This window comes from Protopterus annectens, chromosome 3.part1, assembly GCF_019279795.1.
Source record: "Protopterus annectens isolate FY-2018-M chromosome 3.part1, PAN1.0, whole genome shotgun sequence".
Lineage (NCBI taxonomy): Eukaryota > Metazoa > Chordata > Ceratodontiformes > Protopteridae > Protopterus > Protopterus annectens.
Window position 1 is genome coordinate 1,752,940,661 of NC_056732.1, and position 72,089 is coordinate 1,753,012,749.

The following is a 72,089-nucleotide window of genomic DNA, read 5'->3' on the forward strand; positions in this document are numbered from 1 at the left end:
CACTGTGTCCTGATGATTATGAGGGATTGAAGTGTCGTGCCGGTACTGTTCAGAGATGTCCTCCCTCTGTGGGCTACTGCTCTGCAATGTATTAGCTCACTCTGTTGGACAGCTCATATATGGCTGGTGTACATCTGACAGGTGTCCTGTTGTGGAGCAGTCATGGGTATATTTGGGATAGCATGATCAATGCAAACCTTCCACATGCTCATAGAATGCAATTGTCAAGGATTATGCAGAGTGGCCTGTATACTCCCCCAGCATGGGTCCTTTGAAGTCTTCCATCCCAGTTTTCACAAGTGTAAAGTCTGCTTTTGATAAATGCAGTTTGTTTGCAGTGACAACCTTGCCTGGGGGTGAGGATGGGATATGGATGGCCAGGGAAAGGTGGGTATGGTCAGATATCAACAATGGTGGTCTACCTCTGGTGTGGAACAGTGAGTACCCATGTTGTAGATGGTCAGGTGCAATATGTATTCCCCCTTGTGGCTGTGGTGAGTGGTTCTGCCATAGCACATGGACTCACAAATTGTAGTGGCTGTAGGGTAATGTTGTAGAGGCCTGAGTAGTTCCCACACACAATATGCCTGTACCTGACGTTAACAACTGGAATGGTGTATGTGAACACCTGCATATCTTGGCACTGTGCCCAGGGAAGCAAAGTGTGTGTCCTGGATGTGCGAGGGATTGTCAGGACTGGTTGTGTTGTGTGTTACAGGTCCTGTGGTCATGAAGCATGGTATAAAACATAACCTGCCAGTGCGATGTGCATATCTGACCCTGACGTAGGTGGCTGCAAATGCATATATATGCTATCCCCCACCTGACAGGTAGTTCTAGATGTACATACCTCTGTAGAAATAATGAAGTCAGCACCCTATAAATACTGCAGGTGCAGAACAGATGCCCAGTAATCCGGATAGTGCGCTCTGCTAATGCATCTCCCTCAACTGTCATGATATAGTTAGATAGGGGTTTGAATCCTGCAAATGCTCAGTGTGTGTGGGTGGTTGAGTGGGATTGGTGTGGGTGCAAGTCTGTGTGAGAGAAATGTACCTTTTGGCAACTGGGACACACTACAGGATGCACATTCCCCTTTCTAAACACTGATGATGTCAGCACCCTATAAGTACAGCAGGAGAAGAGAAACTTCCCAGTAATGTGAATAGCACACTCTGCTAATGCATCCGTCTCGAGTGTCATAACATCATTAGGCAGCGGTTTGAATCCTACCAATGCTCACTGTGTGTGGAGGGGATTAGTGTGTGTGCAAGTCTGTATGAAAGAAATGTCTGTTTTGGCAACTAGGAGAACACACTACAGGATGCACATTCCCCTTTCCAAACACTGATGATGTCAGCACCCTATAAGTAAAGCAGGAGAAGGGAAACCTCCCAGTAATGCGAATAGCGGGCTCCGCTAATGCGTCTGTCTCGAGTGTCATACCATAATTAGGTAGGGGTTTGAATCCTGCAAATTGCAAGGGTGTGTGTTTGAATGAGGGGGTTAGTGTGTGTGCAATTCTGTGTGAGGAAAATGTCACTTTTGGCAACTAGGAGAACACACTACAGGATGCACATTCCCCTTTCTAAACACTGATGATGTCATCACCCTATAAGTACAGCAGGAGAAGGTATGTGGCATGGACAATTACTGAGTCATATGTGTCCATGCCTCTGACTGACCTGTATGCTTGTGTTATGTGGTGGACCATAGTGCCCCACGGGAATATCACTGTGACCTTCACCTTGTCCAGCCTGGTGAGCATGACCCCACTGTACCGGACAATACAGGTACCTAACACAACTGTGGCAGGTGTGTTGTCTAGCCGTACAGGCTGTGACTGTTTGGCACACAGGATTTGTGTGTTATGTGTTATGCGTGATGTGTTCTGGCATAACGTATGCCTGTGTGCCAGCTGCAGAGGTGTCTGCCGCTCAGGCAGGATGCTATTCTTAGGCTCCATGAATGGCCCAGTGTGTTCACGTGCTTGTATTGCTGTCAGTGTAGGTCTACATCAGACTGGTATTGTAGTCACTGTAGTATTTCATGCCACCTGACAGGTTATGCCAGTACTGGGTTCAGAGTGCTTAGTCCCCAGTTTGGCTATGTGGTTCCATCTCATACATGTGTTGTATGTCCATGTGTAGGGGAGAGGGTTGACTGTGTACATGTGGCAGCTGTGACATTGCCACATGACCCACATATTCCACAACTGTACCATAGAGGTGACTGACAACTGACCTTTGCACATGCTACCATAGTATTGTGATTGCCATGGTGATTAACAGCACATAGGGCCAATGGGGAACAAGGTACATAGGTTCATAGGTTCATAGGTTCATACTAGGCTATCTGCCCTAGGGCATTTATAAACCTAGCCAGAATGTGTTTGGCTGTTGCCATCCATTGTAAATATATCTTTCCATGCCCTTTTTCTAGGTTAGTATACTGTGCCTCTGTCTAACAGTGACACAGAAGTAATACCCGGGGTAAACCTATGATGTCCCATCCACTCATCAAGATTCCTCTTGAAGAGAGTCAATGAGGGACTCTGCCTAACCTGGACTGGGATTTTATTCCAGAGTGAAGTGAGCCTCTGGGTTATGAATCTGTCCCTCCAGCATGTCCTATTTATTTCAGTGCTGAGGTTCAAGTCTCTCAAGCATGTAGCTCGATGGGATTTGGATATTCTCAGGTGCAGCATGCCCATTAATTCCGGGTTTGACATGGCTTTATACATCAAGCACAAATCGCCTCTGAACAGGCGGTATGCCACTGAGTAGAGCTGGGGTTTCTTTAACAGGTCAGCATATGGCATCTGTTTGAGACCTTTGATCCTCTTGGTGAGGTACTTTTGGGGTCTTTCCAGTTGCTGCAGGTGTCTGCTAAGGTACATCCCAACAGGGGCATTGTACTCAATTATGGGCCTGATGAGGGATGAGTAAAGAGGCACGATGTCCTCCCATGATCTAGATGTGAATCCCTTCATGATGAGGTGGGCTATATAAAATGTCTTTCTAACCACTTTGGCCACGTGGTTGTCAAATGAGAGATTGCTATCAACTTGGGTCCCCAGGTCCCTAATTACTTCTTCTGTACTTAATGGATTACCACCTATGTGGTACTTTGTGGGCACTTTGTTTTTGCCAAAGGGGATGACTATACACTTTTTTGCATTCAGCTTGAGGCCATGGCTCTGGCACAAATTGTCTGTTTCTATGAGGCCCTTTTGGAGGATGCTTGTGTCGGCTGGAGAGTCGATTATGGCGTCCAGTTTGCAGTCATCTGCAAATTTGGTCAGCCACAGTTCTTCCATGTTGGCCTGTACCTCTGATAAATATATACCAAACAAGAGAGGTCCCAGGACTGAGCCTTGTGGGACACCACTTGTAACTGGTTTGGAGTCTGGCATGGCTCCAGCAATTCTAACCATATGGGTTCTGTCCTTGAGCCAGTGTGCAATCCATCTAGTGACATAGGGGCTTATATTTAAGCTGGCGAGCTTTTCTAGAATGCCCGAGTGGGGTATTGTATCGAAGGCTTTTGCGAGGTCCAGGTAGGCTGTGTGGACCACCTTCCCCTCATCAATGGCCTTGGTGACTGTTTCAAAGAAATCAACCAGGTTTGAGAGGAAGGATCTGCCCTTAACAAAGCCAAACTGGGTATGCTCCAGTGTCTGTAGGTCCCCAATATCTTTATTTATGAGGTCCATGATGATCCTTTCCATAGCTTTGCAGACCGAGCTAGTCTGGCTTATGGGGCAATAGTGTCCAGGATCCGTTGAGGCACCACCTTTCTGTAAAGCGTCCACTGTTGCTGTATGCCACTCTTTGGCCACATATCCTGTAGTAAGGCTGGGATTGAACAGTAGTTTTATGTTTGGTTGTAGCTCTTCTTGGAGTTCATGTAGGACACAGCCCGGGACACTGTCTGGTCCCATTGATGCAGTGTTTATTGCTTTGGAGAGGGCGGCTCTTACCTGAGCATCTGAGATGTCAGGGGGGCAGCACTCTGCTGGGATAAATATTTGCCCTTTCAGTGTGGAGGGGGGGAGAAGTTTGTGCTGACCCTGTCAGCTAGAATGTTGGCAATGTCTGTGGGTTTGGTGTTTCTATTGACATTTTGGACTACCTCTGAGCATATCTGGGAATTACCACCCAGGTTCCTAACATAACTAAAGAAAGCCTTGTGATTATCCTTAGTGTCCTGTGCAATTTTCTCTCGAAGCTGGCCTTAGACAATCTTATGAGTGCCCGTAGTTATTTGCTAATACTGATCAGTGATGCCTTCCCTTTTTGGGATTTTGCTGTATCATTTATTAGCTTCCTCCTTCTATTGTGTAGTTTGTTTATGGCTGGGGTCCACCAGACAGGACGTCTGCCTTTGGAGGATTAGGTCTTGGTTTTATTCGGGATTGCATGATCCATGCATTCCTGAAGGTGTCCATAGAATGCGTTTATAGAGGAATCTGCGGTCTGGTCTGTAGTTTCCACAGGCCCGGGGGCTTTGAAGGTTTCCACCTCAGTTTTGAGGAGTGTGAATTTGCTTTAGAGAAGTTGTTCACTGTGGTTTTCTGGGCAGGGGGTGGGTTCGGGATGTGAATATCCAGTGAGATTAGTTTATGGTCTGATCTTACCAGTGAGGGATACACTTCTGGTCTGGAGCATAGAGTCCCCATGTTGGTGATGATCAGGTCCAGTATGTTTCCCCTTCTTGTGGGAGTGGTAACAAGTTGTTCCATAGCATTTGAGCTCATATATTCTAGGAATCTTTGGGCTAGGGTGTTGGAGCTAGAGTCATGCTCCCAGTCTATGTTTGGGTAGTTGAAGTCGTCCAATATAATGGTGTTTGGAGAGACCTTCATATTTTCCATTGTTCTCAGGAAGGCCGAGTGCATTTCTTGGGTTTGGGAGAGTGGTCTGTAGCAGGCTATAACCTGGAAGGCAGTTTCACCCATTGTTAGTTGCACATGGATAGTCTTTGATGCTTGGTGCTTTGCCACCAACCTGGAGGTGTGGGTATCTTTGATGAATATCAATACTCCCCCCTCCTTTTGTGGTTCGTTCCAAGTTTTGGGGCTGAAAAGCATGGTATGAGGTATAACCTGGTAGTGCTGGGGTGCTCTCAGTAGCCCTGAACCAGGTATCTGTTACTGCACAGATATCGATGTTCTCCATGCTAAGGAGAGTTTTGAGTGCATGCATCTTGAGGTTTAGACTTCTGGCGTTGGGTAGCATTACTCTTAGTTTCTTATCCCTTGTGATACCTATGAAGGTGGGTTTGTCATTTGAGCCTTGCCTAACAAAGGCACTATGGGGGTAGCAAGAGCCTTTGCCAATATCCGAAAGTCCAGGGGTAACAGGTGCAAGCCGTCCCTAGCGAAGCAGGTGGTTCAACAGAAGATGAGTATGTGAGGGTGTAGTGCCTGTGATTAGTTAGCAGTGGCATATATGACTGCTCACATGGACAAATGCCAGGTAAGTCATATGCAATGTGTCACAGGCAACGTACATGTGAACAGGACAAACAGTGACATTCTGTCAAGTGAGACATGGACATACATATAGTAAGCTATGCAGATGTCACTAGGAGTCCACAGAAGCTCTGTAACTATGCATTGCAGGTGGGATCAGTATTCCAGGGTAATTGCAAGCAAACATGCATGCAAACAAAGCTACAGTAAGCAGGGCTGCATGTAGTCCATTGTACAACAAACAAGCTGTACCACTTCCAGTAGGTAACACTGCAAATATGCTGCCACTATGCACATGTACATGGAAATACACAGGTCAGATGGCTAGGGTCCAGTCTCAGCGCACACAAGTGTACAGACCATGTACTGTCAGGATGTACAATAACTGGATGGAAACCCATGTGCTCATACCTGCAGTAATACACATGTCAAATAACAGGCACTGAGCCTTCACTCAGTGGTTCCATACTTAGTAGGATGTATGCTACCTGGCCTGCCAGCACAGTATCCCTGACATGTATGGGGAGTCTCCCTCCTGTGACAGTTAGTTTTGTGTGTTGGGGCTGTCTAGCATGGTATGAGATGTGAGCTTGCTGTGCTAGGGTGCTCCTGTGTGTCCTGTATCAGTCGTGTAGTACTGCACACATATCAACATCCTCAAACATCCGCATTGCAGAGTCCAGTGTGGGCAACATGCCACTTGCAGTTTACATGTCCATCATTGCGTATTAATACTTTCATTACCTTATCCCCTGTGCTACCTATGTATGTAGCCTTCTGTTGCCATCCTTACCACCAGTATGCCAACATGTGCAGATGATACACTATGGTACTTACCATGGGTGTAGACAACAGTACATGACAATCATACCCTTACTGCATCAGGCATGCTTTGATATACCCACAATTATTTCAGCACACAGTACTGTTAACAACATGATACTATTACTACACGTCTATGTAGTCACCCTGTGTATCAGCAACATGTTAACCTGTACCTGCACTGATGTTACAGATTGCAGGACGTGGCACAGTTTCATCATATGCACAGGGTGTGAACTTGGTATGCCTGAGTCAGCCACCAATACCGCCGATTGACATGTATGTGTATGTGTGTTGGTGAGGGACAGCAGTACAAGGTGGGGCAATGTTGATGCAGTGTGTGCATGTATGCGGTAGCCCTAGGTGTTGTCAATTCGCATGTGTGCATGGATGCACACAGTTCCACCTCATGGCTGCCATATACTGGTGTTTGTGGACAGCCACAGACTGTACCTGCCAGGTCATACAGATCAGTGTCTCTGGCCACGGACACGGTACCTGTGCCTTGCAGGGGTGCTACGGACCGTATCCGGTACCAACCCAGACTGGGTACTGTCATCAGAAGCAGGTGTTCATTGACTGGACACAGATCCCTGTCAGGCCTGGCCAGAGCCATGTGCACGTGGTCTCCTGGGGCAGTCTGATGACAGCACAGACCCAGCATTGCTGGGGCTGCTGCTGGCACTAATGGGGCGGCCACGACCCTGTTGTCATCCGCAACAACTGCCAGCTAATGCTGTTGCTGGCATACGCCCACATCGACGCCTCAACCGTCCACTATCACCCTGGCTCATGGACATGTAGTTGTGGAACCGGTCTAATATGTCTCCACAACGTCTGTCTATGACATCGATGAAATTACGGATGGCAGCCGCAATGTCACGCATACTGTCAGTCATGGCTGTGCGACATGCTGTCAGCTCCCTCAGACCCTGTCTGGTGTACCGTTCCATACGTGACTGTGCCTGCATGACAGCCCAAAACATAGCTGAGGTTGTAAGACCTCTGTGGGCACATCTGACAGGGGCAGTACGGCCACGGATGCTCCCACGAGAACCCCTGGACATCTGTCTGTGTGGTACCATCTCAGGGCCATGCCCATGGCTGCTGTGTGTGGAGGCATGTTCCACATATACCACATTACCCTGGTCAATGCTCACTCTATGCTGTCCATCACCTAGGGACATTGGTGACAAAGGGTGTATTGGCAGGATAACTGTGCGCCTTGATGGGGTTGACAGCTGTGTACTGTCAAACGGCTGACCAATGATGGACCCTGGCATACCTTCCTGTGCCATTACACAGATGTCATCATTATCAGTACCCATGGCACCTGATTCAGGTTCCCTGCTGCATGACACCAGAGCAGCACCAGAACCTGTGGGAGGGAAACAGGAAACACAGTTTACAATGTCTACACAATATTACCAGTGATGCACACATCCACACATGCACAGATCCAGACATGCACACGTGCACACATGCACACATGCACAGATGCACACATGCACAGGTGCACACATGCACACATGTGCACATGCGCACGTGCACACATGCACATGCACAGGTGCACACATGCACACATGCACAGGTGCACACGTGCCCACACGTGCACGTGCACACATGCACACATGCACAGGTGCACAGGTGCACACATGCACACATGCACATGCGCACGTGCATGTGAACACATGCACACATGCACAGGTGCACACATGCACACATGCACACATGCACATGTACCCATGGACACAGTTGCACACAGTTGTACACTACTCAGAATGCGTTATATCAACACACAGACACAGACACACCTGCATGCATACACAGAGCACTACTAAGTGAGCCTAATATTACTATTACTATCAAGACTATTAAAGGTATTGTTAATACACACTCACCAGCATGGATAGGCTGCATTGCTGTTACACCGGAGGGACCTGCAGAAGTGAGGAAACTAATGTCAGTGGGCACAACTGTGCCATTATTACTGAGTATGATACAGGTCAGTAGTACAACAGTCGCCTTTCACAGGTCAGCTGCTGATATTGAGGATATCACACTTGCACATTAATACTATGATGACAGCTACAGACCAAGGACACACCTCACACATGCATTAACTGCCAGTGTACACAACAGTCAACTATACATATGGCATATTACCTGCACGCTCATAGTCTTGCTGCTGCGTGGCTCCAGCCTCCATCATAATGCATGTCTGCTGCTGTTGTTGTTGCTGGTGGACTGGAGCCACTACACTCATGAGTAGTCCCTCCAGTCTGGTGAGTGGGGGATGTGTAGCCACCCCACCACCTGTGGCGACCTGTTGCCTGTGGATATCCGATGCACGCTGACGGACATTTCTGATTAAATCACTGCAGTGATGTCATACCTGCTCATATGTCCTATTATGCATGCCTATGTCATTTACCCGACGGACCAGGTCTTGCCACAGTGCAGCCCTCTCCTGCTGATTCTGGCTGGTGCGGGAAAAGAGTATTGCATAATCCCGCACCAGGGTCTGGTGTATCTCCTCATCCTCAGCTGCGGAGTAAGCTGGATTTTGCGGGTGAGCCATGCTCCTGAAAAAGAAAATAACCTGATATCAGCAATATATGTCAGCAGAATTTGGCACACATACTACACATGCTACTCGACTGTTATGATACAACATATCTCACATATATAGCATCTGTCTGTCTATTGGTGGATACACATGTAAATGGCCAGGTATCAGTGCTCAGCCAGCAACTGTGCAACAGTACCTGGCGCACTCCATACGACATACTACCAAACCCCAGCAGTCAGAACACTAATTCAGGACCAGAGCATCTCCTCACTCTGGGGGTTTGTATCTAGGTACTGTATGGCCTACATCATCAACTACTGTGAGCTGACCACAAACTAATTGCCCTGGATATACATATCCCACCTCCACCACCAGCACAAACGACTATAGTGAATAACATTGCAAATGCAAACTTTACACTTTGTAACAGTGACATGGTATCCTTTCAGCCCAATGGGCCAGTGGAAGACACAACCCACAATGCTGACCCCTTCACAAATGCTTTCTATGGACATCTCCGAGAATGCATGGATCATGCAATCCCATATATGAAAAAGACACTCTCCACAAAGGGACAGCAACCTGTCTGGTGGACCCCAGCCATAGACAGATTGTATGACAAAAGATGGAAGCTACTGCAAGACAGAACATAATTCCATAAAGGGAAGGCATGTCTGAGCAGCACTAGTAAGGATCTATTTTCCTTCATACAAACATCCATGGGCAACTTTGAGAGGGAAATCAAGAGGGACACTACAGATAACCACAAGGCCTTCTTCAGTTATGTTAGCAACCTGGTCAAATCCCTCCACTATGCTCATAGTTAGTACACAACAACAAATAATTCACTGAAACCACAGATATTGACAACATTGTCGCAGACAGGTTCAGTGCAGGTGTCACCCCTCCCTCTCTCCCAAAATAAGACTTAGTTATCCCAGCTGACTGTAACCTCCTTGTCATCACAGATTTCCAGGTGAGAGACACCCTCAGGAAAGCAGAATACACAACATGACTGAGACCTGATGGTATCCCCGGTTGCATGCTACATGAACTCCGACAGGAGCTAAACAAATATATAGAAGTGCTATGTAACACTTGCATGACCACAGGATATGTACCTGTACACTGGCACACAGCAGCAGTGGTTCCACTCCACGAAGGAGGCACCTCAACATACCAATATAATACAACACAATACAATACATTACAATACAATACTATACAATATGCTATTGCCCCTGGGACTACAGCAGCATACTGTTCTGCTACCCTGACCATTGTGACACATGTGGTGTGATGGTACCTGCTGCTGTCACACAGTTACACAGGGGGACTCATATGGCATATTACCTATCTGACTAACGTTCAGCAGGGGTATGTGTGACGTACTCATGGGGAGTCTTACTTCTTAACACTGTGTGGTTTATTGCAGGGTATGTCTTATCTGTGGGTAGAAACCTTTACCTCCACATGTGCTCTCTATTGCAGTGGCACGGACGACACACAGCAGTCATTTAGGTTGTGGATGGTGTGAGGTGTTACTATGGTTGTTGGACATCTGTCATGGGTGTGACTTACGTATGTGAATCCAGGAGTGGTAACCTCTATGTGGGTAGTATGTGTGTACTCTGTGGTGTTGTCAGTCACTGTGCATTGGTAATGTGTTTGAGTGCATTGTCACAGTGTTGTACATGTCACTGTGTCCTTCTCCATATCTGTAGCTGTCATGTGAGGTACATACCATGGCAGCCATTATGTGGTGTGGAGGGGTACACTGACCTACATGTCCATAGCTGACACACCATGTCTGCTGACACATACCATGTGCAGGTATTCCAGGAATAGTGTGCAATTGTGAATATCATTGGAGGGACTATTGTACACATTTATGACCCTGTTCACCCCTGACACATGCAGTGGTGGGCAGCCAATCACATATTTGTTGTTTACTGGTGTAGGCGATTTGAAATGGGGTATGGTACTCCAGTTTTGACACTGGTGTTCACTCCATGCCTTTGTCACCAGGCACCTGTTGCAATACATCTGTACACATGTGCCTCGCCCAGAATATATATACATCTCTCTCTCTCTCTCTCTATATATATATATATATATATATATATATATATATATATGTATATAGATATATATATATATATATATATATATATATATATATATATATGTCTGTATACATATACACATATATATATTGATGTACATATATTGCTATAGATATGGAAGGGGTGTGTGACAGAGAGGGGGTGAGAGTGACAGAGGGGGTGGGACAGGGGGTGTTGAGGTCATCATATACAGTCATACCTGTAGATAGTCAGATCAGTCTGTCTATGTATATGTATTCACATATTTCTATATCTGTATGTGTGTATTACATATATATGTTTGTACATATTCTATCTATCTACATCTATCTATGTATTCTTACATCTCTCTCTCTGTATGCATACATATATGCATATTATATATATATATATATATATATATATATATATATATATATATATATATATATATATATATATACATACATACATACATATTTTGACATACATACATATCCATATGATAGATAGGTATATCAACATGTTTGTTTACCATACTGTATACACACACTAACATACTGCTAAACATACATAACTGTGAAACCTACTTTGTACATTGCACTACAACCTACATTCAACCTACATTGATATGTGCACATAGATGCTCTCACATACAAATGTATGTACAGCCTTCACTGATAGTTGCTGTATGTTCCCTGCCCTTTGCACATCTTCATATACATATGGATACAGACCAATGACACATATGGAGGGTTCACAGTATGTAGACCTTTATAGTATTACTTTACATTACCTGTGTTTGTCACAGCTGCTTGCGTTGCCATCTGGTTTTGTGTCCTGCTGCTCCACTTGCCAGTTGTCAGCTTTCAGGTGGCTGTTGCTGAACAGTTTTGTTTGTGTATGTTTAATTTTGTTTTTCTCTGTCTCTGTCTCTGTCTCTCTCTCTCTCTGTCTGCCTCTCACTTCCTCCTCAGGGTGCGATGAAAGTATTGCATGTGTGGACTGGGAGTACAGCATACTTTTGTAGGTATCTGCATATGTCCATGTTATGGCCTCTGCACCAATTGTTAGCCAGCATTTGCTAATTGCATGCAGCCAGTTGTGTACTGATTGCAGTTCGCACTGTGATTTCAGAACAGTGCTATAAAAAGGTATGTGAGATAGGCGTAGCCCTTTCAGATTTTAAGGGCAGGGACCATGCTGGTATGCTGTGGACAATGTTCTGTGTGTGTAAAGGTTGGTATCTCTCTCATATTTCCAGCTGTGTTGTAGATTAACATTTCTCTATTCATTTCTCCAGTTTCCTGTACTAACTGTGTATGTACACTGACACCTACGACTACTACTACTGTTAATGTGTATGTGTGTGCTTTCCTTGCACTTTTGCTTGCACTTTGTTGCTATGGCTTTAATATTTGCCTTTTACAGTCACTACTTGTATGCCTGCTAGGTGTCCTGACTGTAGTGTGCTGCTGTGGCTTTCCTATTTTCCATGTACACTCACACCTTGGAATGCTTGCTATATCTGCTAGGGTGTTACAGCATGCAGTGTGGTCTGGCCATGGTGTGGGCCTTGACATCTATTAGGGTATTTGAGTATGCTGCTGAGCAGGCCCCAGAGACTCTCAGGTGCATCTGTTATCTGCCTCATGGAATGGTACATATCAGTTGGGTACACCCATTAAATTGTCTGGTATGCTGCAGTTGTGACTGTGGGATAGCATGAGCATATGTATTACTACACTTTTTCTGCCATGCAAGTGGTGCATACTTTCAGGACTCCATAGTTACCATTGCATGTGTTGTAACACCTTTCCGCCTACTGTTTGTACATTTCACATGGAGTCTGTGGGGCATCCCTGTAACTCATTCACTGTTGCTATGTCTAGGCTCTTAACTATTCAAATATGGTGGTGTCAGACCTCTCATGTGTACAAATATTTGCAGGTTGTCCACATTTCTGCCTCATATTTTGGTCAATGTCTCACGCACAGCTTTTTCTGGCAAATCACTCTGGGCTCAAGTCAGAATATAGTGACAAACCTTTAAGTTTCAGACTTCATACCCTTCCAAGCATCCCACAAAATGCAGAACCTGTTACTCTCTGAACTGTCTAAGTTTGTTGTAACATTATTTGTAATGTGTCCCTGGTTTTGGCCCTTTGCTCCACATATTTTATTACTTGGTCCGGATGTGTTCCTGTAAGAGGTTGTGGGGTATGGGCAGTGATTATCCTGCTGTGAGTATGTGTGTGGCTTGCATGGTGCTACAGTGACATTATTACCTACTAGCTACCAACTAGCATGGCTGTTTCTGTTCACACACTACTATCATAGATATCCACTAGATTTGACAGTAAATATACATGACATGCTTTGTGTACTACACATCCTATATTCCCTTTACATTCATTCCTACTATTACATGATATGTTTATTTTAGCACAATGTTCTTGTATAACAGTCATGGCTTAGTGGTAAGTCATGCAGACTACTGTTTCCTGGGTTCGGGATTGACAGTGGGATTTTATTTTGCTTTTGAACTGACTACAGGACCTGTCAATCAGAGTGACTAAGGCACTTTTAAGCAGTTGTAACCGGGTTAGCGCTGGTTTGCGCGGAGCTCACGATGCGACTGGCATTCAGCTCACGCACACCCACTTACAACCGCTTAAACATGCTTACTTTGCACACCAGCTTATTTTCTTTGAAAGAAATGAAAATGGGGAGACAGGAAAGTGGTGAAAAGGGGTCACAAAGAGGGTAAGACAGTAGGGAAACAAGCTTGGGTTTTGCAGGAGGGATGTAGGTAAGGCCCATAGCTGCCCATTTCTTCATCAGCAACAGCTGTGCATATGTTTGTAATTTGGTGTGACATTTGATACCTTCCACCCCTGAGAGAGGCGTAAGGACAACAATAATACTTGTTGTACAGCCAATTGTAATTGATAGTTTCCATGTCCGGCAGACATATGTGCGGAATGGGCAGCTATGTATGGGGCGTAATTTTTTTGTGGGTACAGAGTGCCCTTTTTTTTTTTTTTCAGGTGAGAGTGGTATGTCAGGTGAAGGAAGTCGGTATAGCTGGGGAGGTAGGTTGGGTAGGTCAACAGACAAGACAAACAAGATGTATACAGGGGCGGTGTATGACACGTGTGGGGGGTTACACAATTGACGGGGATGGATGTTTGGATATCCAGAGCCCATGAGCCCACAGATGGCAACAGTGGAACTGATATCCCAACCCATGGGCAGTTGCCACTGTTCCTTCACTGCCCAGGACGGGGCTGTGCTGGGGGCTGTGTAGGCCGGGCAACAGGCATGCCCATAAGTTGTGCCACCTGTGTCTCAAGCTGGTGTAGGGGCCCAAGAACAGAGTCCTGGATCTCCCTATGCACCACAGTCTGGACGCTACAGAGGGTGAGTGGTGGTTCTCCTCCAGCCACGCTTGCAGAGGGGGGATGGGCCCCATCCCCTGCAGCGCTTCCACCTGCAGGTGGCACAGGGCCACTGGAGGAGGGTCCAGACTGGGCACTAGTGCCAGGTGCACTCGCCAGCTGAGGTGGGAGAGGTAGGTCCGCTGGAACCCGCCTTCCCTGTCATCCTATGTTTGGCATTATGTCATGACAGTTTGGGTTAGTAACATACAATACCATTCGCAATTAGTTGTAACAGCATGCATTAGTATTCCCATTAACCAAACACCCAGATATTCACACCATTGAACAGCGAGCATAACACATGCATAATTTGAACAGCAATACACAGTCCAACAACATGCAGGGTTGATTGATGGCAACAGGCCATCAGGTTTGGATGTATGAACAGGGCAGATGCATCAACGGACATGCAAATATTTATGACCCAACAGGACAAATGTCCAGGGGTGTTAATTGTGATTGCACATACCAATTTCACATGGAATGGATTATATGTGGTTATAGGGTGGGGTGAAGAAAATATTATTAACACCTTCGAATACCAATACATATGCTGTACATTTCTAATAGCTACAGATATATACACACTACTGTTCTAACTACAGTTTCCTATATGATAACTACTTAAATTTGGTGATAGGACTGTTACTGCTACATCAATATACATTTTATTGTTATTCATACACGTTCATATCTGGCTTTGTTCAGCTACATCATCCTGCTACATTTGCTTTATATAGCTATAGACAACTGTGGATGTTTGATATTTCAGACAATCATACTATCCGCATATTGCAGACTGAGAGCAACATATCCAGATTTTGGGATACACATTCCAGCTGCAGCAACACTTTGGACACATTTCGCAGTTTGGTTCTACTTGTCACATTCATTTCATTCTGTACTGACTGCAGTATACTTTATTAGGGGTTATTACTACTTTATTGGTGGATTCATAACTCTTTCTCACACTCTCTCACTTGTTTTCATTTTACTAATCAGGATGGTACTTACTTCTAGGCTTTATTGACATGTTTTACATGTAGTTATTACAATCCTTTCCAGCAGTCTCACTTCTGTCATGTTTCAGTATTTCAACAGGGATATATTTCACACATGTGATTTGCTCATCTTCTGCAGCTGTACTTTTCAGCCTGCTGCAGGTTGTGTACTATTATATTACAGGTGGGGCATCTTTATTTCAGACTTTATTTCAGACATTTTCATTTTACTGTTTGGATTACAGACTGCAACACACTTTTGTAATCAAGCAATACTTGCAAACACTTTTACACTGTTACTTGCACATTTTATTACTTAGTGACTACACTGCACTCTTTTGCTAACTGTCATACATTGATATTTCTTTACAGTTACTGGGAGTGGATTACTGACCTGCTGGTGGTGCAACTGCACCAGCCTACCGCCATAGGCTCTGTGGTTCGCAGAACGGACACCTGCAGCTGTAATATAAATGAAGTAATATTGGAATACACATCTCCATAATATCAAATTTAATTTCTTACATACATAATTAAATGTAACTTACTCAGTAGTGGGGCGTTGGGCATTTGCCAGGCCTCCTGTATCCAAAGGTTCAATTGGTCCTGCTTGCTTCTCTTCAGGTCCGCATGGTGGTGACGAACCTGCTCACCAGTCCTTGGAGTCCCTGTGGCACTGGTGAGATCATGAGCCAACCGGTCCCACGCCTCAGCCCTATATGCTCCCCACAGGACCTGGCCCTGCATGAGTTGGGCCTCATGATTGTGGACTAGGAGCCAGACCATGTATCTGGACTCCTCAATGCCCCACCTCTGTGCTCGAAAGCAACTACCCTCACCTACACCTGACATTCTGGCTGCAAGTCAGTTCTACAATCGTTTATGCTGTGTATTCCCGCCTATGGGGCTTATATATGCCGTTTTTCCCGCACTTATCTGTGATTGGCCATTTTGGAATTGTATCCACTTCACAAAACCTGCTTTGTCATGCTCCACTTTCTATTCATTCCTATATATTTGCTATTACTGCATTTCTGAGTACAGCTGTCGTGGCTTAGTGGTTCAGTACCTTGACTATGGTGCATGGTATCCTGGGTTGGAACCTGACCACTATTTTTTATATTTTATGACTGTCTAGACAGGCTAGGGGGTGTGTCTGTGTAAAGGCAGCTTTGTTACAGCTTGCTCAACGTTGCCCGTCGGTTAGCTTTTTAGCACGGTGCGCAGCTCCGTGCAAACGGGGTATGCTGGTTTACACCTCAGCATGCATATTACATTCAGCTTAGCTAGGGGCACACAGCCTCAGTGTGTTAAACCACTGCTCAGCTATGGGCACTCATTTTGCACCTGTTAAACCACTGCTCAGCTACGGGCACTCATTTTGCACCTGTTAAACCACTGCTCACCTACGGGCACTCATTTTGCACCTGTTAAACCACTGCTCACCTACGGGCAGATGCACTCACCTTGTTAAACTGTAGCTCAGCTATAGGCACATCTGGCATTTTTTATTGTTTTGTTACCTCACATTTCTTCAAAATAAATGGACTATTTCATTACATTTTACATAAAATGTGATTTTATATGTGTACATATTTGTCAGGGACTTGTTTCGTGCTTATTTTACTAAAAATAAAATTGATGATGTGGGGGCTCGAACCATGGATGCCTGCTCTTTAGCCGACGTCTCTACTGCTACGCTATTGCTTTTTGCCTTACTTTGCATATTTAGTTCTTATATGCTTTCCCACTGACTGCTAACTGTGGCTGCGCTACGGGCACGCCCGCGCAAACGAGCGCAGTCACGGGCAAACATCTTTACGATTAAAAAAATATATATAACATGTTCATTTATACATTTTCTGTTCATAGTCTGTGGGGGCATGTGTTGTGTTGTGTTTATTCACATTTCCATGGACTCTGTCATGGGTGTTTACTTTGGGCACTTTTACTCTTCTGGGGGCGTGTCCGCTTGCAGGGCTCGGCCTACGGACATGCCCCCTACTATCTTACACAGACCGTGTTAGCCTTAGGTGTAATTCAGCATGCCCTCATGCATATGCATGACGTGCTGACGTCACACCGTTTAACTGCAGCCTCCGTGTAAGCCTTGTAACTCTTACACGGAGGCTTCGTGAATCCTTGCCTTTACCAGTAAACTATGTACCTACACTATTTGCTTCAACAATAGACATATTAATTGAAAGATGAGAAGGCAAAGTGTTCAGGTGTATGGTTTAAAAATAATTTTGTTATGGTAGCTAAAGATATGTGGAAAGAGACTAAACAGATGCTACTACAAAGGCTAAGAAGCTAAGTTCTTTATTATGGTTATGGACAGTAAGATACAAACAGATAACGTACCTTATGCACTTAGTTTTATATACAGGTCAGGTGTATTTTTATCATCCAGCCAGGTTTTGGACCATAAGTAATAAAGATTTGAAATACTATATTTGGGAGGGGAAGATGGCAATGGTTAAGTGCCAAATTTGGCCTCTCAGGCAAAAGACAAACACAAGGCATTCTTTAGCTACATACACAACCTCAAAGGCAGTACAAAATTGTGGGCACTGCTCATTGTTAAATGAGTCACCTGTACTTACCCAGAACATACAGCAAACAAGTGGCAGAAAAATTTAGCTTTAACTTTACTCCTCGCTCCCCATCAACCTCCCCTCAGGAAATACCATCAAATATAACTCCCACTACTATTACTAGAGGACAGGTCTTCAATGTTTTCTCTAATGCCAAGATTACTGCATCTATGGGCCCAGACAATATCCCAGGATGCATTCTAAATAGAATGAAACATGACCTATCAGGCCAACTGGAATTGTTATTTAACTGTAGCCTCCAAATAGGCGTTGTGCCTCATGAATAGAGAACAACAACAGGCATTACACTGCACAAAGGTAGGCCATTTACAGACCCTGGAAACCACTGATCGGTAAGTCTCACTAGGCCTATATGCATAGCCATGGAAAGCATTATCATGGAAATGATCAATAATGACATAGGAAGCCTCCAGACAACTGCCCAAACCTAGTTTGTTTTATAAATGGAAGATCATGCTTACTCAACCTGGTGAACTTCTTTGAGAAGGTTATCAAAGCAATGGATGAGGGCAAAATGGTTCACATTGCCTACTTTGACCTGGCCAAGGCATTTGACATAATGCATCACTTGGGCATTGTTGGTAAACCCAGAAGGTCAGGTATGAACCCATATGTCATCAGGTGGGTAGCCAGCTGGCTCACAGATAGGAACCAGTAAGTTAGAGTTGGGCAGTCCGCCTCTACAATGAGGTCAGTCACAAGCAGAGTCCCACAGAAATCAGTCATAGTACCTGTTCTTTTTGCCATTTACTTCTCTGAAGTTAAGACCAATATCACAGGCCTCTAGATGACCAAATTTGCAGATGCTTGCAAGTTAGGAGCAGTCATATACTCCCCCATGCACACTAATATTCTCCAGGAAGTACTGAAACAGACAAATAACTTATGTCATAACCATTGACTAAAACTAAATGCTAAGAAATGCATAATAGTATCCTTCAGGAAATCATCCACCCCTGGTAACTATCATTGACAACACACCTCTAAGAGTCAACCCATTAGTCAGGAACTTGCGGACACATATTTGACCATCATGGGTCTGTAGCAGTAAGGGAATAATTCAATGTTATGCAACTTATGCACAGACTTATGGCACCTAGTTCCAAGGAAATCATTCTTCCACTATATTCAACATTCATCAGACATGTTGTTGAGTACAGTGACCCTTTTGGTATATACATAAACAGGAACATTCAGTAAATGAAACATCCACCAAGATTCCTCACCAGATGAACACAGAGCATAAGTAGCATGGCCTATGCAGGCTACCTCAAAGCCCTATCTCTATATAGTGTCTCCTACCAGCTGTTGAGGGGAGATCCATGTCTGGCATACAAGGCATTGTCAGACCCCACCTTGATGGAACTCCTGCATATCTGCAATACAAACAACTCCACAGTTACCTATTCTAAAGATTTAAATCTTGAATGACATACAGGCAGGACCTACTGGAAAGACAGATACATATCCCAGAGACTACTGCTTCTCAGGAGCAGATTTCCCATCCATGTGAATCAGGCTTCCTCATAAACCTAATTATAGAGTGACTTTGACAACTGGATGAAGAACAGAAACTTCATCTCTAGTTAGGTACTTATGTTTCTAATGGATGCAGGCAGCTTGAAAATGGTTCACTTGCCCTGCCACGCTCCTCTTTGTAGAGGTTAAATCTCCCAAGCCCCTGCTTACCTTTATCAAGGGTACCAGAACTTGTCAGAGATTTGGGATGGATGGCTAGGCTTAAAAAGGCCCTAGTGGCTGCTAGCTTAGTACACAGCTATGAACATAGGTTCATAGGTTCATAGGTTGGTACTAGGCTATCAGCCCCTAGGGCCTATAAAAGCTTAGCCATAACAATTCCCTGGCTATTTTTTCCCACAATATTTACTTCAATGGACCACTGACTAGCAGGGCAACTGACGTGATCCCCGAGATGAATTTCCTATCTCCCATCCAATCGTCAAGGTTCCTTTTGAAGAGGGCAAAGAGACATTCTGCTTGACATGTATGGGCAGTCTATTCCAGAGGCTGGGGAGTCTCTGGGTCAAGAACCTATCCCTCCAGCATGTTTTGTTGATTATGATAACAAGGTTTAGATCCCTGGAGTGTGTGGTGCTTAGGGATTGGGATTTCCTTAAGTGTGGCATGTCCAACAGCTCTGGGTTTGACATGGCCTTGTATGTTAAGCAGAGATCGCCTCTGAATAGACGATATGTGACAGAGTATAGCTGGAGATTTTTTAGATGGTCAGCATAGGGCATCTGCTTTAGGCCTCTGATTCTTTTAGTTAGGCATTTCTGTGGCATTTCCAGTTGTTGCAGATGTCTTGAGAGGTACATACCAAATGGGGCATTGTATTCTATAATGGGTCTAATGAGGGATGAGTACAGTGGGACAATGACTTTATTCTGAATGAAAAGCCCTTAGTGATGAGGTGTGCCACATAGAAGGCTTTCCTGACTGCTGTGGTGATGTGGTTATCGAAGGTGAGAACACTGTCTACCTGTATCCCTAAGTCTCTTATCACACTTTTGGTGTTTAGTGTACTGCCACCCATGTGGTAATTCACAGGTGTATGTTTTTTGCCAAATGGGATAACTATACATTTCTTGGCATTGGGCTTGAGCCCATGGCTCTGGCACCAAGCATTTGTTTCTGTAAGGCCCTTTTGTAGAACACCCACATCATTTGGGGATTCAATAATGGCTCCCAGTTTGCAAACATCTGCAAACTTTGTTAGCCAGAGTCCCTTAGTTTTGGCCTGTACTTCAGAGAAGTAGATGTCAAACAAGAGCGGTCCCAGGACTGAACCCTGAGGTACTCCACTTGTCACTTGTCTGGAGCTGGATTTGGAGTTGGCTACTTTTACAGTGTGGGTTCTGTCAGTAAGCCAGTTGTCAACCTATCGAATGATGTAGGGATTAATGCCCAGATTAGTAAGTTTATCTATGATTCCAGAGTGGGGGATGGTGTATAAGGCCCTGCCAAGGCCACATAGGCTGTGTGGACCGTCTTACCCTCATCCATGGCTCTGGAGACTGATTCAAAGAAGTCAATCAGGTTGAGGAGACAAAATCGGCCCTACACGAACCCAAACTGGGTGGTGTCCTGTGTTTGAAGGTTGCCAATGTCTTTGTTTATAAGTTCCATGATAATACGTTCCATGGCCTTGCAGATCAGGCTTGTACTACCTATTTGGTAGCTCTTTTATCATAGAGTATCTCTCTCTCTCTCTCTCTAACCTCAAATATATATATAAAATGTGTGTGTGTGTGTGTGTGTGTGTGTGTGTGTGTGTGTGTGTGTGTGTGTGTGTGTGTGTGTGTATATATATATATATATATATATATATATATATATACATACATATATCGTCATCTTCTTTCGGCTGTTCCTGTTAGGGGTCGCCACAGCAGATCACCCGTTTCCATTTCTTCCTGTCCTCTACATCTTGCTCTGTTACACCAACCACCTGCATGTCATCTCTCATCACATCCATAAACCTTATCTTAGGCCTTCCTCTTTTCCTGTTACCTGGTAGCTTCATCCTTAGCATCCTTTTCCTAATATACTCAGCATTCCTCCTCAGCACATGTCCAAAACAACATAATCGTGCCTCTCTGGCTTTGTCTCCAAACCTTCCAACCTGGGCTGACCCTCTAATATACTTATTCCTAATCCTGTCCACCCTCGTCACATCCAGTGCAAATCTTAACATCTTTAGTAATGCCACATCCAGCTCAAACTCCTGCCTTTTTGTCAGTGCCACTGTCTCCAACCCATATAACATAGCTGGTCTCACTACCCTCTTGTAGACCTTCCCTTTCACTCTTACAGATACTCATCTGTCACAAATCACTCCTGACACTCTTTTCCACCCACTCCATCCTGCCTGTACTCTTTTCTTCACCTCTCTTCCACACTCACCATTACTCTGAACTATTGACCCCAAGTATTTAAACTCATCCACCTTCGCCACCTCTACTCCTTGCATCCTCACCATTCCTCTATCCTTCCTCTCAATCACACACATATATTCTGTCTTAGTCCTGCTGACCTTCATTCCTCTTCTCTCTAGAGCATATCTCCATCTCTCCAGGGTCTCCTCCACCTGTTCCCTACTCTCACTACAGATCACAATGTCATCTGCAAACATCATAGTCCATGGGGACTCCTGTCTGATCTCCTCTGTCAACCTGTCCATCATCATTGCAAATAAGAAAGGTCTCAGAGCTGATCCTTGATGTCACCCCACCTCCACCTTAAATGCATCCATCACTCCCACCGCAGACCTCACCGCTGTCTATATATGTATATGTATATATATATATATATATATATATATATATATATATATATATACATATACAATATATATGGATCTAAGACTCTCCATCAAACACACACTGAAATGTAAATGGGCTCAAATTCGTGAAAGTGTATTTTATCTAAAATGCACTTTCTCCAGAAGGTAAGTAAACAAACAGTTTTTTGCATGTAGGTTTAGTTGCACATTAACATGTGGTGTAGATTGTAGAATTAAACAAACTGTTGCTTAGATTGCAGTAAACACACATATAAACATGAGTAGTCTTTTATTTTTTAATATTTTTTTTTTTTTTTTTTTTTGCGAAAGTGAATTTTCAATGAATGCACTTTTGCGAAAGTATGTTGATTGGTTTACGTTTTGGTGAAATGTGTGTTCGATGGAGAGTCCTAGATCCATATATATATATATATATATATATATTATATATATATATATATATATATATATATATATATATATATATATATATATATATATATAACACACATATATACATACATAGACATAGAAATAAATATGTACATCAAAGATATCAGCACAGGCAGAAAACCTTAGAAGATATGTACATAAATATAAAGGAAAAGTGCAAAATAAGCAATTTAATGATGAACCAAAAGGTTTTATAGAGAATTGGGAAACAAGGCCAAAGGAATTAAAACACCCCTCACCTAAAAAAAAAGAAGAAACTGGCATATTTTGGAAAAATATCTATGTAGATCCTATGGAATATAATGATGTTGACTTGATAAAAGTATAAAAGAAAGAATAGTTCAAATGTACAGGATATGAAATGGGATGAAGTAACGGTCAGAGAAATTGAAACAAAATTAAGAAAATCTCCTAAGTGGAATACCTCAGGGCCAGATGCAATACCTAACCTCTGGCGAAAAGTCGTAACATCTTTACATGAAGATTTAGCCATGAGTAAGAACTATTTACATGTGCCCCCCAAACAGACTCCATCCTGGCTAACAATGCTCCTACTTAAGAGTGAACCTGACGACGTATAAACTTTACACAGGAATTGATGCCAACAGAGTTTATAGCAATTTAGAAGAAAACTCAATTATGGCAGTAGAACAAAAGAGCAATAAAAGTTATATGCGACAAAGAATTATTTGTTAAAGTCATAGTGGAAAAAGTACAGTTGTGTACACTTACCATAAATGTAGATGTTCGAGTGTATTCACTGTTGCAGTCATCACATTTGGGGTTATCGACCTGCAGGTAGCCCTCAGCCAGCCTGAATACCAGAGTCTTGGATTCCTGCGTTGGATGCTGTCTCTTTTTCCATGACATCAGGTTGTCAGGGGTATAAAACATGCAGCTGATGCCATTACATCAGTTTTTCTTGCCCCAGTTGTCAGGTGCCCCCACAAAGGGAAGCAATTATATGTTATGGTACACCCCCATCAAAAAGCAAATACACCAGAAAACTTAACTACACCAAACAAGAATGAGAGGCAGAGCCAAGAGAAGTCAGGGGGCTGGAGGGAGGGTAACTAGGACTGCAACAGTGAATACACTCGAGCATCTACATTTATGGTAAGTGTACACAACTGTACTATGTTCCTCATGTTTCACTGTTGCAGTCATCACATTTGTGTTTATTCCAAAAGCTAAGGAAGGGAGGAAGAAGTTAGAGAGGTTAGAGAGCATTAAGGCCAGCTATTAAGCCCTGCAAGACTGCAGTGGCAAAGCCAGCTCTGGATTTGGAAAAAAACTGGCATGTGGTAATGCTTGGTGAAGGTATGTACAGAGCTCCAGGTAGCAGCTTCTAGGATGTTCCTGGTAGGGACTCCTCTGAGAAAGGCTGTAGAGGTAGATGCAGCCCTGGTGAAATGTGATCTTATCCCCTGTGGGGTAGGTTTTCCATGGTGGTTATAGCAGAAATGAATGCAATGGGCTATCCATTTAGGAATGGTTTGTTTTTAAATGGCCTTCCCCTCTACCCCTGCAGCAAAGCCAACTATCAGCTGTTCAGATTTCCTGAGAGGCTTAATCCTGTCCAAATAAAATCTAAGTTGTCTATGCACATTCAAAAAGTGCAGTATTTGTTCTCCTTTGTTTTGTGGATTTGGGAAAAAGGTGGGCAAATGAATGGACTGATTTAAGGCCACACTAGACACCACCTTGGGCATAAAGGAAGGATTGGTCCTGAGGGAAACCCTGTCTGCATGGAAGATAATGAAGGGCTCCACTGCCATGAGGGCCTGTAATTCAGACACTCGTCTTGCTGAAATGATGGCTAGAAGGAAGGCTGTTTTCCAAGAAAGGAATTTCAACTCTGCAGTTGCAGCTGGCTCAAAAGGATGGAGAGTGAGCTTTTCCAATACAAATTTAAGGTCCCAGGCTGGAGTAGGGGCTGTCCTGGGGGGTCTTAAATGTTTGGCCCCTCTGAGGAATTGCTTTAGCAGGGGGTGAGAGAAGAGGGGTGGTTCAGTGTTATAATGTGCTGAAATGGTAGAGGCATGAATTTTAATTGACGAGAAGGATAGACCCTTGTGGAGCATTTCTGTTAAGTACTGAAGTATATGAGGTAAGCTGGGCACCATTGTGCCCACCCCCTAAGTCTGGCTTCAGGAAAAGTATCTTTTCCACTTCTCAGCATAGGATTTTCTAGTACTAGACCTCCTTGCCTCCAGAATGACATCTGGCACCTGCTTACTGAGGGGCGCTGTTGGAGAGCTCAAGGAATTAGCCAGGTTGCAAGCTTCAGGGTTTGAAGCTGAGGGTGCAGAATCTGGTCCACCTGCTGGGACAGCAGGGAAGGGTTCTGAGGCAGGTGCCATGGTTCCAGCAGTGTCATATTGTGCAAGAGGAGGTACCAATGCTGGCGTGGCCAGTCTGGTGCAATCAGTATTGTCCTTGGATTGTCCTGTTTGATGTTTAGCAGAACCTTCGAGAGGAGAGGCAGAGGGGGAAAGGCATAAACCGAGAGGCTTTCCCAGGTAAAGGACAGGGTATCCACTTTCTAAGCTTGACTGTGGGAGGTCCTTGTGCTGAATTTGTCTAATTGCCAGTTCTGAGGGGAGGCAAACAGGTCTATCTCTGGAGTCCCCCATTTGTTCCTCAAGATGTTGAATATTTTTTGGTTCCAGTTTCCATTTGTGTGGGCCCAGGAGATTTCAGCTTAGGTCATCTGCCAGAGAGTTTAGTTTGCCTGGTAGGAATTGAGCCTGTAAGTGCACTTGGTAGCTCAAAGTTATGTTCCACAGAGCCATGGCTAGTCTGCAGAGAGGGTATGAGTGGGTTTCCCCCCTGCTTGTTTATGTACCACATAACTGTGGTGTTGTTTGTCTTTACCAATAATTGTCCTGGAAGAATGTGGTCCTTGAAGGCTGTCATGGAATTCTGTACAGCTAACATTTCTTTTTGGATGAGGTGCAAGTGCATCTGTGTTGGGTTCCATTTGCCCTGAATGCATTGTCCTGCCATGTGAGCCTCCCATGCATAGTCTGATGCTTCTGTTGTTAGGGTTTGGGCAACAGGGGGTAGAGTGAAAGGGAGCCCCTTGTTGTGGTAGCAGGCTTTTGTCCAAAAAAGGAACTCTGTCTTTATACAAGGAATGATAAGAATCATTGATTCCAAGTCTTGAGAATGTTGACACCAGAGGCTTTTTAGATACCATTGTAGTTTCCTCATAAGCAGTCTTGCATATAGAATTAGTAGAATGCAAGAGGCCATGAACCCCAGGGCTTGCAGAATTTTCCTTGCAGATAGCTGGGTCTTTGTGGCCAGTAGTTTGAAGTAAGTTGTCAAATAAACTTGCTTCTCTGGATTGAGGAAAGCCATCTGGGAAGCTGTGTTCAAGCTTGGTCCCAGGAATACAATCTGTTGGCAGGGTACTAGATGAGATTTATTTTTGTTTATGGTGTACCCCATTGAGGTTAGAAGTTTCTTTACGAATGCCAGATGTTTTAATAGCAAGTCCTGGCTTTCTGCTTGAATCAGACAATCATCCAAGTATGGGTATATTTGAATATTTCTCTGCCTGCAAAATGCAGTGATTGGCACTAGACACTTTGTGAATACCCTGAGCGCAGTAGATAAGCCAAAGGGAAGTACAGAGAACTGATAGTGCATGGAGCCTGCCCTGAAGCATAGGTATTTCCTGCAAGATTCCCTTATTGGAATGTGCAGGTAAGTTTCCTTTAACTAAGGTTGCCAACCAGGCATCTTTGCCTAGCATAGCAAGCAGCTGTTGAAGTGTTAGCATTTTGAATTTTGGGATTACCAAAAAGGTGTTTAGCATAGAGAGGTCCAGGATAGGATGCCAGGATCTGTCTTTTTTGGGTACCAGGAAAAGTCTTGAATAAAAACCTTGTCCCCATTTTTCTGCTGGGACAAGTTGAATAGCCCTGATACTCAGAAAAGAGAGAACCTGCTGTAGAGCTTATGCCCACTGATTTGGGGGTAGGTCTGGCCAACTGTTTGGGATTGGTAGGGTGCAGAAGTGGAATCTGTATCCTTGGGAAACTATATTCAAAACCCATTTGTCCTGGGTAATGAGTTCCCAGTTTTTTGCATGCAGGGTGAGCTTTCCTCCTAAGGGAGCAGGCAGTTGAGCAAGGCTTGGAAGGGTTAAGGTTAAGTCATTGTGCCATTTCTCTGTAGGGGGGTGTCTTACTACTCCCTGCTTTGGAAGTGGGAGCCCCCCACTGTTTATGCCTGTGCATAGCCTGAGACTGTAACCTACATGGTCTGCTGTTCCTGTGTTTGGACTGAGAAGAACTGGAATAGGCTGGAAAGGACCAGTTATTTGAAGGCCAATGCCTACTAAGTCTGGGAGGCTGTACTTGCAGGAAATATTTAACAGTTTGCATAGATTTAGCTTTTTCCTCCATCTTTTTAAGGACTTCTTCTGCTTTGTTGCCAAACAGGCGGTCTTGGTTTAAGGGAGCATCCAGTAATTTAGCTTTAACATGATTTGGCAAGTTTTGATCCTTAAGCCAATCATGCCTTCTAAATACAGACCCAGTAGCAGCAGCCCTGCAAGATGCTTGTAAAGAATCAAAACCACATTGCAAAGTATGTTTACCAACTTGTTCTGCAGAATGCATTAAATCCTGTAATTCTTTGTGTTCAGCACAGTCAGGAATCAACATAATTTTCTGTTTAAATAGACCCATAATATCCTGCTGGTACTTTAACTTGTGAAACTGGCAATTTAAAACCCTAATGGCCAAAGTAGCAGAAGTATATACCTTCTTACCCCATCTGTCCAAAGCTCTATACTCTCTTATCAGAAGGGGTAAGTTTTTTTAGCAACAGTAGCCTTAATGCCCTTTGGACCTTGGGAAATGGTCTCTGGATCCACAGTAGGATTCTTGAAGACGAACTTGTGAGAGTCAGGTACTCTGTAATACCTGTCAGGTTTTCTGGGACCTGGAGGTAAAGTGTCTGGGGAAAGGCTAGATTCCAAGAAAGCATCATCTACAATGTCAAGAACAGGAGAGGGATAGCTAAAGGCCTATGTTGAGGGAGGAGTAAGAATTCCCTAAGCCTCTTTTTGGAGTTAGAGTAATCCTGGCTTTCCCAGTGGAACTGCTCCCTAAGAGTATGCAAGGTTTCACCAAAGGAAACATCTTCTGGAGGGGAACCAGAGGGGAATGGAATCTTCCGCATCAGAATCCTCATAGGTAGATAAGGGTAAATCCTGGTAATCAGAACGAACCAAAATATCAAATTCCTGATCAGAAGAATCAGAAGGAAAATCAGTTCTAGATCTCTTAAAGGGGGAAGGCTGGCTTCCCCTAATTAAGATAATAAGGTCTTCAGCCATTCTAAGCATTTTTTCTTTTAGGCATAAGGGCCTGAGCATGTGGTCTGGATATCAGTTTTCTAGGCATGGGTTGAGTTTTGGACCTGGATGAAGAAGATGGCATCTGTTTAAAATACATGTCTGTAGGCCTTAATACACCTTCAGAAGCTGGTGCCTGCACAACGGCTCCAGACCCACCCAAGGTAGAGACATCCACAGGTTCCATAGTCGAAGAAACATCTTGCGGCATACTGGACTCTGAATGGGTCTCAGTAGAGGCCTGCGAATCTGAGGTAGTGGGTATCAGGGGCTGCAAAAGTGCCTCACTGAGTACAGGTGGACTGGTCACTAGCTGAACAGAAGCATCATCGGCAGTTTTGGACCTATGCAGTCTGTCTCTGTCTTTATCCTTATGTTTTTCTGGAATAGTCGGATGGCTTACCAAAGCCATTTCTGGATAGTTATACTGAGTACCAAAATAATTTGCTGCAAATATAGCTGAACGATGAATAGTTCAGGGGTTGAACAAGGCACAAAACTGACAGCGAGGGACATCGTGGTCTGGGCCTAAGCAAGGAATGCAGTACGAATGAAAATCTTTATGAGGTATTTGCTTTCCGCAGGTAATACAATTGTTAACTTTTACTGACATTGGTTAAGAGCAAGAAAAAGGATCCCAATGGGGTACTTAGCTTTTTTGAAGACTTCAGTTCTGAAACTTGAAAACAAAAATTTCAGGAGTCGGCCGACCGGCACTTTTGAACTGCTTCTGTTTCAGGCACCGCGCGGCAAGAAAGACTGATGTAATGGCATTGGCTGCATGTTTTATACCCCTGACAACCTGATGTCATGGAAGAAGAGACAGCATCCGATGCAGGAATCCAAGACTCTGGTATTCAGACCAACTGAGGGCTACCTGCAGGCAGATAACCCCAAATGTGATAACTGCAACAGTGAAACATGAAGAACATCTGTAAAAAGGGGATGAATCTGAGTATGGCATGGATAGACCACATAAAAGCATTTGCCAGCATCTCACATTCATAACTAAAAGAGTGATTATAAATGTGTATGATACACCCTTGTTTTAGCCCCTTTAATCTTATCAACAGATCAAGCATATTTTTATCAACCAGAGGAGAAGTTGTGGATAGTAATTAATAAAGAGCTGAAGGATTTCATCTGGGAGGGGAAGACAGAAAGAGTCAAGAGGGAATAAGCTGAATCTTCCAGTATTACAAGGTGAATTGAGATTGCCCAATTTGAAGGGGTATTGAAGAGCTACACAGTTAAGGATCCTATGTGTAGCACAAGCAAAAACCTATGATTCAAACTGGAAAGGGATGATGATGAAACAGGGGGGAAGCTTAAGAAATTAGGACAGACTGGGATTTTGGATGCCAACTTTTAAGGAGAATAACAGAATTTTTTATTCTTTAAGTAGCAGAAAGTATTCTAAGAGCTAAGGCAGCACAGGAATGGAGAAAGAAGATTCTGCTAATAGGGGTGTACTAGGAATACAGACAGTAGGCAAGAGGGGGCTGGAATTTATTGGAGAAACTGGTAAGGGAGCCAAGGTATTGGGAGCAACTAACTAGAGAGGGAAAGCTAATAGAATGGGAAGATGATGAGAATTTATTTGGACTGCAGGTTACAGATTACCTTCCCTATCAAGGATTGATAGAGTATAGGCAAAGAGAAAGAAATAGGGTTTCTAAACAAAAGACCAACACGGGTAGAGATTTTAGTAGAATCTAGAACAGACACTGCTGTTAAAAAGGAATAATTAGTAGGGCATACACAATATTGCATGATAACTATAAGAATCAGTCAGTGGAGGTTAGAAAGGATTGGGAAGAGACACTGGATAAGCAATTCACAAAGAAACAGTAGGGGGGATAAATGTTTGTCTCCCAAATATGCAACAAAATCTAGAAGATTTAGGATTTTTGCTTGGAAATGTTTACATAGATATTTTTATACCTCAAATAGACTCCAAAGCAGTTTCCTCAGGTAGATAGCAAATATTGGAAGTGTCATGGGGAAGAAAGAGGCAATTGGGAACATATTTTTCTGGAAGTGTAATGAGTTAACAGACTTTAAAGATTCCCTGCAGACAACTCCATCAACTATACTGGGTGAGCAAATTGATGTAACTAGGAAAATGATTCTTCTGAGCTATGCTACAGAAGTGGAATTGGTTAGACAAGGCCTTGCTGAGTCTAATTATGGTGGCTGCCAATAAAGTAATTACTAGAAAATGGAAATCAAAGTCTAAAGCAACTGTATTAGAAGTAGTGAATATAGTAGCAGAGAAGCTGTCTAGTGAGTCACTAGAGGATTAAGAGATTAGCCTCTGAAGGGCTCGTGGAAGTGAGGATGTCCCTTTCAGATGTGTATGGCTCACAGGAAAGGGAGCAGCACAGCAGTGGTAATAAAGCAGAGAGGCAGTGTCAGAAAATGCCATTATTATGACTGAAAAGTTGGGTAAAGTACAGGTATTACACACTGCAGCTCTCATGACACAACTGGCAACAAGTGTGCTCGGAGCATTAAATAATATATAATACAGGGGAAACTGATCAAAATATGAGGTCTGAGAACCATGGTAAGGAGACCAAGGAATTCATCTGCATGCAAGTCACCATAGATAAGCTCCCTCACAATCTTCTACCTTACACAGCTTATCCTTTGTGGTATCTCCTGAAGTTCCAAAGAAATTATACCCTTACTGTGTTTAGCCTTTATTAGGCCAATCATTGAAAACAATGCCTCCATTGGTTCATACCTCAGAAAGCACTGAAAGTGACTCAAAATACTACCCTACCCCTCAAAACATATACTATCTACAGATGATGTTACTGACAACAGTGAATAGAAGGAAGCCAACAGCATTGGGGATAGCATGATAAAAAAAGAACACATTAGCGAAATTATAATTACTTGCAACATTGCACAATGTGCTCAGGTTGTTTATGCACAGCAATCTATGAATTATAGCATACACATGACATTCTATATTCAAATTACAGAAACACAAGAAAAATCCTGCATCTAGGTCTTGTGCTACTTAAGCTGATTGTCTTTGATTCCAGCTCGTTTTGTACTATGTAAACCAACTGTGTGAGAAACCTTGAAACCCTAACTAGGTTAATGGGGACTAATATATAGTAGTCCTATTTTCCAGGCTGAACTGCTTCTGTTTCAGGCACCGCATGGCAAGAAAGACTGATGTAATGACTCTCTTACTGTGGATTTAATATGCAATGAATCATCTAAGGAAGCTACAGTTAGCACTACCCGTATCCCTGACCACTACCCACACACAAGACACAACTAATCTCAAATAACAGATTTGTATATACACACACTGACACACACACACACACACACACACACACACACACACACACACACACACACACACACACACACACACACACACACACACACACACACACACACACACACTCAAATAAGCAAATACTCTGATTTGTACAAACATCACACAGAATGACTTCCTGTTAAATGAGAATGAAGTCTAAAAAAAAGTCCGACTGTTGGAGAAAAAAAACTGAAATAAAAAATCCCAAAAGTTGGAAAACCCCACACCTAGAAATAACTGCCCACCCAAACAACAGTTAAAGCAGGAAACAAAAGTCTACAAATAAATTCTAACACTACATAACATTACATTCCTTAAGAAACAAATTGCAACAAACATACAAATTTGTACTTATTCCTTAATATGCATACACAATATATAATCTGAAAATCAGTAATTCATCATAGTTCAAGGAAAAGTCTATCAGAAGTAATAAAAGTTGTACATACCTATATTTAGCAGTTGTCTGGTGAAATCATATTACATTGCGATGTTGCAGCAGTCTTCTACAAAGATGGTGATCTGTTTTTGAAATGGCCCCTCAAAGACTTTCTCAGTGTTCATATTACAACAAGGTTCATTATCCCAATTTATTCCTGAAGGGGTTTAAACTCATAAGTCATCTTTCCATAAAACTCGTCCAGCTTTGTTGTAATTGTACGACAAGAAGTAATGTAAAAAAATTGCACTAAGCTCTACTCCAACTTTTCGCTCTGACTGTTACTTTTCAAAGGAGACAAAACATATTTTTAAAGTTGAAAATATGCCCTTCTGATAATGTCTTCTTTACTATGTCTTACACACTGAAACTGCAATCCTTTCAGGGTGAAGCACTAATAGCAAGGAAATCTCAGTCATACACAGCAGAGCTCTGTCTTCACTGCCTCAAGATCATACCTCTCAAACTGAAATCATAAAAAATCTGGACAAAGGCACGTGAAAAATAGGTACAAATCTGTATGCTGATTAACATAACATTTGCATACATAATTATGCAGCTCCACCCACTCTGGTGGAATTGTGGGATACCAACTTTTAAACACATATTGAGGAATAGTCAAAATATTACTAACAATTTAAGGCTTTAGCCAGATAAGTGAAAATTTCAGCTTGCAAGTACAGTGCAGCTATAGGGTTCGCTCTGTTCAGTACAAGCAGCCAGCTGCAGCTGCCCTCTGCAATGTTCATCTCACTTATCACAAGTCAGCTGCTGCTTCCTGGCCATGGCTCAACTTGTTGCTGCCTGGCTGCCTGTGCAGGATCAAAGCATCTAATCTACATAGATCAAGCAACTGCTGCTTCCTGTACAGCACAGTTCAACCAAGGATAAGACAGAAAAAAAAACTACTGCTACCCACTACCTAGATTAACATGGGGCCAGATTTACATGTACGGAGTTGTAGAGTAGAGTAAGTCATCAGACAGCCAATATGTCTGCCGAGCGATCCAGCAACAGCCGGCAGGGGCGTGCATGAGAGCTTCTAAAGCTACTCTTGCATGGACAGCATCATGGTATGCAAATTACCTCATTTGCTGCTGAAAGCTATGCAAATGAGGTAAATTTGCAAGCCAGGAAACACTAACCTGTCTGTGGAAGAGTAGTGTTTTTTGCAGAAATGTACTCCGTTGGTAATGGAGTACCATTCTGCAAATTGCTAAACAGAGCTATGACAGCTCCAAATAAAGGATACATCCAGTTGAGGAAGCATGCCAATGGCCAAATATAAGGCCATTGGCATTTTTAAATGTTTAAAATGATCAAAATCTATTTTTTTCCCCGATCTCCGATGTTTAAGCATAGCACAGTGTCGCGCAAACGCGCGGTGCTTAAAAAAATACAATAATTTAAAAATAGCCAAAAATAGGCATTTTCACTAAAAAGCTTATCCTGCCATGCAGATGAATGGCAGGCTGAAGACAACATGGCCACTGAGTACTGGTTGCTAAGGGGGGAAGCTCAGTGTGAGAGATGTATCCAAGCATTAGTAGGCAATCCTATGCAAATGAGGATAAGGATAGTGAATCCCAATTTTCCCCAGCATGTGAGCCATGTCCCAAGAGTGTATGTGTAGGAGTAGGTGAGTAGTAGAGTATAAGATAGGTGACATCATGAGGGAGTATATCAGAAAGGCTGTATGCTTATTGGAGCACAGTGTCCTGTGTTTGCCCTGAGTTGCTCAGGATTGCAAGAGGCATGTCTACAGTTGTCCTTTTTGAAAACTAGAAACCAAAGGTGTATGCCATGAAAATATCTGAAATTTCTTGTAAACAGGCACACAGTGTGTGTGTGCGTGTACATGTATGTGTGAGTATTTGTGCTTGTTTGTGAGGCGCTGTCCCAGCCAGAAACAGAAAGGGAAAAGGAAGGAAAAGAAGTAGTAGGAAGTTAACCAAGGAGAACTAGCAGAGCTGCCAGGTGTAATATATCAGAATCAGCCAATTACACAGGCAGCAGACTAGTCCATCCCAGCACAGCACTTTAAACTCTGCAAACAGCATTCTTCCCTGTGTTTTCCCAAGAACTCTGCAACACTGCAGTATACAAAGAGGGAAAGCTTAAAAACTTTAAAGTCAGACAAAACGTTAGGGGCTGCTCTTGCTATCATAAACCAACATGTGCAAGGTGCTGAGGGTGGTGATGTTGTGAATGCTGCTGAGCAACCCACCATGAGGAGACGGAGAAGAGTGTACAGACCCAGGGTAACCTACCAGGGGCTACATGAGCTGGAGATAGTGGAGTGCTATAGGGTGGACAGAGACCTCCTGCAGCAAACTGTTGAGCTGTGCTGGCCACGCCTCACACACAGAACCAACAGAGGGGGAACCCATCCCAGTGGATACCAAGGTATGTGTTGGCCTAAGAATACTAGCTACAGGTACCTTGCAGAGACCAACTGGTGATATGATGGGGATTTCACAGGCATCAGCATCCAGGGTACTGCACCAGTTCCTGGATGCTATGTCAGAACATGTCAGTGAGCATGTATATTTCCCCAATTCCTGTGAGGCATTGGCCAGCAATATGCATCTTTTCCATCAAATAGCAGAATACCCTGAGATAGTGGGTGTAATAGACTGCACGCACATACACATCAAAGCACCACCCGGTGAGCGGAGTAGGGTCTACATCAACTGCAAGGGCTTCCCCTCCATCAACTGCCAGGTCATGTGGGATGCCCAGGGCATAATAATGAATGTGTGTGCTGGCTGCCCTGGAAGCTATCACAATACCCACATCTGGCATCTGATGCAGCTGTACCAGAGATTTGCCAATGGGGACATCCCTGATGGTCACCTAGTGGGGGATGCTGGATACGCACTGGAGCCGTGGCTGATGACACCCATCAGAAATGCACACACACCCGAGCAAGAACTCCATAATAAGGCACACGCACAAACAAGAAACATTATTGAGAGTGTGTTTGGGATGTCATGGTTCTGGTGCCTGGACACATCTGGAGTACTCACCAACTACATGTACCCATATTGTCATGGTATGTGCCATGCTACACAATATGATCCTGCAAAAAGAGCTGCAGCAGGAATATCATGTGGCAGGGCCAAACAGCCCCCCACCATTGCCAAGTCCTGCACAGGCACAGAGTGACTCGGAGGAGGAACAACCTGAGCCTGCCCCAGTAGGCAGAAGGAGGCATGCCCAGTATGCCCTGGCCTTGGCAAAGAGGCAAAGCATAGCACATACAATGACTCAGTAGAAACCCTGAAAATGACACCTTTCTCTGACTCACACATACAGTAAAAGGGATGCCTAACTTGACACTACCTGTTTTCAAACATGTATAGGGAGTGTACTATGTGCATCTGACATAGACAGCCCTGCAGCACCACCTGAGGCATGAGTGCCCTATTTTAAGCAATATAAAGCACTGCTAAGCACATTTTACCAGTATTGAGCATATTTAAATACAATTGCGCATAGCTGCACATTGCACTAACCAGTGCAACATCAGGCAACGTTGAGCAATGTTAGGCAATGTTGGGCAAAGTAGGGCAAGGTCGGGCAAAGTTGAGCAAAGTCGGGTAAACACGCTCACACCTGCTTTACTGTTCCTTAAGCAGTCTGGTCTGCCCAGCAGGAAAATAAAAAAGCAGTGACAGGGCTTGAACTCAGGATACTGTGCACAATAGTCACAGTACTGAACCACTAAGCCATGACAGCATTTTACTGGCACAGGCACAACTTAACTCACTCACACATACCAGTTGGGGGGGTCACATACCTAACAGTCCCAGCTAGCAGGACAAATGTAGACAAACGCAAACAAAAACAAATGATGTATCATGCCCTCTGAAGAGGCATATGAGTAACCTTCCCCCAGGCCTATGCAGACAGATAACAGCAGGCCAGACAGTGTGATGTGAGTTGGGTAGGCTATGAAGTCACAAACTAATATGCATGTAATTGGAAGCTAAGGTCTGTAGTGCAGTGATATGCCTCAAGCCAGTACGATAGGCAACAGTACAGACTGAAATGGAGTACTTGACATAGCAGTGCAGGCCTAGCAAATGTGTATAAGTGTCAGGTGAACCCTTCATCCTATGTATACCCACAGTAACAATCAGGTGTGCCCCCCGGGTAGAAATGTACAAATAATAGCTGTCCCCACTGTATGTAGAATGACTCATGGAAGTCCTGCAGGCAAACTGTGCTTCCTGTCGATGTACAACACAAAGGTGAGCCCTGAAGTAAAAAACAACTTGCTTTTCACACACATATAGTATATATGCTCATACTGGGCATGCTCACACACTTAGGCTATGTCTGAGTACAGCAGTGGACCACACATATCTGGCAGTTGCAGTTCTTACTCCAGACACTTCTCACTATTCACCAATCCTGCCTTGTGCACACACTGATATGAAAACAGACCCATATAATATATTGGACACCTGTCATAATCAAACTATGTACTCCAAGTACTTACGTTGTTCAAAGAAAGTGAAAAACCAAAGAAGATCAATAATACTCTGATCAGTATCATCAAGAAACAATGAGCACTCCGAACATTATCCAAGCCATGGTCAAAGAGTCCATAGAGAACCATAAAGCTGTCTTCGCTATGTCATAAATATCAATGTAAACTCATATATGTTTTGAGTCAGTGCAAACTGTAAATGAATACATGTACATGACTGACATTGCCAACATCTTGTCAGACAGGTTCATACATATCTACCCCCCTCTCACTGACAAAAGGGCCCATTATCATACCTGGAGATTGTGAAAACCCAGAAATCACATATGCAATTGTTAAATAGCTCTTTCCAAACCTAAAAACAGCATGTATGGGATAACATGGTTTCCCTGGCTGTGTCATATATGAACTCCAAAACAAACAGACCCTGAACCTGAACAGTCTGTTGAGACTCACCACCTGTACAGGATATGAAACTGTTGAATGGGTTACAGCAACGTTTGGCACACTCCACAAGTGTTGGTGCACAACAGACCATGGGAACTATTGTCTTATAAGTCTAATAAGCCTGATGTGCAAGGCCATGGAGTCCATCATTATGGAACTCATAAACAGAGCTATTGAAAGCCTACAAACACCCAACCCTACCCATTTTGGTTTGGTCATGGGGCAGATCATGGTTCCTAAACCTGCTAGACAGTTTTCAAGGCAGTCACCCAAGACATGCATCAATGAAATGAGCTACACACAGCCTACATAGACCTTGAAAAGCCCTTTTCCAACATCCCACACACATGTTGTATCCACAAAATCAACAACCTGTGCATAAACACGTATGTCGTCTGATGGATTGCAGATAGATCCCACAAGGTAAGAATTGTGGTCTCCTATTCAAGCTGGTAACAACTGCTGTCCCCCATGGCTCAGTCCTGGGACCCCTCCTGTCTGGTCTATACTTTTCAGAAATACAGTCTAACATGAGGGCTATGTTTAGCAAGGTTTGTGGATGACTGCAAAAAGGTTGTCATAATCGATGTTTGGGACAACAGAGACATCCTTAAAAAGGGTCTTAGTCAGAGAGATGTGGTGTCAAACTTATGGGCTCGAGCTACAGTCTTACAATTACCACATAGGTGCCAACACCCTAAATATGGAGGTAATAATAAGGGATCTATGGACACATGTGGATAGTCATCACTAATTCCAGAAACACATTCACAAAGTGGTTAGAAAATTATGCTATATGTTCCCAAAAACTGCCAAGGTCTTTGTATGTAGGTCAAAGGAGGTTCCCTCTACTCATCAGTCATCAGACCCAGCATAAAGTACCACAACACACTTGAGATGAAGACCACTGACATACTTCAACAAGAGCATTACTGACCTCAAACAGTTTCCCCATGCAACAAGACTGAATTTAACTCAACCTGTACTCTGTTGCATACTGTCTACTCAGGTGATCTCTGCCCAACAGACAGGTCCATGTCCAACTCAGAACGGATGTACATGTGCTATCTGAAGTCACCCCAAACTCACTGTACTACATCCTCTAGGGATATCATCATCACAACAATAAATAGAACATGTTGGAGGGGTACATTAATAACTAACAGACTTCTCTTCTTTGGAACAGGCTCCCTCCCAACCTACATTAAGCTGTGTCCCTCACTGACACTCTTCCAGAGGAGCCTTGATGAGTGTATGTGAAACTGAACTGTCACACCATGGATCACTTCATCAGCTCTACTACCCAGAGGCCTAAGGAACTAACTCCATGGGTGGTGATAGCTGCACACTCTGGCCATACTAATATATGCCTTCAGGCAGATAGCCTATTACCTACCTATGTGCCTATATATATGTAGGGGGAACACAGTATAATAAGCCAAAGATGGATGGACAGAGATGTGTGTAAGAAGGTGACCATGACAGGAAGCCATCCAGGAATGTCCCACCCAGCACACATCCCAATGGCACAAAAGACATGAGGTACACATCTCACCCAGTGTACATAACAGCCACCAGAATCTGTAAGCATTACAGTGTATGTGGTCCATGTGCCTGCTGTACAACATGACGGTACAATGAAGTACATATCTACTATCTGTAGACATGTACCTGTCACATAGTCTACTACATACCTATGAACCTATCTTCAATAAGACATATGTTAGCCTAGACAAGTTGTGCAGCTTTCACCACCCCATTGGGTAGTCTCCCAAGCCCTCATTCTAATAGTTAGTACCCTAAGTCCCTTTCTAGTGGGGCTGCTGATGTGATGCCTGGCGTGAATTGTCTGTTTCCCATCCACTCATCAAGGTTCCTATTGAAGAGTGTCAGCAAGGGGCTCTGTCTGATGTACATTGGGACTCTGTTCCACAGTAAGGCAAGTGTCTGGGATGGTACTCTATCCCACCAGCATGTTGTATTCATTGTTGTGATGAGGTTCATATCCCTGGAGTGTGTAGGGTGACTCAATTTTGTTATCTGTAGATGGATCATGCTCAGCAGTTATGTGTTGGACATGACTCTGTATGTTAGACAGAGTGTGCCTCTGAGTAGGCAGTACGCAACAAAGAACAGATTTAGTTTTACCAGTTGTGTTGCATAACACAACTGTTTGAGACCAGTAATCCTCTTGGTGAAGTACCTCTGTGGTCTCTACACCTGTTGGATATGCGTAGTTGAGTACATCCAAAATGGTGCATTGTACTCAATGATGGGTCTGATGACTTAAGAGTAGAGGGCCACCACTACCTCTTTTGATCCTGATGCAAACCCTTTGTTGATTAGATGGGCCACATAGGATTTCCCAATCACTTTGGCAACATGGTTGTCAAAGGAAAGATGACTATCTACTTGTGTCCCCAGATCCCTTATTACCTTGTCAGTTTTAAGGGGGTAACACCTATGTTGTAGTTTGTGTGTACTTTGTTTTCACCAAAGGGGATCACTATGCATTCCTCCATATTGAGCTTGACGTCATGATTCTGACACCACACATCTGTCTCATAGAGTCCCTTCTGGAGAATATTTGTGTCATCCGGGGAATCTATTATGGCAAACACTTTACAGTTCCCAGCAAACTTAGTCAACCACAACCCTCCTGTGTTGGCATATATATTTGAGAAGTCTATACCAAACAGGAGGGACCCCAGGACTGAACCCTGGGGGCCACCAGTTGTTACCGGTGTAGAGTCTGACGTGTAGCCAGCAACTCTTAGTTTGTGGAATCTATCTGTGAGCCAGTTTGCAATCCATCTTGTGATATATGGATTCATGCCCAGGTTGGTGAGTTCATCTATGATACCTGACTGGGGAATGTAATGAGGTATAGGTAGGCTGTGCTGTGCTCATTTCAATCATCTGTAGCCTGGGTAATGGTCTCAAAGAAATCTACCCAGTTCAGGAGGTGTGATCTGAATATGATGAAGCCAAACTGGGTGTGCTTACTTGTGTGAAGGTTCACAATCTCTTTATTGTTGACTTCCATTATGATTGGCTCCATTGCCTTTAAGAGCAGACTCGTCAGGTTCATAGCGCATGAATGCCAAGGGTTTTTTGTGGCCCCACCCCTGTGGAGTGTGAGGAATGTTGCTGTGCAACATTCTATGGGTATGCATCCTGTACAGAGCATGTAGAGAGAGGTGTAGGTATCCTTGATGAATATGGCTACATCCCCACCCTATGTGCTATGATCCAGGTCCTGATGCTGGAAGGTATGGAATGAGTAGTATCCTGGTAGTGCTGGTGTGCTCCCTGGAGCCTTAAACTAGGTCTCTGTTACTGCACAGATATCAATATTCACCATACTGAGATGTGCCTCGAGTGTGTGCATCTGGAGGCTGAGACTTCTGGCAATGAGTAGCATTTAGCTAACTTTGTGATTATTTGTGTTGGTTATGGGGTTTGGTTTGTCCTGAGTGATCGGTGTTCCACACTTGAAGTCAACGGCTCATTTGTCCCATCTGATCATAAGCTAATTACCCTACATATCCACATTCTGGACCCACACCCATTAAGGAAACCATGTTAAAAAATGTCTCCAAAGCCAACTTCATGCTTCTTTAGACAGAAGTGCTGAACTTCAGGACACCCATGCAGATGGACAATACTATTAAGACTACTGAATCCTTCACAATTGCACTTTATAAGCACTTACATGAGTGTATGCATCATGCTATCCAAAACAGAAGCAAGACGCTATCCTCCAAGAAAAGGAAGTCAATCTGGTGGTCCCCTGCCATAAACAAACTGCACAACAGAAGGAAGAAACTGTTGCAAAAGAGGGTAAAATCCCATGAGTGGAGGAGCTCCCTGGTCAGCCTCAGGAAGAAGCTGCGATCCCTGATAAAATCCTCCAAAGCTAGTTATGAAAACAAAGTCGACACTGATTCTAAAGACAACCACAACGCATTCTATAGCTATGTCAAGAATCTCAATGGCAGCACTCAGATCTGCTCTGAGTTACAGCACAATGGCACTAAATATACAGACCCAACTGATATTGCCAACAGCCTGGCAGATAGGATCAGTGCTAACTTTAGCCCCCTCTCACCAATGAAAGAGCACATCTCTATACCAGAAGAATGCAAAGTTGCTGTCATCATGGCTGCACAGGTAAAAAACACTCTCCAAAGCCAGGAACACAGCATCCGTGGGACCAGATTACATCCCAGGCTGCGTTCTACATGAACTACAGAACAAACTGGCACCACACCTACATACCATGTTCAATCATAGCCTCACCTCAGGCTTTGTGCCTGCTGAATGATGCACAGTGATGGTTATCTCACTACACAAGGAGGGAGCCACCACGGACCCTGGGAACTAGCACCCCATTAGCCTGATGAGCCTGGTCTGCAAGGCCATGGAATGTATCATCATGGAACTTAGAAACAAAGACACTGGTAGTCTCCAAACTCTGGACCACAACCATTTTGGGTTTGTAAAAGGCAGATCATGTCTCTTAAACCTGATAGACTTCTTTGAAGCAGTCATCAAAGATGTAGACAGGGGTAAGGTGGTTCACACAGCCTATCTAGATCTTGCCACGGCTTGCAACACCATCCCCCACTCTGGAATTATGGATAAACCCACGAAACTAGGTATAAGTCCCAATGTCACAAGATGGGTTGCCAACTGGCTGACTGACACAACTCACACTGTGAAATTAGCAGACTCCAAGTCCGACTTCAGACCAGTGACAAGTGGAGTACCACAGGGTTCAGTCCTGGGTCCTGTCCTGTTTGGTATCTACTTCCCTGAAGTAGAGGTCAACATGGAAGGTCTTTGGCTAATGAAGTTCCCAGATGACTGCAAACTAGGAGCCATAATTGAGACTACTAACGATGTGGACATCCTACAAAAGGGCCTCACTGAGACAGATGCCTGGTATCAAAGCCATGGCCTCAAGCTCAATGCCAAAAAGTGCACTGTCATCCCCTTTGGTAAAAACAGTGTACCCATGAACTACAACATAGGTGGTAGTATACTTAACACCAAAAGTGTGATAAGATACCTTGGGACACAGGTGGACAGTAGACTCTCCTTTGATAATCACATCACCACAGTAGTCAGGAAATCCTTCTACATGGCACACCTCATCACAAAAGGTGTCTCATGCAGAATAAAACAGGTCATTGTTCCCCTCTACTCATTACTCATTAGAGCCATTATAGAGTACAATACCCCTTTTGCTATGTACCTCACAAGACATCTACAACAACTGAAAAGCCTGCAGAAATACCTCACAAAGAGGATTAGTGGCCTCAAATACATGCCATACACAGGTCATCTCAAAACACTACAGCTTTACTCTGTCACATATCACCTACTCAGAGGTGATCTCTGCCTAACATACCAAGCAATGTCAAACACAGAGCTGTTGGACATGCTCCACTTAAAGAAATCCCAATCCCTCCGAGCGTCGGCCCCAAATCCCAGACTGAAATACTAAAGGAGGGGGTGTATCCATTTTCATAAAGGATACCCACACCTCCAAGTTAGTGAATTAGTCGAGTACAAAGTCCTTTGCCCAATGCTTCCTAGAATTTATAAACTCAAACGGCCTGGAACAGCTGGCCACCACTCCCACTAGAGGTGACAACATACTGGACCTGATCATCACCAACATGGGGGATCAGTGTTCCACACCAGAGGTAAACCCCTCACTGGTAATATCAGATCATGAAGTAATCACACTGGACATCCACATCCCGAACCCCCCCCCCCTCAGTCAACAAAACCACTGTGAAAAACTTTTCAAAAGCAAACTTCACACTTCTCAAGACCGAAGTGGAAAGTTTCAAAGCCCCATTGAACAGGATAATGCTATCCAATCTGCAGAATCCTTTACAAGTGCATTCTATGAGCATCTACAGGGATGCATGGATCGAGCCATCTCAATTAAACAGAGAAAACAGGAACAGGAACAACTCACCAAGTCTGGACCAGAACAGCGCTGAAATAGCGCAAAGGTAAAACAGTCCTTAAATACTCAGCAGTAAATGTCTGTAGACCAGCTTTCAAAAGTAGTTGGGTGACAAACCAAACAATGCAAAAAATGCCAGCTGAATAGTATAAAGTCCTTCCTTCGGGAAAAAGGAATAGCAGACCAGGTAATTCCACCACAAAGCTTTTATTAACAAACACGAACACCAAGCGCTTTCGCCTGGACAATTCCAGGCTTTTTCAAGGTTGAGTTAGAATTGTGGCCACACTGTATATATACACTAGTTAATTGGCCAATTAAATCATTAATTTGGCAATTACAATGAAGCAATCAACTTTTAAAGTGCAATAGTGCAACGAATGCTGTTAGCGTTCAACTTCACTTAAACAAATGTAGTATTAGTAAATATTAACACACAGCAAAATCAAATTATAAATATTAGTAAAAGTTTTAATAGACAGATACCTAAGCATTATATATATAAATTTATTATCTATGAATAATTAATTTAATGTGTTTAACCACATTGATTTCAGAAATGATCAACTTTTACTAATATTTATAATTTGATATTTACTAACCTTGAAAAAGCCTGGAATTGTCCAGGCGAAAGCGCTTGGTGTTCGTGTTTGTTAATAAAAGCTTTGTGGTGGAATTACCTGGTCTGCTATTCCTTTTTCCCGAAGGAAGGACTTTATACTATTCAGCTGGCATTTTTTGCATTGTTTGGTTTGTCACCCAACTACTTTTGAAAGCTGGTCTACAGACATTTACTGCTGAGTATTTAAGGACTGTTTTACCTTTGCACTATTTCAGCGCTGTTCTGGTCCAGACTTGGTGAGTTGTTCCTGTTCCTGTTTCCATCTCAATTAAAACCAAGACTCACTCCTCCAAAAAGAAGAAACCATTCTGGTGGTCCTTGCCCATAAATAAGCTATACAACAGAAGGAGGAAACTAACACATGATAGAGCTAAATTCCAAAAAGGAAAGGCATCACTGATCATTATTAGCAAGAAACTACGATCGCTCATAAAATAATCCAAATCCAGTTTCTAAAGAAAAATTGCCAAGGAATCTAAAGATAATCACAAAGCTTTCTTTAGCTATATCAAACATTAAGGTGGCAACTCTCAGATATGCTTTCAGCTACTGCAAAATGGCAAAAAATACACTGAACCAACTGACATTGCCAACATCCTGGTGGACAAGTTCAGTACACACTTCACCCCCCCTCACCCCCAAAAGGGCCCGTGTCCATCCCAGAAGAATGCAGAGCCCCAGACTTCATGGACATGCAGGTAAAAACAGCCCTCTCCAAAGCTAAGAACACAGCATCAATGGGACTGGATGGTGTCCCAGGCTGTGTCTTACACGAGCTCCAAAAGGAACTAAACTTCACATACATTCACTATTCAGACTCAACCTTACCACAGGTTATGTACCCAAAGAATGGTGTACAGCAACAGTCATCCTGCTCTACAAAGGTGGTACCACAACAGAACCTGGGAACTATCGCCCTATAAGCCTGACCAGCCTGGTCTGCAAAGCTATGGAGCGAATTATCATGGAACTCATAAACAGAGACATTGGGAACCTCCAGATAATGGACCCTACCCAATTTGGCTTTGTTTAAGGCAGATCCTGCCTCCTAAACCTAGTTGACTTCTTTGAAACAGTAATCAAGGCCATAGATGAAGGGAAGGTAGTCCACACAGCCTACCTGGATCTCACTAAGGCCTTTGACACTATTCCCCACTCTGACATCATAGACAAGCTTACCAGCTTGAACATTAACCCCTATGTCATGAGATGGGTGGCCAACTGGCTCACAGATAGAACACACATGGTCAGAGTTGCAGGTGCCATGTCCGACTCTAAACCAGTCACAAGTGGCAGCCCACAGGTCTTGGTCTTGGGACCCCTCCTGTTCAGTATATACATCTCTGAGGTACAGGCAAGCACGGGAGGACTATGGCTGACGAAGTTCCCAGATGACTGTAAACTGGGGGCCATAATCAACTCTCTGGCTGACACAGACATCCTCCAGAAAGGTCTTACAGAGACAGATACCTGGTGTCAAAACAATGGCCTCAAGCTGAATAGCAAAAAATGCAGTCATCCCCTTTGGAAAAAACAAAGTGCCTACAAATTACCACATAGGTGGTAATCCACTAGGTATGGAAAATGTAATTAGGGGCATGGTCACCCAGGTAGATAGTAACCTCTCCTTTGATAATCACATTGGCAAAGTGGTTAGTTATTCCTTCTATGCAGCCCACCTAATCATGGAAGGGTTAACCTCTAAATCAAGAGAGGTCATTGTGCCCCTCTACTCATCACTCATTAGGCCCATAATAGAGTACAATGCCCCATTTGGTATGTACCTTAATTGGCACATGCAACAGCTGGTAAGACCACAGAAGTACTTCTCAAAGAGGATCATGGGCCTCAAAGAGATGCCCTATGCAGCTCAACTAAAGAAACTCCAGCTCTACTTGGTTGTTTACTCCCTGCTCAGATGTGCTCTATGCCTGACATATAATACCATGTCCAACCCGGAATTAATGGACATACTCCACCTCAAGAAAAACAAATCTCTTAGAGCCACATGCTCCAGTGAATTAAACCTCAGTAAAGCAATAAACAGGTCATGCTGGTGGGATAGATTCCTGTCCCAGAGACTTCCCTCACTCTGGAATAGAATCCCAGTTGATGTTAGGCAGAGCCTCTTGCAGACTCTCTTCAAGGTGAATCTTGATGAGTGGATGGGAAATTGTAAATTTACCCCTGGGATCACTTCAGTGGCCCTGCTAGACAGAGGCCCAGGAAACTAATTTAAAAGAAAGGTGAAAGCCAACACATTCTGGCTAGGCTTATAAATGCCCTTGGGCAGATATCCTAGTACCCACCTATGAACCTATGAACCTACACACTCTAGGGACCTACACCTTGTCACCACAATAAACAGAACATGCTGGGAGGGATAGATTCCTGTCCCACAGACTTCACATACTCCAGAATAACCTACCTATCTATATCAAACAAAGGTCCTCATTAGCACTTTTCAAGGAAAATCTTGATTATTGGATGGGAAATAGGAAATTCACCCTGGGGACCACTTCTGTGTCTCTACGCAACAGTGGCACAGGAAAATAAATTTCTTGGGTGGCAAAAGCCAGGGTACCTTTTTGGCTGGCCTTGTGTAGACCCCAGGGTTGATAGACTAGTACCTACCTATGAACCTATGAACCTTTGAGCCTTGCCTAAAAAAGGTAATATGGGGACAGCACGAACCTTGGCCAGTATTCAGAAGCATAGGGGCGACAGGTGCAAACCATCTGTAGTGAAGCAACAAGGCTTGTCTATCATGTCATCACAGGCAGACAGAGACTGGATCCCATTTGAATGACACCAGAAGTTAACCAGTTGTTGAAGTTTATCATCTTTCTGTTATATTGCAGTATCATGTAGGTGAAGGTAAGATGCTACTCAAGGTTTGACCCTGTGTGTGCCAGCATGTTGTGCATCAACCCATATATGATATGGTCATGGCCTATGCATACAATACACTCACAGTACACCTAGTATAATAAGCTTGCTGAGGTTAGCAAATGTGAAAAAAAACTTTGTGCAAACTGTCAGCAAGTAATGCCTATATTGCACCCTGTAACTCCATATTGCTTGCTGAAGTGTAAAGACGTACTTAGTTTGGATTAAGAACACCACACTTGCCAACTAAGTGTGTCTCCCTGGGGAGAAGCAACCTTTTTGGAGACTACTCAAACACCTTAAAAGTGGTATACTCATCTTTGTCAAGTCTGATGATGTCACCATCCTACAAATATACCTGTGGAAAAGGAAAATCCTAGTAATGTGTATAGCGCATTGTGTAAATGCATACTGTTGTAATATCATAATGTAGTTCGATAGGGGTTTGAATCCTGTACTTGCCAACTGTGTGTATGTGGGCATCCCTGGGGAGGCACAACCTTTTTGGAGACTACTCAAACACCTTAAAAGTGGTATACTCATCTTTGTCAAGTCCAATGATGTCACCATCCTACAAATATACCTGTGGAAAGGTGAAATTGCAGTAATGTGTCCAGCGTGTTGTGTAAATGTGTACTGCTGAAGTATCATAATGTAGTTAGGAAAGAGTTTGAATCTCACACTTGCTGACTGTGTATCTGTGCTCCAGGTGTGCTACGCCAATTTGGAGTGGGTTTTGATTTTTGTAGTGTATGACATATCACAATGACAACTGTATGTGCATTACACATGTAAGGTAGCTGTGGGGCAAATCCATATACATACATGTGACCTCAAGTATTTCATAGGTGGGTACTCTGCTTTCTCCATGAACACATGTGTTATCTTTGCCAGAGCGTGCTGGCGCTTTCCAGACCTTAAGTCACTTCTGTATGTTTGTGACAAGCTTAGCCACTGCAGTGATACCTGGGCTATGGCTTCCATTTCACATCCACTCATCACGGTTTCTATTGAAGAGTGTGAGTGAGGGTTTATGCTTGAAGTATATTGGAAACCTGTTCCAAAGCAAGCAAAGTCTGGCAAAGATGACTAATCATTATAAGTGTGCAACAACCTCTGTGGATCTGCATGCAAACCCTTTATTGCTCATGTGCTCCACAGAGGGATTTCCAAAACCCTTTGGTAATGTGATTATCAAAGGAGAGATGACTTAACACTTGGCTCTATGTATACATTAGTACCTGTTCCACATTTTGGGGGCTACTACCTATGTGGTACTCTGGGGATACTTTGTTTTATAAAAGTGGATAACTATGCTTTCTTAGGCTTATAGCTTTACAGCATGAGTTTTACACCAGGTATCTATCTGTATGATACCCTTTTGGAGGATGTGTGTGTCACCTGGAGAATAAAGTATAGCCCACAGTATGCATTTTCATCAAACGTGGGCAGACATATCCCTACTGTGTTTGCTTGTACCTAAGAAAGCTATATGCCAAACAGGAGTGGTCCCAGGACTGAGTGCAGGTGAATACCACTTGTTACTGGCATAAAATAGTACATGGAGGCTGCAAATGTTACTGTGTGTCCTACATCTGTGCGTCAGTTGTCAAGCCATAATCTAACAATCATTTATGGTCAGTCTGTTGAGGTTATGTGCCAGTATGTGGGATGGGTATGATTTGCTGGTGAGCTATAGCTTGGCTGTGTTGACCTCCCCTCCCTCACTTGTTGACTGGCTTGAAGTCTACTAGGTGTAGGAGCCATAATCTGGCCTTTAGAGAACCTAAGTGGGTATGGTGCAGTATTTGCAGGTTCATAATGTCTCTGTTTATGAGTTCCATAATGCTGTGGTCCATAGCCTTCCAGATAACATTGGTCTGGCTTACAGGGTGAGAGTTTCCAGGACCTGTTGTAGTTCTACCCTTAATCAATTTATGTTAACATTTGCTATGGGTGTGACAAGAGTGGGCAGGTTTAAGAATAAGTATATTAAAGGATTAAGGATTAAGTTGGTTTGTACATGTGCTGAGGAGGAATGCAGAGTATATTGTGAAATAGATGCTAAGGATGAAGCCACCAGGTAACAGGAAAAGAGGAATGCCTAAGATGAGGTTTATGTCTGTAGTGAGAGAGGACATGCAGGTGGATGGTGTGACAGCGCAAGATGCAGAGGGCAGGAAGAGATGGAAACAGAAGATGTACTGTGGCGACCCCTAATGGGAGCATCCGAAAGAAGAAGAAGATGTTGTAGCTCAACCCTTGTGGACTGGCAACACCATTACCGTACATCATTCCACATGTATGTAACCTGTATAGAGGCTCCATCTGGACAGAGCGTTTAGGTGAGTGGTGACTTCATATGTCAGCTTGTGTATGACACAGCCAGGGACACTGTCTAGTGCCATTGCCACTGTGGTGTGGACCTTGTTAAAGAGGTGTCTTAACTAGAGTGTCTGTGAATCATCAGACATTACATTCTGCAGGTCTGGAAATGTGGTCGTTGTATAGCAACAGGGTGGTGAAATCCACATTTAGCTTGAACAGGAGGTGGTGTCAATATCCATCCCCCCTCACCAGAGTGGAGCAGCTGCTCCTGAGCCTCGTGGGACCTGCCCAACAACAACATCAGTAGACATACACCATGATGGAGGTTGGAGCCACCCAGCAACTACACATGGAGCATGCATGTAACATGGCATATCTGTAGATTACTGGTATCTGTACTGGTAGATCATGCATATGTGAGATGTGGAGTATGTAGTTAGAAGATGTGGAACCTGTTGTTGTGCAATACTGATCATTTGGAACATAATCTGTAGGCCTGTGAATGTAAACTGTTGTTCTACTGTAAGATTGCAAACACACAGTAGCAATGCCACAGTTGCGGCCACTGACAAACTGTCTCATCTGTATGTAGGTCCCCCTGGGGTTACATTCAAGGCAGCGGACAGATGCTGGTGAGTGTGTCCTACATTTATTATTGTAAATAAAAAGTGCATGTCATAGTTAAGGTGTAGGCCATGTACACATGTAACACACCCACCCATAATGCATGCTATGCAACTCCCAACTGTGGACCTATCCACATGGTAGCCAGAGATTAGCCTGTTATTCTTTGTGTAGGTCTTTTCAGCACTAGAGCAATGACATTGTTACAGTTGGTTGCTACCAGTACATGGCTACATCCTTTTGTATTTCAGTGTTGTATTCCTACATAAGGGTATGCTTCCGGAACTCCTTCCAAAGCTATTTGCACAGTGTGTAACAGCAAAAAGGCTGCTATGCCTCTGTGTTCCTGCCTCTGCCAGACCTCTCAAACACTCAGGTACATATTTAAACAGACTCAGGGAAAAGTAGAGAAAAAGTCAGGGACACCTTTAAAATATTAATACCATTAAGTTGAGACTTTGACACAACCAGAGCATATGGATTAATACACATTTTCTCAAGTAAAAGAAGTGTCTAACTCTTAATTATTGTCATTAATCATTATGTGTAATTCACCACCTTTCTGGCCAAAGTCAGTAGTTTTCGGAGGGATTCAGAGGGACAGAGCTAAATTTTGTTTCAAAATCAGGGACATCCCTGAAAATTAGGGACAGTTGTAAGGTATGGCCTCTTCCTTAAACAGATATGCCAGTATTTGTCCTGCCGTGATACTGTGTGGGGTTTGTAAAGTGACGGTGTAACATATTCCTGCTAGAATGGCTGCTTCTCTTATCACAGTCATGTATGGTAATCCCATAACAACTGTTGGTAAAGAGCCACAGAACAAGTTGTGTGGTATGGCATTCCTATTTTTCCTTTACATTCACTCATTCTGATGCATGATATATTTATTTCAGCACCAACTTGTTGTATATATACCGTGGCTTAGTGGTACTTAGTGTAGTGTGTGCAATGTCCCGGGTTCGAGACTGACAGCGGTGTTTTATTTTGCTGCTGAGCAGAATGAGGGCCCTCACATACAGAGTGACTAGGCACTTTTAAGCAATTGTAAGCGGTTTTGCGCAGGTTTGCACGATGCTTAGCAATGCTTAGCTAAGCGCAAACAAACACACACTCACGCAAACCCGCTAACTACTGCTTAATAGTGCTTACTCCCGCTAACCCCCGTGCTCATTTCTTTGAAAGAAAAGAAAATGGGGAGATAGGAAAGTGGTGAAAAAGGGGCACAAAGAGGGAAAAATTAGGGAAAATAGCTCGGGATGTGCAGGACGGGTGTAGGAAAGGTCCATAGCTGCCCATTTCTTAAACAGCAACAGCTGTGCATATGGAATAAATTTGGAGGTAAATATGAAACCTTCAACCCCTGAGAGAGGGGTTAGGACAACAAAGTATGTTGCAATGCCAATTGAATTACATTTTATGTGCCCAGGGGACATCTGTGCAAAATGGGCAGCTATGTATGGGGCATATTTTTTTTTTTTGGAGCAGGTTGACTTTTTTTTTCAGCTGAGAGTGGAATGTGGAGTAGGGGAAGTAGGTATATTCGGGGAGGTAGGTTGGGGAAGTAAACAAACAAGACATACAAGATGCATACAGGGGCAGAAAATGACACATGTGGTGGGTGAACACAATTGACAGGGAGGGATGTTTGGAATTCGCAAGCCCATGAGCCCACAGATGGCAACAGTGGAACTGAGGTCCTCACCCATGGGTAGTCACCACTGCACCTTCACAGCCCAGAGGGTGGCTGTGCTGGGGGCTGTGTAGGAGGGGCAGGCTGACTCAGGAGTTGTGCCACTCATGCCTCAAGCTGGCGTAGAGGTTCTGCAACAGAACGCTTGATCTCTGTATGCACCACAGCCCGGAGCATTTGAAAGGTGATAGGTGGCCCTCCTCCGCCCACGCTTGCACAAGGGGGCCAAGCCCCATCCCCTGCAGTGCTTCCACCCAAAGGTGGCACTGGGCCAACGGAGGAGGAGGTCCCAGGCTGAGCACCAGACCTGCTGGTGCCAGGTGCCATGGCCAGCTGAGGTGGGACAGGTGGGTCTGCTGGGACCGGCCTTCCCATATGAACTATGTTTTGGAGAATTTAATAAAGATATGGGTTAGTAACAGTCAACAACATTCCCAGTTAGTTATAACAGCATGCAGAAGTATTCCCATTAACCCAACACACCAGAGTTTCAACAGTTGAAAAGCAAGCATAACACATGCATATATAGAACAATAGTGGACATTGCAACAGCATGCAGGTTTAATTGATGGCAACAGGCCACCAATATTGTGGTATTTGAACAGGGCACATGCATAGAAATGAATACAAATATTTATAAACCAATAGGACATATGTCCCAACAAATATTTTGAGATTAGACATACCCATTGAGGTGTGGAATTGCATTTTTTATGCACATACAGTAGGGTGGAAAAGATAGCTCAATTAACAACTTATATATCCTTCTAGTTTACACTACATTCCTATTAACTATGCCTCCCCCCTCTTTACAAACCTAAACAAGACAACCTTTAACAAACTTGCTTCTTGTTACAATCACATAGCTAGATTTGCCACAAATTCCACCTTTAGAACGCACCACTGCACTAACTTGAAGCAACTAGGGTGGTTAGAGTTTTCCAGCCAACTCCATTTCAACCAACTCAAAATGGCTCACCAGATACTGTATCACCCAGAGAAAACACCAGCTCTGAAAAACATCATTCACCCCTATATTAACCTGCAATCTTTACGCTCCTCCAATAAGATCTTAGCTCAAACTACCAAAGCCAATAATTCTGCTGGGGATTCTCTATTCTCAAACTTTCTAGGTAAAATGTGGAACTCCCTACCGACCATGCTCACCTCAGAACCCTCACTCCTACAATTCAAAAAAAAGCTTAAACCCCATCTCAATACTCTCTGGCAATGTCCCTGTTCCAAACCTGATTAACCACTATCATTTACCCTTCTCTTACCTCACTATCCTTAACCGCTTTTTAACAAGGCACCTCACCTTTGTAACTGACCTATGTTTTTTTTTTATATGCTGCTGTTTTTTTTTTTTCCCAAGATGTGATGTATCTTTATATTGTATTTAGAACTCAACTATCTTCCTTTTTTTGCATTAACAATGTTCATATGTCTGTTATGTACTTGGAGCTTTTCTCCCCGGGCCTCCGCTGAAAATGGACATGTATCCAGTCGGACTCTCCCGGTTAACAAATGTAAAATAAAATAAATAAATAAATAAATAAACTGCAGTTATATGTCCCTTACAAGTATTATTACACTACCCAATTTCCTTCTATTGTGCAATTGGATTTTGCTAGATCATTATATACATGAGCTGTATCTGATATACAAACTGTTCAGGATGCAGATGTTATTGCTACTTATTTTGAGAGTTGCTCACACACACACTACTGCTGTGATGGTACACTGACAGCTCTACTTTCATATAATTATCTAGATATGTTCAGGTGAAATTATCAGTTATATGTTAACAGCTCCCTACATTTCTGGCAGCACATTGACATTTCTGGGGAACACTATACCAAGCTACTCATGCCAGATTATCCTGTACATGCTGGGCATGAACCAATGGTTAAGGGCTGTAAATATGCATAAAAGCTACTGGCACTCCCTTCATCCACTTTATATGGGCCTACTCAACTGTAGGCTAACCAACACTGCTTAATACAGCAGTACTATTTCTAAAATGCAACAGTACAACAACATATCAAAGAAAATCACACAGACGCACTCCAGGAATTAAACCTTTATTAAATTATTACACATTTATTTATTGGGTTAAAACACTTTTTTGAAGGGTCTCTCATTTATTTTATATAACAGTACATGCAGAATAATTATTAAAGAATTATTATACCTTTATTTATTGGGTTAAAACACTTTTTTGAAGGCTCTCTCATTTATTTTATATAACAGTACATGCAGAATAATTACTAACCTGCCTGGTGATGCAGCCTTTGCAGCCTATCTTCATGGACTTGCTGATTCATAGCCCGGACACCTGTAGCTGTGAAGTAAATGCAGTGATAATGAGGCATACCTGTCCATAGTATAGACAAGAATAGCATTTCTTAAATACTTAATACAATGGTTACTTACTCAGTACTGGGGCATTTGCCATCACACGGGCCTCCTGGATCCACTGGTCCAGTTGATCCTCCTTACATTGCTTCAGGTCAGAGTAATGGTGCCTGACCTGCTCAGCAGTCCGAGGAATGCCAGTGGCACTGGTGAGATCACGAGTTAGACAGTTTCAGGCCTCCATTTTGTACTGGATGCCCTGGTAGTGACCCCACAGGAGTCTTTCCCTTGTGATTGTGGACAAGGAACCAAACCATTACTTTGTCCTCCTCAATGCCCCAACATTGCACTCGAAATTGAGTGCCTTCTCCAACCCCAGCCATGCTGACTGCAGAAGGGAGCTTCAACCAGTTAGTATTCCCACCTGTGGAGCTTAAATATGCCTCATTTCCTGCACTTATTTGTGATTGGCCAGTTTGGAAAAAACTCAGCTGTAGGCACACCTGCTTCGCTGATGTTAGCAATGTTTAATATTCCTTTGATAGATATGTGTCTATTGAAAGTGCATGGTTATGAAATGCTGTCATGGCTTAGTGGTTATGTACTGGGACTATAGTGCACAGTATCCTGAGTTTGAGCCCTGTCACTGTTTTTTATTTTCCTACTGGCCAGACCTCAATGGTTAAGGTACAGTGAAGGAGGTGTGGGCGCATTTAGCTGACTTTGCTCAACTTTACCTGACTTTGCTCAGCATTGCTCGACGTTGCCTGATGTTGCCCGATGTTGCGCTGGTTAGCGCTGTGTGCAGCTACGTGCAAACATGTTCTGTTTGTGCTGGTTTGCGCGATGCGCAGCTCCACGCAAAGACATTGTGCTAGTTACTGCAGCAATTAAATAGAAATATGCTCAATACTGGTAAAATGTGCTTAGCAGTGCTTTACATTGCTTAAAATAATTTACTCATGCATCAATATGCATAACCATTTCACCTTCCTATATATATATATATATATATATATATATATATATATATATATATATATATATTTTTTTTTTTTTTATTTTATTTTATTTATTTTTATTTTACATTTGTTGACCGGGCTAGTCCAACTGGATACATGTCCATTTTCAGTGGAGGCCCGGGGAGAAAATCTCCAAGAACAGAGGTACATAAACAAATACAAGGACAAAGCTGAAGCAAGTAAATACACTGACGTTTATAGGCAAAATAAAGCAAGCAAGTAGTTATATATATAGTTTAAAAGAGATACAGACTTGTAAAGATGGACTAACAGGGCTACATTGTGGACCTTTAAGGTTTTGGGTTGGGTGGAGGCTTAGGTAGGCCTAGGTGAGGCAGGGACGTTAGCTGTTAGTCTGGATTGGAGCAGGGGCATAGCCATTGGGACTTCAGGAGTGCTCTGAGGTGTATTTTAAATTGGTGCAGAGAGGTCATAAGTCTAAGGTTGTTTGGGAGGGCATTCCAGGATTTGCCAATGGAATTGGCATATAGAGCTTCACCACCCGAGTTGTTAGATTTAATGGTCAGCACTTGTAGACTTTTGGATGACTTGAGGGACGTAAGGTTGGAGTAGGGGGTAAGTATTTTGTTCAGTGAGGGGGTTTTATCTGGATGGTTGATAGTGAGGGGGTTTTATCTGGATGGTTGATATATATAAAATTCGTTCACTACTACATATAACATTTCAATGCTTTTTACAAAACTTTAAATAATACATGTCAGGGAATATTTTTGTATACAGATTTCCAACAGAAAATTAAAAGTGTAGGGGTGGGACTCGAACCGGGAATGCCTCTTCTTTGTGCAAAGGCTCTAACCACTATGCTATTACTATTTCACTTAATTTGCATATATTTTTCTTATTGTCCTCTTCGGTGTCTAAACTGCTAACTGTAGCTAAGCAATAGGCAAACCCATGCAAACACATGCAAATACGGGCAGCTATATTGAAAATGAAAAAAAAAATTCTTTTACTTTTTATATTTGTACGGGGTTTACTATATGGGGGAGTTTAGTGTTAGAATGTGCACATGTGAGTGGACTCGCTCATGTAACTAGACATTTCCCGTGTTTCAAACTTGCAGGGGTGTGGATTTTTTGACTGATCGGCAGTCCAACATGCCCCCTACACTTGTCCACGCTCCGTGTTAGTTTTAGAGTTGAGGCAGCACACCCTCATTAATATGCATGGTACGCTGCTGTCTTACTCTTAGACTAGCTCTTCCGTGTAAGACTAATTTAGTCTTACATGGAAGATTAGTGAATCCTGGGGATGATTAAGTATTGTTAACTGCTGATCTCAACTCCCAAAAACACAGCCTCCCCCTCCCCCAACCTCCTCTTAAATGGCTACTACAGCCTCACAATTACCACCCAGTCCTGGTGATATGTCATTTGTGAGCCACAGGTTTCTTTGCAGAATCCGCTAATGCTACTGGATAGGTGATGCTGCAATGCAAAGTCTAGGATGGGAGGAAGATACTAAGGCAACTTGCATGTCTGCATTCTTTTTCACATTTCATCACCAGACAAAAACTGACTGTAAAGTTAAACTTATCCTGGACAATAGACAAGACACTTCATGTAGGGTTACCACCTGTCCCACTTTGCGAGGGACAGTCCCTTTTTGGGAAGTTGTGTCCTGCAAATAAATTGTAAAAATGGAAAATGTCCTGAGATTTTAGGACAAAATGATTTCCGATATTTTATGTAATAGCTGCATAAAACAGTTATTCTGTATTTGAAACACCTAAATATTATAAAAATAAAAAAACAGAATAAGCAGCTAAAATGCTACAAGAATAAGCTTTTATTTAGGCAAAAAAGTGAAGTTCTGTCCTTTGTACTGGCCTTGGGTATGTTCTGGCCTGCAAAATATAATTTTTGTACCAAAAATGTCCCACTTTGGGCATTTGAAAAGGTGGCAACCCTAACTTCATGAAAGGGGAAGCTAAGCCTCCTCCCCCACCCAGTTCATCAAGATAAATCCATACTCCCCATGTCAGTACATAGGTTAGTACTAGGCTAACTGCCCTGGTGGGCCATTTTAAGCCTAGTCAATTAACCCATGTGAAAATCAAACCATCCACCTTCTGTCTGTAAGGCAAATATCTTAACCATTATGTCAATCTTACTTCTCAGATTGACATTCCTGGCCAACAAATATTATAAATACATCAAGAAATCAAACAGTCATTTACATTACACATTACAGTTTACCAGTCTCATTGCTACTATTAGAACGTACTTTCGGTAAGTTGAAAACAAACATTTCATGACAAAAACAACATAAACTGTTTCCTTACAGCAGATAAATGTAGACTTATCTTCAATCCCAAAAGTCTGAATGTCCCATAAGAGGGCAGATCATCCCTTCCTCTGTTGCTTTGCTCAGAAAAGCTCAAGAATTTAACCGGTGAGTCTTTTGTAGTACATGCATTCTGAAATTCTGTCTTACTTTACAGAATAGAGGCAGAGCCAAAAGTGTAAAACTCAATGCATGAACAAGTAAAATTGTATAAGGCTATTCTGGGCTACACAGGAATATCTCACCAACACATTAAGGAAACAAATTAGTTAACAAACAAGAAAGTCAAACTATTCAATATCTACCCACTAAGATATGTTAAAGTGAAAGTAACAATTCATCCTAAATAAGTCTGCATGTTGTTGTTGTTTTTCTTTCGGCTTTTCCTGGCTAGGGGTCGCCACAGTGGAATTCCGGTCCACTAATGATTGGCAGCCGATTTTTATGGTGCCGAGGTGGCAGCCCGATGCCCAACCTTCAACAAACGCATGCCCATTCACGCATGTCATGCGAATGCCACTTGACCGCGGGGAGAACATGCAGGCTCCACACAGAAGTTGCTCCAGCCAAGAATCGAACGGGAGAACCTCTACCGCTGCACCAGCATGCCACTGTCAAAATTACCATGCCTCTCTAAAAGAGTCTTACAAAAATACCAAACAGCCAAAATCAAACTAGTAACAAACTGGATGCATGTACAACATTAACAGACATTGAATTAAAGTCTTCTAATTAAAAAATGCATGTTGGCTCAGACATATATTTAACACAACATAAAGTTTTCCAGACCATTACATGAAATATATACTTAAACCACACTGCAAGAAAAGGTGGATGCTCACAACAGTAAGGGAATATGATCCAGTCCTAAATATTAAGTGCAGAACAGTCTTCATTAAAGGTTGTTGAAAACAACGTGAATCCTTTACCTGCTGTCAATATACACTAATTACACTACATTACTTTGAAGAACCCCCTCTTCCACTTTGCCTTTCCTTTACTTCTTTCTGTCATTTTCATTCTTAGTTGATTGAGTGACTGTGACAGATAAAACAGTCTTTGCCAGATGTTAACAATCCACAATACTAGCAGATTCGCGGAAAGCAAAACACATGCAATTCAAACTGATAAAATGGAGGCTGACAAGGAAATGAGTTGCGTGGATGAAAATGCTTATCTGTAATAAATTATTGTTTTATCAGCAACTCATTTCCTTGATCAGCAACTCATTTCCTTATCAACTTTAGTTTTTTTTTGTTTAATCTATGCTCGCAATACTAATCAGAGTCTCCGACTAAGCCAAGCAATAGCAACATACAAGCAACCCATAGAAACTGCAAAGCTCCTTAACTTAAAGACAGGGACAGGATATATTTTGGAAAAAAAAAGGGGGGGGGTGAGTTATAGAAAATACGGTTAGTCACAGTGTTCAGAGACATCATGGGAAATAAAATCACCCACTCCCAAATAAACCCAGCACTGAACTTACTGACTGGAGAATATGTAGTAGGGTACAGTGCTAGTGTAGTCCCATTCTGTGTTCAGATGCACAGTCACAGCTGAAGCTCTGATCGGAAGTTGAAACCCTTAGGCTTCTCACAGGATTCATCCTCCACTCTGTCCCCTTCCCATTGTGCATGTTGCCAACAGACTCAAAAGAATGCTTGTGCAGGCCTGCAACCCAGCTATGTTTAATATTACACCTAACTGTAGCCGGTGCTAGCGGTATGCTCATCCATGAAAGTTACAGCTTTTTATTTTAGCTCACTGTTGACCAAATGCAAGCTCACAGCTGACGGAGATAAGAAAAAATTATGCCCAGTTAAAGTAAATAAGTAAGTGAGCATTCCCAAATCCCTACAAGCTGCCCACACAAGTTGGTGGCTGTTAACAGCTGAAGTTTATTTTTTTTATACAATCTCCTGCTTCTCTGACAGACAGGCAACTAGGCATTGCCTCAAGAAGATGATGACATCACACACGCCCCTGTATCCTGGTAGTGCGTGGTGACATCAGCTATAAATTTAAAGTTGTATAGTTAAAAATAAAATTGGGAATTAAAGGGGCCACTCGGGAATTTGTGGCACCCCATTAATTTGCCTTCAAAAATGGTAAATACCGAGGAATTCTGTATGGTTGAGAGGTTTACTCAAGATGAATGGACATAGTTTCACCTCATTTCACACCAGTTGTGGAATTTGGCTAAGATAATTAGACAACTGTTTCTGGAACAATAATGAAGTTGCATCACCCCCCCACCCCACAACACCACCAAGCTTGGTTTCATTGCTGTCTCCATTATTGTTACCTAACACTTAGTCTAACAAATAAATTGAGGCATTTGTTCTGCAGATTTATTTATTGCTTCTGGCCTCCATCTTGCTTCATTTCCTTCTCTCCTACTTCAGTTCTCTGCATTCCTGCCAACCTTTTCCTCTGGCATGGAGCTGCACATGTACTCAAAATGTCTTGCCATACATTTTCTACTGTCTTCTCAGTGTTCCTAACACAAATTGTATAACTTTCAATCAGGCAGATATTGACACAGGCATGCCCGTATACACACACACACACACACACACACACACACACACACACACACACACACACACACACACACACACACACACACACACACACATTCTTTCTTGTTGTAGTAATATTTACAGCTATGCAAGTGCAGGGCTAGTGCTAACATTGTGGGTCCCCCCAGCAAATGTCAAGTTAGGCCCCCTTGGACACTTCTAGTCTAAGTATCACCTTGTTACTGCCACCCCACCTAAGCAACCTTTTAGTTCATGTGTAGTGTTTTAAAGGTAGTATACACAAACCAAACTGTAGATACATTGCTCTTCTGTTCTGAGAGGCATGTGAACCTCACTATTTTGGGCATCCAAAAGGAGACCATTCACAGTTACTGCCATTTAGTTGTAGCAAAGATACATTACAGGAATACTGTGTACAGGGCTGGACATAGGTGAAATGATGCCCTAAGCACTGACAATTCTTTACACACACACACACACACACACACACACACACACACACACACACACACACACACACACACACACACACACACACACACACACTCACCCATACACACATACACCGTTGTCTCCAGTACTCTCATGTGCTCCCCCCAGGATCTCCACATTATGCACAGTACTTTTATCTTCCCTTTCTCATAGTTTGACTTACTCAACAACTTTTTTGTAATTCATGATGTTCTACTGTATGTGGTTTGACATGAATTTTATTTAATTTGTTTTTTTTATATAACCATTTCCTCACGTGAGAGCTTGAATAGAAACTATGATTTAGGAGCAAAATTCTGCATTGCTGCTGAGCTTTAGCTTTTCTGTAATCCTTTCAACACACCTTTATTGACCAAGACAGCACTGTGATAAATGTTTAGGAAATAACTTAATTAAGCATGGGTGCTCAGTAACCAAAGGGTTATAGAAGCTTTGAGATGCAATTTATAACATTTTCCCAAACTTTTAATCCAATGGTGGCCTTAAAAATATATTTAGTTAGAAAAGAATGTCAGTCTTACAAGAAACATGTGAGTTGTGCCAAAGGGTTAATGTTCAAAGCTGACAAAGTAGCAGCAGCTCACAATAAACTAACAACAGAATTGTTGTAAGAAGACACAAATCCTGTCTGGGAATACTGCCTGCCTACCTACTCCTAAAGAAAAATAAAGTGGCTGCCAGTGCATCCTTCTGATCTTTGATTGGGATGAATGCAGAAGTTCAGATGGCTATGGTCATGTATTTTAAGTGACCACTGTCATATGTACATGGGATGTCTTCTAACTCCTCACCCCTTCCTGCAAAAAGGCAATCACCAGTATATGTGCCTGGTGTAAGACTGACTTCTTCTTTTTCTTCTTTCGGCTTTTCTTGGTTAGGGGTCACCACAGTGGATCACCTGTTTCCATTTCTTCCTGTCCTCTGCATCTTGCTCTGTCACACCAACCACCTGCATGTCCTCTCTAACCACATTCATTAATCTTATCTTAGGCCTTCCTCTTTTCCTCTTACCTGGCAGCTCCATCCTTAGCATCATTTTCCCAATATACCCAACATCCCTCCTTGGCAAACCAACACAATCTCGCCTCTCTGGCTTTGTCTCCAAACTGTCCAACCTGGGCTGACCCTCTCATATACTTATTCCTATTTCTGTCTACCCACGTCACACCCAGTGCAAATCTTAACATTTTTAACTCTGCCACATCCAACTTGACTCCTGCCTTTTTTGTCAGTGCCACTGTCTCCAACCCATATAACATAGCTGGTCTTAATACCCTTTTGTAGACCTTCCCTTTCATTCTTACTGGTACTCGTCTGTCACAAATTACTCCTGACACTCTTCTACCCCACTCCACCCTGCCTGTACTCTCTTCTTCACTTCTCTTCCACACTTGCCATTACTCTGAACTATTGATCCCTAGTATTTAAACTCATCCACCTTCACCATCTCTACTGCCTGCATCTTCACCATCCCTCTATCCTCCCTTTCATTCACACACACATATATTCCATCTTAGTCAGGCTGACCTTCTTTCCTCTCCTCTCTAGAACATATCTCCATCTCTCTAGGGTCTGGTCACCACTCCCACAAGAGGGGAAAACATAATGGACCTGGTCATCGCCAACATGGGGTCTCTATGTTCCACACCAGAGGTATACCCCTCATTGGTAAGATCAGACCATAAACAAATATCAGTGGACATCCATATTCCGTCCCCACCCCTAACCAAGGAAACCACGGTGAAGAACTTCTCAAAAGCAAAGTTCACACTTCTCAAAACTGAGGTGGAATCCTTCAAAGCCCTCGGGCCAGTGGACAATACGGCCCAAAATGCAGAATCCTTTACAAAAGCATTCTATGGACACCTACAGGAATGGATGGAGCATGCTATCCCAAATAAAACTAAGACTCACTCCTCCAAAGGCAGGAGACCTGTCTGGTGGACCCTGGCCATAAATAAGCTATACAACAGGAGGAGAAAGCTACTACATGACAGAGCAAAATCCCAAAAAGGGAAGGCATCACTGATCAGTACTAGCAAGAAACTACGATCCCTCATAAAATCTTCTAAGGCCTGCTTTGAAATAAAATTGCACAAGACACTAAAGATAATCACAAGGCCTTCTTTAGTTATGTCAGAAACCTGGGAGGCAACTCCCAGATATGCTCTGAGTTAGTGCAAAATGACAAAAAAATTCACTGAGCCCACAGACATTGCCAACAACCTGGCAGAAAGGTTCAGTGCAAACCCCCCCCCCTTCCCACCCAAAAGAGCAAATGTCTAGCCCAACAGAGTGTAGCCTTCCTGTGATCACAGATGCACAGGTGAGAGCTGCCCTCTCCAAAGCTAAAAACACAGATTCAATGGGACCAGATGGTGTCCCGGGCTGTGTCTTACAAGAGCTCCAAGAAGAACTAAACCCCATATAAAGTCACTGTTCAATCTCAGCCTTATTACAGGATATGTCCCCAAGGAATGGCGTACAGCAACAGTGTTCCCACTCCACAAAGGTGGTGCCACAACAGACCCCAGAAACTATCGCCCTATAAACCTGACTAGCCTGGTCTGCATAGCTATGGAACGTATCATCATAGAAATCATAAACAAAGACATTGGGAACCTCCAGACATTGGATCCTACCCAATTCGGCTTTGTTAAGGGCAGATCTTGTCTCTTGAACCTAGTCGACTTCTTTGAAACAGTTACCAAAGCCATAGATGAAGGGAAGGTAGTCCACACAGCCCACCTGGACCTCGCAAAGGCCTTTGACCCAATACCCCACTCAGGCATCATAAATAAGCTCACCAGCTTAAATATCAACTCCTATGTCACAAGATGGGTTGCAAACTGGCTCAGGGATAGAACCCACATGGTCAGAATAGGTTCATAGGTTCATAAGTTCATACTAGGCTATCTGCCCTGGGGCAATTATAAGCCTAGCCCAATTTTGTTTGGCTTACGCCACCCCTTGATTTGAGTATACTGTGCCCTTTTTACGGTTTATTTTACTGTGCCTCTGTCTAATAGTGACACAGAAGTAATCCCCGGGACAAACCTACGATCCCCCATCCACTCATCAAGATTCTTCTTGAAGAGATTCAGTGAGGTGCTCTGCCTAACATGAATTGGAATTCTATTCCAGAGCGAAGGGAGCTTCTGGGTTATGAATCTGTCCCTCCAGCAAGTCCTATTTATTTCTGTGCTGAGGTTCAAGTCCCTCGAGCGTGTGGCCCTAAGGGATTTAGATTTACTGAGGTGGAGCATGTCCATTAATTCTGGATTAGACATAGCTTTATATGTCAGGCATAGATCGCCTCGAAGTAGGCGGTATGCAACTGAGTAGAGCTGGAGTTTTTTTAACCGAGCAGCATATGGCATCTGTTTGAGTCCCTTGATCCTCTTGGTGAGGTACTTTTAGGGTCTTTCTAATTGCTGCAGGTGTTGGGTAAGGTACATCCCAAAAGGGGCATTGTATTCTATGATGGGCCTGATGAGGGATGAATAAAAGAGCACGATTACCTCTCTTGATCTAGATGTGAATCCTTTCATGATGAGGTGGGCCATGTAGAAGATCTTTCTAACCACTTTGGCAATGTGGTTGTCAAAGGAGAGATTGCTATCAACTTGGGTCCCCATATCCCTAATTACTTTCTCTGTACTTAATGGTTTACCGCCTATGTGGTAGTTTGTGGGCACATTGTTTTTGCCAAAGGGTATGACTATACACTTTTTGGCATTTAGCTTTAGACCATGGCTCTGGCACCAGTTATCCATCTCTGTGAGACCTTTTTGAAGGATGTTTGTGTCAGCTGGAGAGTCGATTATATTACGTTAATCACAGGTTTAAATTTTGTATTATCCAACACATTGATTATGAGCCACAGGGTAGGATCACTAAATATGATTTGGATGTCAATGAATTGAAATGGCAGATATGCTTAGATGCTTACAACCGACCAGGTTTGAACGAATTTTGTACCATTAAACCCATTTTAAGGCTTAATAAGATTAAGGGTAAATAATTATTTTAAGATACAACATAATACTATACATTATTCTCCAGTTGTTTGGTTTTTAGTTCTTTTCAGCCTTTTAGAAATTTTACAATTTTATAATTATTTGTATTAAATAGTTACAATCAATACTATTTAAGGGTTATCATTTTTCTTGACCTAAACAGAACATTATTAATTTTACAATATTCATTAACACCATTTATGGCATTATATTTATTGTATATGTTAAATTAATAACTATCGTGCATATTTTATGTTTAAAATGACAATTAATTAAGTAATAACAATTTTTTGGTGTAGGAAGTGTATTTTCAGTTTATTGTTTTTAGCTATTTGGTTTACATGTCAAGCATGGTCATTATTTACTATCACTTTAAGTAAGTGTTAGTATTTTTGACAAGCTGTAAGTAATTATTAATTGTATTAAGTTGGGTGTGACCTTGTGTATTTAAGTGTTTAGTTGTCATTAGGATGTGTATTCTGATGAAGTCTGTTCACACGGACGAAACCTAGGTTAATTCGTTTTGGGACCGTGCAATAAACCTGTTTTTTATTCATTGCTGTGTTGGGGTCATTTTGGCACACAGTTTTTGTACAGCGTGGACTTTGGCTGTTGTTTGCACTTAGTGGTTTTGCTGAGAGAATTCTTCCTGGTTGGTCGGACCTCCTTGTCTTTCTGGCGTTTCTGGTGTTTGCTGTTCTTGGATCCTCCAAAAGGGTCTCACAGAGACGGATAACTGGTGCCAGAGCCATGGCCTAAAGCTTAATGTCAAAAAGTGCATAGTCATCCCCTTTGGAAAAAACAAAGTGCCCACAAATTACCACATATGTGGTAATCCATTAAGTACGGAAAAAGTAATTAGGGACTTGGGGACCCAGGTAGATAGCAATCTCTCCTTTGACAATCACGTTGCCAAAGTGGTTAGAAAGACCTTCTATATAGCCCACCTTATCATGAAAGGGTTCACATCTAGATCAAGAGAGGTCATTGTGCCCCTCTACTCATCACTTATCAGGCCCATAATTGAGTACAATGCCCCATTTGGGATGTACCTTACCTGACACCTTCAGCAACTGGAAAGACCCCAAAAGTGTTTCACCAAGAGGATCAAGGGGCTCAAACAGATGTCCTATGCAGTTTGGCCAAAGAAACTCCAGCTCTAGTCAGTTGCATACCGCCTACTCAGTGTGTGTCTGACGTATAAAGCCATGTCCAACCCAGAATTAATGGACATGTTTCACCTCAGGAAATCTAAATCCCTTAGAGCTACACGCTCCAGGGACCTGAACCTCAGCACAGAAATAAACAGGACATGCTGGAGGGACAAATTCATATCCCAGAGGCTCCCCTCACTCTGGAACAAAATCCCAATCCATGTCAGGCAGAGCCCCTCACCGACCATCTTCAAGAGATCTCTTGATGAATGGATGGGAGATCATACGTTTACCCCTAGGATCTCTTCTGTGTCGCTGCTTGACACAGGTACAGTAAACAAACCTTAAAATGGCTACCTTCTGTGACCTACTATACAGAGGCACAGTCAACTAATCTAAAAGGGTGGGGAAAGCCAAACACACTCTGGCTAGTCTTATAAATGCCCTAGCGCAGATAGCCTAGTATCAACCTATGAATCTACGAACCTTAACCTGCTCCCTACTCTCACTACATATCACAATGTCATCTGCAAACATCATAGTCCACGGGGACTCCTGTCTGATCTCATCTGTCAACCTGTCCATCACCAGTGCAAATAAGAAAGGGCTCAGAGCTGATCCCTGATGTAATCCCACCTCCAACTTAAATGCATCTGTCACTCTCACTACAGATCTCACCGCTGTCACACTGCCCTTGTACATATCCTGTACCACACTTACATACTTCTCTGCCACTCCCGACTTCCTCATACGATACCACCACTCCTCTCTAGGCACTCTGTCATATGCTTTCTCTAAGTCCACAAAGACACAATGCAACTCCTTCTGACCTTCTCTGTACTTCTCCATCAACACTCTCAGAGCAAACATCGCATCTGTAGTGCTCTTTCCTGGCATGAAACCATACTGCTGATCACTAAACATCACCTCACTTCTTAACCTAGCTTCTACTACTCTTTCCCATAATGTCATGCTGTGGCTGATAAGTTTTATCCCTCTGTAGTTACTACAGCTCTGCACATCACTCTTATTCTTAAAAATTGGTACCAAAACACTTTTTCTCCACTCCTCAGGCATCCTCTCACTTTCCAGGATTTCATTACAAAAGTGGTAAAACTAATGACCATTGTGATGAATTGCACTTTGTTGCTAATATGCAAAACACCGTTCTTACAAAAGCAATACTAAATTTTTGGTACACCTCAGAAGTGTATGAGAAGAGTAAAAGAAACAATGACCTCATCCCCAACAGAAGCTACAATGACCTCTTCTGTGCACTTCCAGGATTTGATTGTGATGAGAAAGAAGTAATGAAAACACAATTCTTTGTCTCTCTGTCACTGCCTATTTAAGTGGTACAGTTTGAAATATTTTCTGCTTAAAAACCTCAGCTTTGGCCGGCTAAGATCTAGCTGTATTCAACTGGATGTATAAGAGAATTTAAGTACCTTTATCTGAACTTTTTTTCAAATACAGTATTTAAATAGATTTAATTGTGTTGCATGAAAATTAACTGATCTGGAGGCTTTGACTCTGTTATTCAGTTAGTGCCTGCTTGAATTTTATTATTTCTTAAGTAATTAGAGGTATGGGGGTAGCCACATTCTTTGTCTCTCTGTCATTGCCTATTTAAGTGGTACAGTTTGAAATATTTTCTGCTTAAAAACCTCAGCTTTGGCCAGCTAAGATCTGGCTGTATTCAACTGGACGTATAAGAGAATTTAAGTACCTTTATCTGAACTTTTTTTCAAATACAGTATTTAAATAGATTTAATTGTGTTGCATGAAAATTAACTGATCTGGAGGCTTTGACTCTGTTATTCAGTTAGTGCCTGCTTGAATTTTATTATTTCTTAAGTAATTAGAGGTATGGGGGTAGCCACATTCTTTGTCTCTCTGTCATTGCCTATTTAAGTGGTACAGTTTGAAATATTTTCTGCTTAAAAACCTCAGCTTTGGCCGGCTAAGATCTGGCTGTATTCAACTGGACGTATAAGAGAATTTAAGTACCTTTATCTGAACTTTTTTCAAACACAGTATTTAAATAGATTTAATTGTGTTGCATGAAAATTAACTGATCTGGAGGCTTTGACTCTGTTATTCAGTTAGTGCCTGCTTGAATTTTATTATTTTTAAGTAATTGCAGGTGTGGGGGTAGCCGCATTATTTGTCTCTCTGTCATTGCCTATTTAAGTTGGGTTGTTTGTTTCTGATAACTTATTGCAGTTAAACTCTTTTTTTTCTAGAGGCTCCTTTAGCTGTTTAAAACATTCATTTAAAGGTTCACTGCTGCTTTTCAGCTGTGAGGAATATTTCTGCAGTTAGTTTGTTTTCCACCCTCCCTCCCTGTTGGTATAGTGCTTTTATAGTTGGTGGCTTTGCAGTGGCCCTCCCCTAGTGTAAATTTGATCTGGGACCTTCCTCCAGTCTGATGTCATTACCTCATTCTACCCAGTACAGCGAGAACATTTGAGAAGGCCAATCAGCTTAGTTTCTGCTACTCCTTTCTCTCTTTCCACTAAAAAAAAAAAAAATTATCTGCTTTTACTGTATTTGTGTTTCTTCCTACTTTATTTTGCTTTTGCATCATCTTAAAAGTACTCAATTGTATTTAACTCATTCTAAGCCTTTTAGTTTAAGCACTTGGGCTTCAGACCAGTTGTTTTACATTGAGAAGGTTTGTGGTCTGCACTGTAGTGGCAGAACAGGTAGCTTACATCCTTCTAAGTTGGGAACTACTGATTGAGGGCTCAGTGTCTGTTATTCTAAAAGTGTATTAATTTTCGTTTAAGCACCTGGGTTCCAGGCCAGTTATTTTACATTAAGAGGGTTTGTGTTCTGCACTCTTGTGGGAGGAGAGGCTGGACTCTGCCCTTCTGAGCTGGGAATTTCTGGTTAAAGGCTTATAGTGCCTGCATATTTGAACTGCTTCTTACTGAAATTGGTACACCTTGTTTGCTGTAGCATAGACTTGATCCAGGCCTGCTGAATCTAGCTTTGTTTGTATAACTTGAGTACTAATCCAGGCATTCTTTAAAGTATTCAATTGCATTTATTACTGCTTGGTAGTAACTTGATTAAAGTGTAGCTGTCATTCTAAGTCTTTTGGATTAAGCACTTGGGCTTCAGACCAGTTGTTTTACATTAGGAAGGTTTGTGGCCTGCACTGTTGTGGCAGGACAGTTAGCTTACATCCTTCTAAGATGGGAACTGCTGATTGAGGGCTCAGTGTCTGTTATTCTAAAAGTGTATTAGTTTTGGTTTAAGCACTTGAGCTTCAGGCCAGTTATTTTACATTGAGAAGGTTCGTGGTCTGCACTCTTGTGGGAGGAGAGGCTGGACTCTGCCCTTCTGAGCTGGGAATTTCTGGTTAGAGGCTTATAGTGCCTGCATATTTTAACTGTTTTGTACTGAAATTGGTACACATTGTTTGCTGTAGCATAGACTAGATCCAGGCCTGCTGAATCTAGCTTTGTTTGTAAGCTTGTTGTTTGTTTGCTTGTAATTTCCCTGAAACACTAATTCCACCTAAACATGGCTTTTCAGCGCTTCTGTGGATCCCTAGTGATATCTGCTTACTGTACTTATTTCCTTGTTTCACTTGAAAGAAAGTTACTGTTTGTCATTTCTGCATTTAAGTTACCTGTAACACATTGCATTTAAGTTACTTGGCACTTGCTCACTAAAGCAATTTTACAAGTCAGCACTAAAAAATTAAAAGCACTACACCCTCACAATCTCCCCTTGAGTACCTTGTTCCCCATTTGCCCTTTTTTTCAATTATAAAGGAATTCCCAATACTATTCTAGCATGTCCAAATGTCAGTTGTCAATCTCCTCTCCGGTCCAGCTGGTGAATCTGGGAATCTTGAGGCAATGTTACAACTGCCTCATGTACACAGACAACCCTCTCCTCCTCCCAACAAATTCCAACACGTGAGAGATGCAACTATATAGCCAAACTGGAGGCTAAGCTCTCTCAACTCAGTACTGGAATAACCAGTCAGGAGGAGAAGAAAACCACACTCACTACAATTCCAGTCTCACATAGACCTACCACGACAGCAAACCAAACACATAAACACACAAAAACATACTCGGAGGCTCTAAATAAAAATCTGCCTAAGCAGCAGAGACCACCAAAGCAGACACCCAAGCAACCACTACCCCAAAACATAACACGTGCAACACGTAGCTCACAAAGCCAGTGTGCCGAACAGTCACAGCCCTTAAGGCTAAACAACACACCTGATACACTTGTAATAGGTGACTCTATCATCAGGCAAACTTGACGTCCCTCCCACCAGGCTGAACGAGGAGAAGGTCATGGTGAGCTGCCTGTCGAGCGCTAGGATCAGCCACATAACGCAAGTAGTCAGGTCACTTCAAAGCAAGTACAAATATGACTCAATCATTGTCCATGCTGGTGTGAATGACTTGAGACATACCTCCCTGGACTACATGAAAAGAGGCATAGAGGAGCTCTCTGAGCATGTAGCCCAAGCCGGTATGACCCTGACCTTGAGTAGCATCTTACTCTCACCAAGAATGATGCCACAATATGAAGACAAGATGATCAATTTCAACAACTGGCTTAAGTATTGGTGTCATTCAAAGGGGATCCAATGCCTGTCAGCCTGGGAAGACATGCTCGACAAGCCACGATACTTCACTAGGGACGGCTTGCACCTGTCACCCCTGGGCTTTCGGATATTGGCAAAAGATCTTTCTACCCCCATAGTGCCTTTTTTAGGCAAGGCTCAAAAGACAAACCCACCTCCATAGGTATCACAAGGGATACGAAACTAAGAGTAATGCTACTCAACGCCATAAGTCTAAACCTCAAGATGCACGCACTCGAAACTCTCCTTAGCATGGAGAACATCGATATCTGTGCAGTAACAGAAACCTGGTTCAAGGCTCCCGACAGCACCCCAGCACTACCAGGTTATACCTCATGCCATGCTTTTCGGCCCCAAAACTTGGACCGAACCACAAAAGGAGGGGGGTATCAATATTCATCAAAGATACCCACACCTCCAGGTTGGTGGCACAGCACGAAGCATCAGAGACTATCCATGTGCACCTAACAGTGGGTAAAACTGCCTTCCAGTTTATAGCCTGCTACAGACCACCCACCCAAACCCAAGATCCCCACTCAGCCTTCCTGAGAACACTGGAAAATATGAAGTTCTCTCCAAACACCATTACATTGGGAGACTTCAACTCCCCAAACATAGACTGGGAGCATTACTCTGGCTCCAACACCCTAGCCCAAATGTTCCTAGAATTTATAAACTCAAATGATATGGAACAACTTGTTACCACGCCCACAAGAGGGGAAAACATACTGGACCTGATCATCACTAACATGGGGACTTTATGCTCCAGACCAGAAGTGTATCCCTCACTAGTAAGATCAGACCATAAACTAATCTCACTGGATATTCACATCCCGACCCCACCCCCTGCCCAAAAAAACACAGTGAAAAACTTCTCTAAAGCAAATTTCACACTCCTCAAAACTGAGGCGGAATCCTTCTAAGCCCCCGGGCCTGTGGAAAATATGGCACAGACCACAGAATCCTTTATAAATGCATTCTATGAACACCTTCAGGAATGCATGCATCATGCAATCCCAAATAAAACCAAGACCCAATCCTCCAAAGGCAGACGTCCTGTCTGGTGGACCCCAGCCATAAACAAACTATACAATAGAAGGAGGAAGCTACTACATGATAGAGCAAAATCCCAAAAAGGGAAAGCATCTCTGATCAGTATTAGCAAAAAACTACGGGCACTCATAAAATCGTCTAAGGCCAGCTTCGAGAAAAAATTGCACAGGACACTAAGGATAATCACAAGGCTTTCTTTAGTTATGTTAGGAACCTGGGTGGGAATTCCCAGATATGCTCAGAATTAGTCCAAAATGACAAAAAATACACCGAATCCACAGACATTGCCAACATCCTAGCTGACAGGTTCAGCACAAACTTTCCCCCTCCTCCACACCAAAAGGGCAAATATCTATCCCAGCAGAGTGCTGCCCCCCCTGACATCTCAGATGCTCAGGTAAGAGCCGCCCTCTCCAAAGCAAAAAACACAGCATCAATGGGACCAGACGGTGTCCTGGGCTGCATCCTACATGAACTCCAAGAAGAGCTAAACCCAAACATAAAACTACTGTTCAGTCTCAGCCTCACTACAGGATATGTACCCAAAGAGTGGCGTACAGCAACAGTGGTCCCTCTCCACAAAGGTGGTGCCTCAACAGATCCTGGAAACTATCATCCCATAAGCCTGACTAGCTTGGTCTGCAAAGCTATGGAAAGGATCATCATGGACCTCATAAATAAAGATATTGGGGACCTACAGACACTGGATCCTACCCAGTTCGGCTTTGTTAAGGGCAGATCCTGCCTCTTAAACCAGGTCAATTTCTTTGAAACAGTCACCAAGGCCATTGACGAGGGGAAGGTGGTCCACACAGCCTACCTGGACCTGGCAAAAGCCTTCGATACAATACCCCACTCGGGCATTATAGATAAGCTCACCAGCTTAAATATAAACCACTATGTCACTAGATGGGTTGCAAACTGGCTCAAGGACAGAACCCACATGGTTAGAATTGATGGAGCTATGTCAGACCCCAAACCAGTTGCAAGTGGCATCCCACAAGGCTCAGTCCTGGGACCTCTCTTGTTCGGTATATATTTCTCGGAGGTACAAGCCAACATGGAAGGACTGTGGCTGACCAAGTTCGCAGATGACTGCAAACTGGGCATCATAATCGACTCCAGCCAACACAAGCATCCTCCAAAAGGGCCTCATAGAAACAGACAACTGGTGCCAGAGCCATGACCTCAAACTAAACGCCAAAAAGTGTATAGTCATCCCTTTTGGCAAGAACAAAGTGCCCACAAATTACCACATAGGTGGTAATCCATTAAGTACGGAAGAAGTAATTAGGGACCTGGGGACCCAAGTTGATAGCAATCTCTCATTTGACAGCCACGTGGCCAAAGTGGTTAGAAAAACATTTTATATAGCCCACATAATCATGAAGGGATTCACATATAGATCAGGGGAGGTCATCGTGCCTCTTTATTCATCCCTCATCAGGCCTATAATTGAGTACAATGCCCCTTTTGGGATGTACCTTACCAGACACC